Source organism: Aulonocara sp. 'chitande type north' Nkhata Bay, linkage group LG14 (genome assembly GCF_057382095.1).
Source record: "Aulonocara sp. 'chitande type north' Nkhata Bay isolate Kocher_YH1m ecotype deep benthic linkage group LG14, A_spYH_male_GT1.1, whole genome shotgun sequence".
Lineage (NCBI taxonomy): Eukaryota > Metazoa > Chordata > Actinopteri > Cichliformes > Cichlidae > Aulonocara > Aulonocara sp. 'chitande type north' Nkhata Bay.
The window spans coordinates 280,177-341,124 of record NC_141357.1 but is presented as its reverse complement, the minus strand read 5'-3'; the positions used below and the strand labels follow the sequence as shown (position 1 = coordinate 341,124).

At 38.5% G+C, this 60,948-nt stretch overlaps 2 protein-coding genes and 2 pseudogenes across 3 annotated transcripts; 2 read left to right on the top strand and 2 right to left on the bottom strand.

The window, feature by feature from the left end:
* The first annotated feature begins 455 nt into the window (after positions 1-455).
* LOC147313804 (uncharacterized) lies at positions 456-2,174 on the top strand (annotated as a pseudogene).
* Positions 2,175-15,192: 13,018 nt separating this feature from the next.
* Positions 15,193-16,094, bottom strand: LOC147313803 (uncharacterized; annotated as a pseudogene).
* A 19,173-nt stretch (positions 16,095-35,267) lies between these two features.
* LOC147313802 (uncharacterized) lies at positions 35,268-38,666 on the top strand. Of its 2 annotated transcripts, XM_086260474.1 has the most exons (6): positions 35,268-35,382; positions 35,769-35,954; positions 36,150-36,340; positions 36,474-36,567; positions 36,749-36,942; positions 37,563-38,666. In XM_086260474.1, the coding sequence occupies exons 2-6, from the start codon at positions 35,818-35,820 to the stop codon at positions 37,748-37,750; spliced, it is 804 nt and encodes a 267-aa protein (XP_086116600.1). In that variant the 5' UTR covers positions 35,268-35,382; positions 35,769-35,817; the 3' UTR covers positions 37,751-38,666. The 2 variants fall into 2 exon arrangements, with proteins under 2 accessions (XP_086116600.1, XP_086116599.1); XM_086260473.1 differs by lacking the exon at positions 35,268-35,382 and having other exon boundaries at positions 35,703-35,954.
* Positions 37,133-40,429, bottom strand: LOC147313801 (uncharacterized). The gene is made up of 6 exons (XM_086260472.1): positions 39,952-40,429; positions 39,561-39,689; positions 39,161-39,354; positions 38,516-38,663; positions 38,216-38,420; positions 37,133-38,133 (listed from the first exon to the last, which is right to left on the bottom strand). Exons 1-6 carry the CDS (start codon positions 40,159-40,161, stop codon positions 37,829-37,831), a joined length of 1,191 nt encoding a protein of 396 aa, XP_086116598.1. The 5' UTR covers positions 40,162-40,429; the 3' UTR covers positions 37,133-37,828.
* Positions 40,430-60,948: the final 20,519 nt, after the last annotated feature.

The window sequence follows — 60,948 nt, the reverse complement described above, 5'->3', positions numbered from 1 at the left end:
ACACATGCACACACTAAAATAGACAACAAGAGCCCGGCTAATATGTACAAATAGAACAGATAAAATACAAATAGTATAAATAAATGAAGGCAAAATTTCAGAGTGAGGTAGATGTATGTATGTGTGGCGGAGGTGTGGTCCGGGGCGCGGCTGCAGGGGAGGAGTGGTGCAGTGAGCTCGACGGGGCGGTGCTGGTAAGAACAGCTGATGGCGATTTTGGACTGATGGTGGCTTTCCTTCCTTTTATATAGTGAGGCGGAGAGGAGTGGAAGAGCGCTAAGGGAAAAGAGACACACATCAGCTGGGATCGAGAGCTGTCAGTCTGTGCGTCATATTGTCTGCTGTGTAAACATCAATAAATGTGGTCCTTGGCAATACGGATCTGCGTGTGTGTGTGCTTGGGCCTGGTATACTCCACAAGTGGTGCCGAAACCCAGGAGCCTGCCGGTGTGGGGATGTCCGACCCGCAGGCTGCGCCGCCCGCCCAGCCTTTGCAGTATTTGGCGCAGATGCTGGCGGAGATGGCAAAGATGAGCCACGACCAGGCAGCGGCCCAGCGGGCCCACCTGGCTGCGCTGCAGGAGCAGACGGACCGGCAGACTCTGGTTCTGGAGCGACTGGTTGCCGCCGCTGCCCCGCCGAAGCCCCCACCACTGTCGGTGGCGGTGCCCCGGATGGGGGACGGGGACGACCCCCAGGTTTTTCTGGAGACTTTTCGTGCCACGGCGGAGGCCTGCCAGTGGCCGCAGGCGGAGTGGGCTCCGCGTTTGCTTCCTCTGTTGTCAGGGGAGGCTCGGGCGGCGGCCCTGGGTCTGCCGCCGGCTTCGAGGGGCAGCTTCCAGGACATGAGCCGGGCGGTGGTGGACAGGTTGGGGCTCACCGCTGAAGATCATCGCCGGCGATTCCGGGCCTGTCGGCTGGCCGTGGCGGATCGGCCGTTTGCTTGGGCCTGGAAGCTGCATGACGCGGCCGTACGCTGGCTGCAGCCGGGATCGTCAGAAGGCGAGACGCTGCTGGTGGGCAAAGTGGTGCTGGAGCAGTTCGTGGAGGGGCTGCCTGCAGAGACGGCGAGATGGGTCAGGTGCCACCGTCCCGCGAGTCTGGAGGTGGCGGTGACGTTGGCGGAGGACCACCTTGCCGCTAGAGCGGGGGAGCCCGGGGACAGCGGCCGGAGGCCGAACAGACAAGCCCTGGTGCCGGCACCGAGGCGCTGGATGCCTGTGCCAGGGCAGGCAGAGCGGACGCTGGCGTTGAGCCCCACTAATCCTTTTGCTGCGTTTGTGCCTTCCCAGGGACCGGACCTAAGCAGCGCTGCCCCTGAGCCACGGAGAGCAGCACAGACGCCGGGGCAGGAGTGCTGGAAGTGCGGACAGCCGGGACACCTGAGGAGGGACTGTCCTCTGATGAAGGTGGGGCAGGTGTTCCGCGTTGCCGGTGCCCCAGCGCCCTCTCCCGGTCCGGGAGGGAAATACAGCATTCCGGTAAGGACTCGAGGGGGTATACGCCATGCTTTGGTGGACACGGGCTGCATGCAGACCCTCGTGCACCAAAGTTTGGTTCGCCCCGGGGCATTGCTGGAGGCAGAATGGGTGGAGGTGAGGTGTGTGCATGGTGATGTTCACAGGTATCCCATAGTGCCGCTGTTATTGAAGTATAAGGGTAAAACGCATAGAATAACGGCTGCGGTTAGCCCGCGCCTGTCGCATCCCCTAATTCTGGGCACGAATTGGCCGGGGTTTTGTCATCTGTTGGGACAGTACGCGGGGGTGCGGTCACGACCGCTAGTAGCATGTAGTGTCTGCGCGGCGCTCAGTGGTGACGCGGGGTCGTCCGACACTGACTCTGGGGAGGGGGAGACGGCGGGTCCTTCACAGGTAGTCCCGCCGGCTCCAGAAGTTCCCCCCACGGGTGATTTCCCACTGGAGCAGTCTCGTGACGATACCCTACGCTCAGCCTTTGACCAAGTGATTGAGATTGATGGTCACGTGGTGCGCCCTGAAGCCGTGCGGACCTACCCACGCTTCATTTTGTCGAAAGATAGGTTATACCGTGTGAGTCGTGACGCTCGCACGGAGGTGATGCACACCCAGCTGTTGGTGCCGCAGGGCCGCCGGGAAACAATTTTCCAGGCGGCTCATTATAACCCTATGGCAGGTGTTAAGATTCAAAGTTGAGGAAGGAGAGTACACACCACCCATGGTCCAGAGGATCTTTGGTCAAACAATGATTTTAATGAATACACGCGTGGGAAGACACTCTGTACGCAGACAGCCAGTAGTCCTCGACTTAATCAAAGCATGAACAGATATTTTATAGCATCAGGGTTTGTTTACTGACGCCCCTTCATACGTCACAGACACATTTTATACATAGATCAAATCAAAACCACAACGACTTTTGACACAGTTTAAAAGAACAATTGTCTCCTATCTTCACAACAGGTGCTTCCTGTCACTGCCGGATGCTCGCAGCAGTTCTGCGACAAACTGCTCTTTGCAACATCAGCAAAACATAATTAAACTTTCACCTATAAATGATTCTCTAACTAAGTGTGTGTCTGTGTGCTAACCACAATTGCACCCTGTTTCACCTCGCGACTAGCTCCTGACCCCTCACCAGACAGAGAGACAGAAACCACTCTCGTATGTGTAATAATCGAACTGAAACTATGGATATGACTTTTACTAAATAAATGTTTTAATCAAGAACCTCTACTAAACATAATAACTGTGTGCATAAGCATCTTAAGGCCTTCTTAAAGCTATCTGTTACATTGTTAAAGCAATGATCATACTGTTGCTTAAAATAACTTCCTGCTTGTGCAAACTCTCTGCAAGCCTGTTTCCTGTCAGCCTGTGACTTTTAGCCTTTCTGAAAGACACACACTGTTCAACCCCTGAATGCAATATAAACTCCAGATTATATTATTAATGCAATGGTACTGATGACAATTATTTAACAATAGCAGTAAAATAATTTCCCTTCTCCACACTCCCTCTCTTGACCTCTGGAACACCAGAGGTCACAATACATTGTGTCCTCACGCAGACCCTCTCTGGTGGTCTCGGACCTCGAGATCTCCAGGATCCTCGCCCCTCCTGTGGTCGCCGAGATCGATCTTCTGCAAAAGAAACAAAACACCTTTTCCTGCACCTCCCTAACTTATCCTATCTGGGACTCTTTAATCAAAAGCCTGATCCTAATTATCTTCTTAACTTATTGACTTGTATTTATGTATACTCTTCAACGTTACTCATCCCTTTAAAACTCTTTAAGCCCTGCTTTCACGTCCGGTTGCTCGCTCTATTTTCCCTTATCTGATCATCAACATCCTGTGCACAAATTGTCGCTGCTGCAAGTTCCTCTACTCTAAAAGAAAACAACCACTTTAATCAATTAAGTTTAAGCATATAAGCAATTACTCCTGTATACATTTCATCATAGCTAAATGCTGCCTTGAAACAACTCCTATGTGTTAACTTCATTTTAACCTCACATTTCCTATGTTATAACCCATTTTGGTATAGCCTTTATATTTCATTTTCTCCCTTTAATGTAACAATACCTTCTAATTCTAATGTATCAGACTTAACCAAAATATATGCTTTCCTTCCTCTTTGGTCCTTCTTTAAGTTCAGTTAAAAGCTAAATGAATTTAAGGCCTTTTGCCTGGAATCAATACTGTCATGTGTGTTTCTTAACTCTGTGTCTGTAAGCGTGTGCAATCCTTCATGAACTCATATTATCCTCACAGTAGATTGGCTAATCATAGCGCTAGCCAAAGGCTCGTGACCCTCCAGAGACAAATTTGAGCCACAACTCCTTTAAAAGCACAAAATGCAATATGTATAAAAATCATTTCTACGTAGAAGCTCCCCCTTTATCCTAAAAATACCTTCCATGTAATATCTGTATGTGTAAGCCTACATTATAACCACTTCTTCTAAAGATCAAAAAATCAAACCTGTTCTACTCCTTCAACCCTCACTAATTTTCCCTCTAAGATTTATTCACAGCTTTGAAAAACCAGCATTGTATCTTCTAAACAGGATTCAGTTCTGTCATGGTCCTGGGCCATGTTGGCCCAGTATTCTTGGTTCCTTGTATTTTCGCTCCTTATTTAGGCCAGGTTTTCTCAGGTGTCCTATTGTGGTGTTCCCTAAGTGTTTTTTCCCTTTGTGACTCTTACCCCCTTGTGCCCCTCTGTGTATTTATGAGCTCTCGTCTCTCTTTGTATTTATTCCATGTTTCCCCCAGCCTGTTATGTCTGTGTTCTCCCCGTACTTTCTCTGGGTGTATTTAAGTTGTGTCTTCTGTTATGGTAGTTGCTGGTTCGTCTGTGTTGTTTCCCCTCGGTCTCCCTGCGTCTCGTTTCTGGTTTGTGTTATTAGCTTACCCAGTTTAGGTTTCCGGTTTCTTGTTTTTCCACCAGTGCTGTTTTGTGCCCACCGTTGTAAATAAATATTCACCTGCACCAGAGCTGCCGCCTTTTGGGTCCTTTTCTACAACTCCACACGGCTTGCCTCGCAAATCGTGACAAGTTCACTTTTAATCCTTTAACCTTAACTTAAAAATAACAGTTTCAGTTTTACCATATCCAAATGATCAAAAACCCAAAAGGTCCTAAAATGATCCTAAATTATTAAACAATTAAATTATTAAACCCTAAACCCCCCTTTATCTTGATACATTTCATGTGTCAAGATACTATACAAAACTTAAAATGCTCAGTTTTCCCCACTCATGATCCAATGTATGTCATAAAATAAACTTAAAACAGAACAGTTATCAGTCATGTGTTTCTACAATTAATGGTAACTGAGTTACATCAAAAAATATTTCCCCTTTAGCATTTGGCATTCTCCCAACAATATACTATAATCCCATAATCTAACCCCAGTCAACAAAACAAAACAGAAATTTTCTCTGGTAAAAACAAATTGTTTGTCCACATTAATTCATCCTCACTCACATGCAGTCACACATTCACTCACATGCAGTCACACCATGTATTTGCTGATAGTGGAGCTTCCCGCACGATCAGATACTCCACCCTCAGCAAAATGAGCTCAGTCATTTTTTATTTTCCATAGGAAAATATTTCTTTATGCTTTTGGACTGGATTGACTCGCATAAAATCCTTTTTACAGGGACTTACGACCTTGATCAGTCCCCACAGGTAGCTCTCCTCAGCCAATTGTAATCTGGAAAGCCGCCTTATATTTGCTCTTCCCGAGAATTTTCAGCGCCGTTATTCACTGTTGCAGGCCTGCTTAAAACAGAAATGAAAAAATAGAGCTGATTGTTAGCTCATAAAAACAAAATCACCTGACAGATTTTCTTTAAGTGCACTGTTACAAAATAATGGGCCCAATTTTAGACATGTCCATGTTTCCTAAAACTCCCTCTATTAAAACAAAAATAACAACAACAACCTAACTGACAGAATCAACCCCTCACCACAACAACCTCAACAACCTTAAACACACAAGTCTTGCCACCACATAATTTCACCTCCTCAATACACCAAAAGTCTCATTAAAACCACTCAATTTGCACACAAAAATCACCCCCTTATGCTCTTAAATTCAGCATAAGACCCCTTACGACATCATATAATCACTAAACTATAAATTCCCCACCCCAATCTGCACTTCTCGTCTCTGCTATGCTTCCTCTTCCTGAAAGTCACAGTCACACACACACTCAGGAAGTTCCTTCGTCATATGGCTTCTTCTATTCCTCAATTACAAACTCAAATGTATTTTATTAAACATTCACACCATTGTATCATTCATACAAAATAGCAAGCTGTTCTTCATTGCATATGTTTGTGTTCTTAGCCAGGTTTAATCTCTATCTCTGCATTAAACTCCATGAGCTTGTCTTGTCTTTATAAGTTTAATGCATTTCCTGTTTGTGTGTGTGAATTTGCATATGGTGCTTTTGCAGTGTGTCAGACTCCTTCATAATTTTGCCTTTAAACAGTCAATTTTCTCCTCCCCAAATTTACTAACCCAACTTCTGATTTCCTACCTTAAATAGCAGCATTCCTTGTCCTCAGCCAGAAGGTAGGGCTCCACTTGCCACTTTCCACCTCCACCTTAGCCCAGCGGCTTTACCCCTTGAGGTCCCATCCTCTTCACTTCATCTCACCAGTGAGTCGGAGCTCACCGGGACTGAGTGAGGCGAATAATCGTGACTGTGCCTGCCTTAGGTTGTCCCAGGGTTTCGAGGTGGGATCTTACCCGTCATGGGCTATCCAGCCTTCCATACTCGCCTGATACGGGGCCCAAGTGGGCAGGGGAGGGAACACACTGGCTCTGGGAATTAAAGGAGTGTAAGCTGCTTCCTTCATTGCATCTTATATTAAACTATCTCACTTCTGACTCCTTCCTAGAATAATTTCACATATGGCACTTTGTGTATGTGTGTTTTCTATTCATTAATGTAATTGTCAGTTATTTTCTCTCCCGGTCAGGGAACCACATTATTTTCTCTCTTCATTTTACCTTCTTTTGTTTGTTTGTGACGTTCTACTTTAGTTCTACTAAACCTTGATGTAAAAACAATACTCCCTTATTTCACACACACACTCTGCATTTTGCCTACGCACACACTTCTCTCTCAGACTTCCTCTGTTCACACATCACCTTGCACTCACTCTACTATCAACTCTCATAGTGTTATTATTATTTAGTATTTTGTACACCTCACACAGAATCATTCAAATCGAGTACTCACAGCATTCACATCACAACCTTCAACTTTCACTTTCGATCCTGCAAGACGCAGAGATGGACATCTCCTTCACCTAACATAAAACTAAATTACCATATCAACATACAATTACTGAAATTCAAACTCAAATACACCGTCTGTTTTAATAAAGTCAAAGAGTAAACAGGTGTACCAAGTGTATGTACTTATGTGTTTTAAACTGAAAGAAAAAGAAACTCAAACTCTTATAACATCACTCATGCCTCTCTCAAATTAAAAACACTTTCAAACTTTAAAACCTCCTACTTTACATCACCAAAGAAATACCTCTCACACCTTTATTCATCATGTCAAAGCTTCCTCCATTTTGCACAGCCTGCCACATGTTTAACAAAAAAATCGCTGCCCGAGAAGGCTCCCACATATCAAGGTGGTCGTTCTCACAAATTTCCAGCAGACCCTCAAATAAACAAAAACAACGACCCAGTCAGGCTTCCAGTTCAGCCTCCTCAATTTCTATGCACACCGAAAACTCATGGGGAGATTCTTCTGTCTCCCCGTGTCCTACACAATTCACCTCCAAATGATCCCCTACAATTGAAATTTCAGTGTGGAATGACGCAGAGATTAACATTCCCTTATTTATTTACTATATGTAACCTGAATTTTTCTCTCTCTTATCAAATAACAAAGGTTATCTTTAAAATTTGTTATTGAACTACTAATTAAGTTGCTTTTTATGGTATCAATGGTAAACTACCCCTAAAAAGTCCACTTCATTGCGTGTTCATTGAGATACTTCTATTAAGGCTATTTAACAAGTTCAATTTACACATATTCATTAATCTGTCACGCTTATTAGTGGCTCATGGTTACTTAAAACCTATGTCTGACTTGACCACAGAGTTAGAGTATCATTCAATCCTCTCAGGATGACCACTCCACTTACTCTGCATCCAGTCAGCTCATGAATTAACAACACTTGCAGACTGTAACCCTTTTATTTTTTGTTTATGCCTTCAAATCCACCTTAAATCTTCTTACCTAAACGTTGGTTTTAAACACAAACAATTCTTATATTCTATTTTGAAACGCTGTCACCATTCATATATTTACAATGTTATTATTTACTAAGCCAGCATTTTAATCGCAGACATTTATCCACATTTGCAAACAATAGTTATAGGACTGAATAATCACACAAAACCGAAAGCATAGTCCTCTCATGCGCTCTGCATCAGCTGCCTCATTTGCATGCACACACACTCTTCATCTAAGAATAGCAGCAGGAAGTCAGTGCATTGCTGACTCGACCCACAGAGATCTTTTTTTATTACAGACGTCTTATATTTACAACTGCACAGATTTTAAACCTTTTAACACCTATCGAATTTCGACAAATTTAACATAACAGTCTAACCGATAAACTCCCTGAGTTTTTTGCGATCAATTAACCAGTATCAAGACTTTAACTGTTTCTGGCCTCATTTCTAAAATCCCTAACTCAATTTAAAAGTGTCCAACACCCAAGGTCCAACCTTTGCTGCCCAAAAAAGCGCAGGTACCGTTCCAAACGGTAAGGAGACTCTAACTCCTAGCTTAATTCCAGGATGCCCTGTACCCCACAGTTAAGCCACACTGAACTATCCCTCTTCGCCGAGAGGTCAATGTCGCGCGTCCACGACAAGGAGGGAGCGTAACCTCCGGGCTCTGCGCTTCCTACCAGTCCAACTGGCGTTCTTGAGTAATTTATAATACTTTGGAACAACAGTAAAACACCCAACAAAGTGTAAGACTGAAGCAGGTCCAACCTTATAACCAAAAAATAACCAAATTCCCTAACATACTAAAATCATTTCCAGCAGTCCAACTGCTCCCCGCGGTCCAACCGCATTAAATCCTTTCCAGCAGTCCAACTGCTTTAAATCCTCAGTACTGTCATGAGATTCTCATCAAAATCAAAACAGACATCCACCAGTAACTTCAGTGAGTAGACTTAAATTTTATCATTTCCAATTTGGCACACTTTGGAAATAATTCAACAGGTAGTGCCTTACCTTTTGGATAAGCCGGCTTATGCCCACTCACTTAGACCACTGGAATTCATGTCTGCCCGTCAGACCACCTCAGAGACCACCAAATTTCTCCATCTAAACCTCCAATTCTCCCTCCTCAACCACCGGACGAAGCCCCCAAATGTTAAGATTCAAAGTTGAGGAAGGAGAGTACACACCACCCATGGTCCAGAGGATCTTTGGTCAAACAATGATTTTAATGAATACACGCGTGGGAAGACACTCTGTACGCAGACAGCCAGTAGTCCTCGACTTAATCAAAGCATGAACAGATATTTTATAGCATCAGGGTTTGTTTACTGACGCCCCTTCATACGTCACAGACACATTTTATACATAGATCAAATCAAAACCACAACGACTTTTGACACAGTTTAAAAGAACAATTGTCTCCTATCTTCACAACAGGTGCTTCCTGTCACTGCCGGATGCTCGCAGCAGTTCTGCGACAAACTGCTCTTTGCAACATCAGCAAAACATAATTAAACTTTCACCTATAAATGATTCTCTAACTAAGTGTGTGTCTGTGTGCTAACCACAATTGCACCCTGTTTCACCTCGCGACTAGCTCCTGACCCCTCACCAGACAGAGAGACAGAAACCACTCTCGTATGTGTAATAATCGAACTGAAACTATGGATATGACTTTTACTAAATAAATGTTTTAATCAAGAACCTCTACTAAACATAATAACTGTGTGCATAAGCATCTTAAGGCCTTCTTAAAGCTATCTGTTACATTGTTAAAGCAATGATCATACTGTTGCTTAAAATAACTTCCTGCTTGTGCAAACTCTCTGCAAGCCTGTTTCCTGTCAGCCTGTGACTTTTAGCCTTTCTGAAAGACACACACTGTTCAACCCCTGAATGCAATATAAACTCCAGATTATATTATTAATGCAATGGTACTGATGACAATTATTTAACAATAGCAGTAAAATAATTTCCCTTCTCCACACAGGGCATATGGGATACGAAAAAACTCTGGAGCGAATAACGGCCCGATTTTATTGGCCGGGCATCCGAGCGGATGTGCGCCGCTGGTGCGCGTCCTGCCCGGACTGCCAACTTGTTAATCTGCCGGCCATACCAAAAGCGCCTTTGCGTCCGCTTCCACTCATAGAGGTCCCGTTCGAACGCATTGGCATGGACCTCATCGGGCCGTTTCACCGGAGTGCACGCGGCTACCGCTTTGTGTTAGTCCTGGTGGATTATGCAACGCGGTACCCGGAAGCAGTCCCGCTGCGCACCATCTCTGCAAAGAGTGTGGCGCAGGCACTGTTTCAGGTCATCTCCCGAGTCGGAATCCCGAAAGAGATACTGACTGACCAGGGCACGTCGTTTATGTCTCGTACACTGCGGGAACTGTACGAATTACTGGGCATTAAATCTATTCGGACCAACGTCTACCACCCTCAGACGGACGGGTTGGTGGAGCGGCTGAATAAGACCTTAAAGTCCATGATTCGTAAGTTCATTAACGAGGATGAACGCAATTGGGATCACTGGCTAGACCCTCTGTTATTCGCAGTGCGGGAGGTGCCCCAGGCCTCCACGGGATTTTCTCCCTTTGAACTGCTGTTCGGCAGGAGGCCACGCGGGGTGCTCGACCTGATTAAAGAAAGCTGGGAGGACGGTCCGAGCCCCGCCAAGAATGAGATTCAGTACGTGTTGGACCTGAGAGCTAAACTCCACATTTTGGGGAGGTTGTCACGGGAGAATTTGCTCCAGGCTCAGCAGCGTCAGCAACGCCTGTATGACAGAGGGGCTAGACTCGGGCAATTTTCACCGGGAGACAAAGTGCCTGTATTACTCCCTTCTTCCAGCTCGAAATTGCTCGCCAAGTGGCAAGGACCCTTTGTGGTCACACGGCGAGTCGGGGACGTTGACTATGAGGTCACTCGGTCGGACAGGGGAGGGGCCACGCAGATTTATCACCTCAATCTCCTTAAAGCGTGGAGAGAGGTTGAAACCGCTTCTCTGGTAAGCCTGGTTAAGGAGAGAGATGAGTTGGGGCCGGAGGTGCCAAATTCCATCATCCCCGCCTCCCTCCCTTGTGATGACCATCTCACACAGGCCCAGAGAGCGGACGTTGTCGTGTTACAATCAGAATCAGAATCAGAATCAGAATGGGTTTATTGCCAGATGTTGAGGTTTACAACATTAGGAAATTGCTGCGGTGCTTCAGTGCAGACAATAAGAATTAAAGTGCTATGTAGAAAGAAAGATATGTGCATGAGATATACATGAGATATATACATGAGAATAAGAATTATGAGTGCTACGTAGAAAGATATATACATGAGTGCAGGTGGTGATCAGTGCCAGACATGAAATGATGCAGTGACACAGCGTAGGGTCATGTGTTAGTGGCGGGGACAGTCATGTGGTTATTGTTCATGTGTCCAACAGCAGAGGGGAAGAAACTGTTCTTGTGGCGAGAGGTTCTGGTGTGAATGGACCGGAGCCTCCTGCCTGAGGGGAGCAGGTCAAACAGACTGTGTCCAGGGTGAGAAGGGTCAGCTGAGATCCGGGCTGCACGCCGCAGTGTCCTGGAGGTGTACAGGTCCTGCAGAGATGGGAGTCTGCAGCCAATCACCTTCTCAGCAGAGCGCACAACACGCTGCAGTCTCTGTTTGTCCCTGATAGTGGCTCCAGCGTACCACACGGTGATGGAGGAGGTGAGGATGGACTCGATGATTGCAGTGTAGAATTGCATCATCGTCCGTGTTGGCAGGTTGAATTTCTTCAGCTGCCTCAGGAAGTACATCCTCTGCTGGGCTTTCTTGATGACGGAGGTGATGGTGGGCTCCCACTTCAGGTCCTGGGTGATGGTGGTACCCAGGAAGCGGAATGAGTCCACAGAGGTGATGGGGGTGTCAGTCAGGATGATGGGGGGGAGTGGGGCTGTGTGCTTCCTGAAGTCCACAATAATCTCCACTGTCTTCTGGGCATTCAGCACCAGGTTGTTGTGGCTGCACCAGGACACCAGACGTTCAACCTCCCTCCTGTAGGCAGACTCATCCCCGTCAGAGATGAGCCCAATGACGGTGGTGTCATCTGCGAACTTGATTAGCTTGACAGACTGGTGGGTGGAGGTGCAGCAGTTGGTGTACAGGGAGAAGAGCAGAGGAGAAAGAACACAGCCCTGAGGGGAGCCGGTGCTGATGGTCCGGGAGTCCGAGACATTCTTCCCCAGCCTCACGTGCTGCTTCCTGTCCGTCAGGAAGTCAGTGATCCACCGGCAGATGGGATCAGGCACATTCATCTGGGAAAGCTTGCCTCGGAGATGGTCTGGAAGGATGGTGTTGAAGGCAGAGCTGAAGTCCACAAACAGGATCCTGGCGTAGGTTCCTGGGGAGTCCAGATGCTGCAGGATGAAGTGTAGGGCCATGTTGATGGCGTCGTCTACAGACCTGTTGGCTCTATATGCAAACTGCAGGGGGTCCAGGAGGGGGGCCGTGAGGGTCTTGAGATGGGAGAGAACTAGGCGCTCAAATGACTTCATGACCACAGATGTCAGAGCCACGGGTCTGTAGTCATTTAGTCCAGTGATCCTAGGTTTCTTGGGGACAGGGATTATGGTAGAGGACTTGAAGCAGGCAGGCACATGACATGCCTGCAGTGAGGAGTTGAAGATGCCAGAAAACACTGGGGCCAGCTCGTTTGCACAGTGTCTGAGGGTGGCAGGAGACACACCGTCTGGGCCGGGAGCTTTCCGAGCATTCAGATTCTTAAACTGCTTCCTCACATCTGCTTCATGAATATGAAGAGTTGTGGTCGGAGGAGGTGGTGTGAAATCCTCTTTTGTGTGGGGTGAGGAGGGGGGTGTTGTAGGTGAACAGTTTGAAGGTGGTGATGGCTCTATGGAGGGGGGAGAGGTGGGGGAATGAGTGTCCAAAGTGCCTCTATTGTTGGGGTCGTTGGAGCTGTGAAGGCTGCCTGATGGCTCGTCAAAACGACAGTAGAAGTCGTTGAGGGTGTTGGCCAAGAGCAAGTCGTCAGTGGAGTGGGGGGTTTTAGGCTTGTAGTTTGTAATATTCCTAAAACCTTTCCACACAGAGGCCGAGTCATTCTCTGAGATCTGCTGCTGCATCTTCTCAGAGTGCTGATGTTTGGCAATGTCCACTTCCTTAGTGAACTTGTACTTGGCCTCTCTGTAGCAGTCCCTGTCTCCGCTTCTGAACGCCTTACTCTTTTCCAGCCACAGCTTTTTGAGTTTAGGGGTAAACCAGGGTTTGTCATTGTTATAACTCACCCTGGTGCGTGATGGCACAATGCTGTCCTCACAGAAGTGGATATAGGAGGTGACAGTGTCCGTAAACTCGTCCAAGCTGTTAGAAGCAGCCTTCAATGTGTCCCAGTCTGTGGTCTCCAAACACGTGCGAAGCTCCTCCACAGCCTCGTTGCTCCACAGTTTTTTGGTCCTCACGACAGGTTTGGAGAGCTTCAGCCTCTGTCTGTACGCGGGGATTAGGTGGATCATGACGTGATCAGAAAGTCCGAGTGAAGCGCGCGGCACCGCGCGATAGGCCCCGCTGATCGTGCTGTAGCAGTGGTCCAATGTCCTCTCCTCTCTGGTCGGGCATTTAATATACTGCTTGTATTTCGGAAGCTCATGGCTCAGATTGGCTTTGTTAAAGTCCCCAAGAGCAATGATGAGAGAGTCCGGGTATGTCCGCTCCGTGTGGAGAATCTGCTCTGCGAGTGCGCACTGAGCTGCTTGCGCATCCGCGTCTGGCGGGATGTAAACAGCGGCCAGGATGAATGAAGCAAACTCCCGCGGAGAATAAAACGGTTTGCAGTGAATAAAAAGATATTCCAGAGAGGGAGAGCAGTGCTGAGCAATCACTGTTACATCTGTGCACCAGCCACTATTGATGTAGAAGCAGACACCTCCACCTTTGGTTTTACCGGAGAGAGCGGCCTGCCGGTCCGCGCGCAGCAGATGAAAGCCCTCCAGCTTGAGCGCGCAGTCCGGGATGTCCTCACTGAGCCACGACTCCGTAAAACATAATTACCACAACAGCGTTTTGCTGACGTGTTCTCCCCCCTGCCCGGCCGGACGTCTCTCATTGAGCATCATTTTGTAACGCAGCCTGGCGTGACGGTGCGTTCACGGCCCTACAGGCTTCCTGAGCATAAACAGCAAATCGTGCAGAGGGAATTGGCTGATATGCTGAGGATGGGAGTGATAGAAGAGTCGCACAGCGCATGGTGTAGCCCCATCGTTCTGGTGGTGAAGAAGGATGGGTCTATATGGTTCTGTGTCGACTATCGCAGGGTGAATGCAGTGTCACGTTTTGATGCTTATCCCATGCCCTGGGTCGACGAGCTCCTGGATCGGCTGGGCAAGGCCCGTGTTTTCACAACCCTGGATTTAACCAAGGGCTATTGGCAGATTCCCTTGTCTGCCGAGTCCAAGGAGAAAACGGCCTTCTCCACTCCGTACGGTTTGTACCAATTCGTTACGCTTCCGTTCGGCTTGTTCGTGGCCCCTGCCACCTTCCAGCGCCTCATGGACCGGGTGCTGCGCCCGCACGCTGCGTATGCTGCTGCCTACTTGGATGACGTGATCATCCACAGCAACACCTGGGCGGAGCACGTGCAGCGGGTGGCCGCGGTCCTGGAGTCCCTGAGGCAGGCGGGGCTCACGGCCAACCCGAAGAAGTGTGCGGTTGGACGGAGGGAGGTGCAGTATCTGGGGTACCACTTGGGGGGCGGGCAGGTGCGTCCACAGGTGGAGAAGACGGCAGCGATCGCATCCTGCCCGCGCCCCAAGACTAAAAAGGAGGTGAGACGGTTTCTGGGGCTGGCGGGTTACTATCGCCGGTTCGTGCCAGGGTTTGCGCAGCTGACCAGCCCCTTAACCGATCTTATCCGGAAGGGTGCTCCAGATCTGGTCCAGTGGACGGGGCCGTGCCAGACGGCGTTTGTGCAGGTGAAAAAGGCTCTCTGTGGGGAGCCGCTGCTTCACACTCCTGACTTTTCCCTCCCTTTTGTTCTGCAGACTGACGCCTCGAACAGAGGGCTGGGGGCCGTTTTGTCCCAGCAGGTGAGGGGGGCCGACCGTCCCGTTCTTCACATCAGCCGGAAGCTGGCGGAACGCGAGAGACGGTACAGCACCGTGGAGAAGGAGTGCTTGGCTATCCGGTGGGCGGTCGACTCCCTTCGCTATTACCTCCTGGGGCGCTCATTCACCCTCTGCTCGGACCACGCCCCGCTACAGTGGCTCCACCGCATGAAGGATGCCAACGCCCGGATCACCCGGTGGTATCTGGCTTTGCAGCCTTTTAAGTTCAAGGTGGTCCATAGGCCGGGGGTGCAGATGGCAGTGGCCGATTTCCTCTCTCGCTCGCGGGGGGGGGAGTAGGTTCGGCCGGTGGGCTTCCCGGCCTCAGTCGGGCGGTGGGGGTGTGTGGCGGAGGTGTGGTCCGGGGCGCGGCTGGAGGGGAGGAGGCAATTTTGGACTGATGGTGGTTTTCCTTCCCTTTATATAGTGAGGCGGAGAGGAGTGGAAGAGCGCTAAGGGAAAAGAGACACATCAGCTGGGATCGAGAGCTGTCAGTCTGTGCGTCATATTGTCTGCTGTGTAAACATCAATAAATGTGGTCCTTGGCAATACGGATCTGCGTGTGTGTGTGCTTGGGCCTGGTATACTCCACAGTATGCAAAAGAGCTATGAGCTTAATATGTAAGATGATGCGATATGCAAAAATTATTACTGTTAAAAATTATCACTGTTAGAATAGGACAGCTGTTTAGGAGTCTGACAGCAGTGGGGAAGAAGGAGTTGTTGAGTCGAGATGTTCTGGATTTCACACTTCTAAACCTTCATCCCGAGGGCAGAAGTGTGAACAGTCCATGCTGTGGGTGTGTGGGGTCTTTGAGGATGGAGGCAGCTCTCCTCCAGAGTCTGTGATGGTAGCTGCTCTGCAGAGAGGGCAGCGGGGTCCTGATGATCTTCTCCACAGGTGTTATCACTCTCTGCAGGCGTTTGCGGTCCACAGAGGTAGTGCTGCTGTATCATGCAGTGATGCAGCTGGTCAGTGTGCTCTCCACATTGCAGCTGTAGAAGCTGCTGAGGATCTTGGCCGACATACCAAATTTCCTCAGCCTCCTCAGGAAATACAGCAGCTGCTGAGCCTTCTTGACCAGCTGTGTGGTGTTCAGTGTCCAGGTGAGGTCCTCAGAGATGTAGATGCCCAGGTACCTAAAGCTGCTCACCCTCTCCACTTCAAGCCCCTGGATAAACAGCTGCTGGTGAGGCCTCTTTTTCTTCCTCATGTCCACTATCATCTCCTTATCAGTGTTGAGGGTGAGGTTGTTGTCCTCACGCCATGACACCAGACCGGCTATCTCTCCTATAAGCCGCTTTGTCCCCTCCAGTGATGTGACCAATCACTGCAGTGTCATCCGTGAACTTCAGTATGGTGTTCTCTTTGTTGGAGGTGACACAGTTGTGGGTGAACAGGATGTAAAGGATTGGGCTGAGGATACAACCCTGTGGGACGTCAGTGTTTGTGATAATGCTGCCTGAAGTCCTGTTGCTGATCCTGGTGGACTGAGGCTTGCCAATCAAAACTGATAGCAGAGCAAGCAAATACGTCTGCCTGGAGGGCCATGATGTTGTGACCATGCAGTTAGTTCATTCAACAAGCGTCACACTTGTTAAACAAAGTACATAATATTTGATATAAAAAGGCAAACTTTGATTGCTCTGAAGTGTTGGGTTAATGCTGATTACATTAACACAAATGCAAAATTTAATTTAATATTTGTCATTCAGCTCACAAATCTATGTCCTCGTCATATAAGATAAATTAGGAAAAAAATCTGTAGTAATAATTTCCACATAATAACTAATTGTCTCCCTGTGCTCTATTTTCCCCCTTTTTTCTTCTCTTCTCATCAGCCCTAACCAGTCACACCATTCAGATCGTTGCTCCTTGATTTCACTTCCTCAAACGTTTAAATTTGCTTAGGTTATCAGTTCTACTTGCCAGAATAGGAATGGTATTGCTTTCTGTGGTCAATAATGCCTTTGACTAAAATTGTCTTCAGAAAACTGATACTGAGAAACTCAGGTGTTTGATGTTGTTTTGCAGTATTGTGAAATAAATACTGGGTACTTATTCATAGCTGTTTGGATAATGGCAAGAGGTGTGCGATAAGCAGAAATGCTCATGACTAACAATAGTCATACATTTATTTTCCGGATCTGGGTTGTGATTGCACAAAACATTTCTTATGAGATCTATCTTCCTTATGACATCCTCCATTTCTTATTGGAGTGTCCTGAGGTATTCTAAGCCAGCGGTCTCCAACCTTTTTTGTGCCACGGACCGGTTTATGCCTGACAATATTTTCACGGACCGGCCTTTAAGGTGTCGTGGATAAATACAACAAAATAAAACTAGTACCGGTACCGAAAAAAGAAGATTTATTCATAACACACGTGAAAAGACTCAGGAAAACCGAGTTAACGATAAAAACGATAACAAAATAACGCTGGAAACCGATAAAAACCCTGCAAACCATACATTTCACACCTGAGCCTCAACACTCGTGGCCCAGTACCAAACGACTCACGGACCGAGGCCCGGGGGTTGGGGACCGCTGTTCTAAGCCATCTTAGAACACCTCAGGAATACAATACCTTTGTGCGCTCACACAAAAACTGTAGAAAATTTTATATAGCTGATCACTGTACTTATTCATAAAAAGCCTGCAAATAAAGAATCTTATCATTAATGAAAACTATAGTTCTCTCCCACTATCCATAGTCTGGATATTATACATATCTATTTTCAATAGTTGCACATGAACCATGCTATATCTTATCAAAGCGTCAACAGTCGACATTCAAGGGGTACTTAGATCAAAGCATGAGCAACGGAAAACTACCTGATGATAGACGAGCACCTTGAATATTGATGTGTGATACTCCGCTTCCCATTTTATTTAATGCACAAAAACGTTTTTACAGAATTAGCATGTATGCCTCTAGCATACATTTTTTTAAAATCATAGAGCACAAATAAAGCTTACAACGGTATGAAAAAAAACACTCAGCATTTCAGAGTCTAATGGTTCAATCAATCAAGCAGTGAATTTGTTTTTGTGATATAACAGAGCTGGCAAGTTCCTGGAATAGTAATTAGGGAATGGAGCTCAGTGAGGGAGGGAGAGCCCCGAGCAGTCACTAAAAAACATTTTACATATGTGAGACTCAGGTCGGTGAGCACCTTTGTGACAGGAGCTGCTCAGCTGTGACTTTTCTGCCTTTAGTCAGATTTCTCCTTTTCACATTGATAGGAAAATTATTAAAGCTATACGACACACTTTTTGATAAGCTGAAAGGTTGAATCTCTCTCTCAATCTGTCCTCTTTTCAGGCCTTGTTGTGGCTCCTCTGCTATCTCTTATCCACAGTACAATTCAATTCATGTACTAGTACACCATGTATCTGTAAAAGTGTCACACACGCATATCTGTTCCAAGGGAAACATTAAAAGAACTGTATAAATGAAATTCATGGGATTTCCCAGGCAAGCAATTGGATAGACATTCAAAGTGTGTGCTTTTGCTTCCTTGCAAGTAAAATAAATGTGTTGGCGCTCACTACTCTGTGTGTTTCACTTTATAAGAGAATGTTTCTAACAGTTTGATCCTTCGAGCCGAATTTCAACATCAGTCCCATTAATTTTTTGCCAATGTTGACAGACGACGATCAAGTGGGAATCTTCGACTCTTGTAAGACCTCTGTCCCTTCACTCATGAAGTTTGGTCCGTTTGGGAAGGTAAGGCCAGCTGTTTGACCCACATAGCAAAACTGGTATGGCCCAGATCTGGCCCACACAATGTGCTTACACATCTACACGTAATCTGGCCCACATACCGCAAAGAATGATGGCCCTCAGGTGGCTCAGATTATGTTTGCCAGAGGTGGTCCACTGCTGGCCCACAACACTCTTAGCTCTGGCCCCAGATGTCAGCCTGTGTGTGTGTGTGTGGGGTGGGGGGGTAAAAAAAACAACTCTTGGACACTGCTAGCATAATAGACGGGTTTTTTTGACGTGGCTCCCAAATGCAAAGCAGTACATGAAGCATTGGTTTCCAAACCAATTTTCTTCCAAGCCAAAGACTAGAAAATATGGTGAAGCATATCTTCCATTTGGCTTCACCTGCACAAGATCCAAGGTAGGTCTCCCTGCAGAATTAGTTTTCCCTGTTGGGGGCACGCGATGGGCTCTCCAAATCACGGACAAACAGTATCCCACATTCTAGATTTTTAGTGCACAAACACTTCTTGTAATGACTAACTACTCCTGATATTTTGGGGATGTTAGCTCTTTATACAGTAAAGTTATAGTGGGATACAGATAATATCAGGCTGATCCTGCCTCGATTTGTTCCCCCGGTCCAAACTATGGACAAACAGGACCCCACAGTTATATATTATGATTTTGAACCCATTTTGCACACAGACACATTTGAAAAAAAAAGGTATTGATAGCAATGTTGAATATTATTACACAGGAGAAAACAACTGCAAGTAAAATAATTACACCATGACGCCTCTGCCTTTCAAAATGGAAGGACAGTAACTCCATGTGTAGTCTATATGTAAGCATGTAAAAACTGAAGATATTAAGATTAACAGTAACAGTATTTTGTCTCTATCTGCCATTCTGCAATTCATCTCATGTAAACAATAACAAACAGTAAAAACTTAAAAACTTTAAAAAAGCCACGTACCTGTGATGTTGCTTGACGAACTCTGTATTCCTCGTCCACACGTCCTCAGTTTTGGGTGACTGGAAACGCCGTTTACGTGTGGACAAAAGGCCCAAACGCATAGAAACAGCTGTGTTTTCAAAAATGCTGTTAAAGAATAAATATATGTTCTCAGTGGTTATTTTCTGATTATATTGTTTTATGTATTTTAATAATAAAGGCCTGTATAAAAGAAGGCCAGCTTTGACCCACAAACCAAGTGCTCAGCCAGACTGAGAAACAGGAAGTTTAGTGCAGAGATGCAGAGGCATATTACAGTTTTTCTCGATTGCTAAAGCACATTTCTTGAAACTACGCCTCCTATCCTCACAACAGTAAACACAAATTCATAACATCTCACTCAATTTCCCAGACATCCTATATCCAGGTCAAAATGAAGCTCTACACCCAAAACTATTCACTCCTGCTGAAAAACCAAACTTTGCCCTCAGACATCAAACACAAGCCCTCAAAAACACACACACTACAACAGAGTTTTGCACACTGGTACAATTAATTCAAAACAATAGTTCCAAAACAAATAGGTTGCTTATGGTTCTCCCCTTCAAAACCCTTGTCACATGATAAACACAAAAGACGCAACCAATGTATGTACAGTGGCACATTGTCATTCATGTACTATACAGTACAACACACACCAGAAACATTATCCCACCTCAGCATCTTGTCTGTGGTCTGGGTCAGGCCAGAGAATCTCATCCACATCACAGGCTATATTGGCCCCAGCCAGGCAGCGGGGGTAAAATCCTCTTGCATGCCTGATCCACCCCTGGCATGCATCTACTGATATGTCTAGGCTGGCCTCTTCCATGGCCTGAAGGAGGTGAACACGGACATAAGGTTCTCGGTCATACACTTTCCACCGCCATGCCGAAAATAACTCCTCTATCGGGTTTAGAAAGGGAGAGTATGCAGGCAGAAAGATATTAGAAAACCTTGGGTTTTTGGTAAACCAGTCACGAACCAGAGCAGCGCGATGGAAGCTGACGTTATCCCACACAACAACGTAGTGAGGCTGCTCTGGCTGTGCTGGTTCCCTGTAGTCCAGCTGGAACATATGTTGTCTTAAACCATCAAGAAAAGCAAGGAGAAGCATAGTGTTATAGGGTCCTAGCACGGCATGGCGGTGGAGTTGGCTGATGGCTGCGCACATAGTGACATTCCCCCCACGCTGACCAGGGACATTTACAATAGCCCGATGGCCAATTATGTTCCTCCCCCTTTTCCTTCTTTTGGTCAGGTTAAAACCTGCCTCATCCACAAAGATTATTTCATGGGGAACAGGCCGTCCTTCAATCTCAAAGATTCTCTGCAAAACACATAACACAGTAGAGTCAATCGGTACCCTGAACCACAGTTCAAGAGTGCTGAAATGGCAGCATAAACTGCCATGCTGTGATGGTACACAATACTTTATACAGTATCAAAACTCATACCTGAACATATTCCACACGTTGGTTTTTCACTCTGTCAGAGTTTCGTTCGAAAGGGACTCGGTATGCCTGTTTCATCCGGAATTGATTCTTTCGGAGGATGCGGTCAATTGTGGAGAGGCTGATGGCATTTATGCCTCGAAAAAGATGATCATCCTCAATCACTCTCCTTTGAATCTCTTGCAGGCGGATTACATTATTTGCAATTACCATGTTTACAAGTTCCCTCTCTTGCTCCTCCGACAAAAGCCTTAACCTGCCTCCACCAGGTGGTCGTCTCTGTGTCCTACAAAAATAGAAGCACTCATTACTGTGACTGTCACACATTCATTTTACAGGCAAATAATGGAAACATACTGAAACTCAAGACACATAAGTTCAGTTGATAGGTTTGTAGCATAAACCTATTCGCTGGAACGTTAAGGACAATCTGCTACACAGCAAAAAACAAGACTCAAGGCACCAAAGTTCTCTGGTTACTCATGCATGAGGGAGACCTGGCTGGAGCCAAGCGTCGTTCCACCACGTGTGTGTGTGTGTGTGTGTGTGTGTGTGTGTGTGTGTGTGTGTGTGTGTGTGTGTGTGGTCAAAAGGGTCATATAACATGAAAGCATCAAACATCCTTGGTCAGGAAGAGGGTAGACTAGACCCCCCCGGTAAGGAAGTCCAGCAGTTCATCTTGTCATGGTTCGGCTGTGTGGCAGGCAGGAGAGGACCCAAACGCAAACTCACAGAGACAAAAGGTAAACTCAAAAAACACAGCTTTATTGCTGGCGTGGAGTGGGACACGAAAAACAATACAAAATAAACTAAACTGGAAAAACTAAAGCACAAGGAGCCACAGGGAAAAATCACACAGCTATGATGGAGACTACGACACTGACAAAGAGAAACACAGGGCTTAAATACACAGAGGGATAACGAGGGAATGAGACACAGAAGGAGGGCACAGCTGGGAGAAATCAGGACTGGACGAGACAGAGACGCAAAACTAGAAACACTCACATGAGGCATGGACCTTCAAAGTAAAACAGGAAGTATCACACAGAGACGCGAACTAGACACAGTGGAGACAGCAACTAAGAAACAGAGACAAACCATAAGGCAGAGGTCTAAGAACCAAAATACACAGAGGGAAATACTCAGCTTTGAACACAAGAGACTAGACTAGAGGGAGTAACAAAAGACCAACCATGAGAACATAATGCACAATGCAGGGTGACAGAAAACAAGAAACTCAAACATGCAAAGACACACCATAAACAGAACAGAGGGGGCACAGAGAGACATGAAGGGCAGGGGAGACTTCACATGGGTTGAAACACAAGGGGGAACTAATAAGCAAATCAACATAGGAGGCCTAATGAGCTAAACATACTATAAACATCAAAATGAACTAAAACTCAAAACACTGGGTCCTAAGACCCAGGATCGTGACACATCTAAACAGAAAAGCACTCAGACTAGAACAGACGTAGCTACGTTAATCCTACCATAAAACAATAAGACAAGATGCGAACTTTTCCCATGCCCCCAAGATGCAGGTGTGCATTCCAGTGTGGAATACACACCAAGCCTCTGTAGCCTGTTAAAGATCACACAACTTATCACTACACAATTGATTATACACCTCTAAGCATATATGGTTAAATGTTTCCTAATACAAATGACAATAATAAAATCTAAACCCAACATCACCACCCTGTATTGTCATTTTTTAAGGCTATACGGCGTATATATATATCTTCAGCTCTACACCACTTGTCAACATTTTCAGTGCAGGCTTCATTTCATACACACATATCAGCCTTAGTATCCATGTCACTCTGCTGCAACAGTATGTAATTGGTAAAGGTGTTAGCAATCATTTTATTCACCATCGATCTTACACATGGCAAAATGCAACCTGTAAACAAGCAAAGCAATGCCAATAATGTAAGAATGGGAGTCAAAAACCGTAAGAACATATTCCACCATGGTCCAGATGTCAACCAGGCTATCTAGCCTTGTGACGCGTCTCCTCCTGATGTGTGGTCTGCCACATATTTCTGCAGAGCAGTTAAGTTCTGCAGTGCCTCATAGATGTCTCCTCCAGTCGTATATCCATCCGGGATAAACGTACAACACGTCTCTCCAATCAGCTTACACACTCCTCCTCGTCTCTATTTTTTGAGTCGTCTCTATTTTTTGAGGCGACTGAGGTCCTTCAACATCTGCCAGAAAATGCTGAGGATTTTCTATGAGTCTGTGGTGGCCAGTGCGATCCTCTATGCTGTTGCATGCTGGGGGAGCAGGCTGAGGGTCGCAGATGCCAACAGACTTAATAAACTGATCCGTAAGGCCAGCAATGTTGTGGGGATGGAGCTGGACTCCCTCAAGGTGGTGTCGGAGAGGCGGATGCTGTCCAAGATAAAGACAATGTTGGATAACACCTCCCACCCACTCCATGACATGTTGGTCAGTCACAGGAGCTCGTTCAGTGAGAGACTGAGATTACCGAAAAGCACCACTGAACGACACAGGAAATCATTCCTGCCTGTGGCCATCTCCCTGTACAACGCATCCACTTAACACACTGTTTGCTGCTACAACTACACATGTTTCTTTTCCAAATATTTATTTATAAGTGACTTATGTATGTATGTATGTATATATATGTATATATTGTACTATTCTTAGTTAGCGTATTGTCTGTCTTGTCTTAATGTTGGTTTAAAATGGAGCACTGTAACAAAAAAATAATTTCCCCCAGGGATCAATAAAGTATTCTGATTCTGATTCTGATTCTGAATGTGCAAACACATGACATCTACATCGGACCAGAAGGTGTTGTCAGGGTCCTGGGTCTCCTGACCCAGCGTTTTAGCTCTTTGTGATTTTTGTATTATTGTACTTGGTGTGAGTTTCTAGTTTCGATCCCTTGCCCTTCATGTTTCTCTATGTCCCCTCTGTTCTGTGTAAGTCTGTGTCTGCATGTTTGAGTTCCCCTCTGTGCCTCTCGGTTCTTAGAGTCCTCTGCCTTATGGTTTATGTCTCTGTGTTTCTTAGTTGCTGTCTCCACTGTGTCAAGTTCGCGTCTCTGTGTGATCCTTCCTGTTTTACTTTGAAGGTCCGTGACTTATGTGAATGTGTCCTGCCTTGCTTGTCTCGTCAGTTCTAATTTCCCCCAGCTGTGCTCTCCTTCTGTGTCTCATTCTCCTCATTACTTCCCAGTGTATTTAGACCCTGTGTTTCTCTGTGTCAGTGTGGCGTCGTACCCTCAACAAGCTGTGTGTGTTTTGCCTCCGTGTTACCAGTGTTTTGTTTCCAGTTCCAGTTCCAGTTCAGTGTTTTCTGCTTCAGTGTTTTAGTCCACCAGCGTTTTTGTTTGTCTTTTGATGCCTTTAGTTAGTAAGAGGGTTTCCAGCAATAAAGCTGCGCTTTAAGTTGAACTTCTGTGTCTGAGTCCTGCATTTTGGATCCACCACTCCTGCTTGCACGCCTGCCACACAGCCAACCATGACAGGTGTAGCCGCAGCTGTGAAATTAACTGATGAACAACTGCTTTGGTACAATGTGGAAGAAAATTCAACCCCTCACATTACATTGGCGATCCACCAAGGTCATGGTGCAGGTGATCTAGGTCCGATGGTCAGGCGAGCACTGGATGACACAGGGTGGCAAAGAACCCAAATTCCTAACTTATCTTATGCTTGAAATTGTAAAACCTATCGCATAACTTGTGCCTGTGATGATACAGTGATCTTGGAACATAAAGAAATTTCAAAAACACATGGTGAGGAGAGAGTAGATCATCCTCACGCAGTTGCTGGACTGTCAAATCTGCCCGACAGTCTATGGTCAAAAGGGCCCACGGACGTTGGCCTAGCTAAGTGTCCTCCTGTTTTGTTCCAGCTCAAGTCACACACACCAATCAATAGACCACAGTATAAACACAAACCTGAAGCAGAGGAAGGAATTACAGAAACAATAGAAGGCCTGTTAAGGGCCGGGGTGTTAGAGCCCTCTCCCTCACTGTGGAACACAACAATTCTACCAGTGGAGAAACATGGAACAGGAAGATACCACATGGCACATGACTTGAGAGCCATTAATGAAATATTACTCTCCACCACTGCACCAGTACCAAATCCATACACAGCTTTATCAGCTATCACATGTGGCCAAAAGTGGTTCACGTGCATTGACCTGGCAAATGCATTCTTTTGTCTTCCTCTGCATGAGTCACTCAGAGACATTTTTTCATTCACATACAGAGGCCAACAACTCAGATACACACGGTTGACACAAGGCTTTGCACTTTCTCCAGGCATTTTAATCAGGTGCTCAACGACGCCCTGTCGTCATGTAATTTGCCTGATGATTGTACATTAATACAATATGTTGATGATCTTCTCATTGCAGCCCCGTCAGCAGCGGATTGTACAGCGGCGTCGTTCGTTGTGTTGAATAGGTTGGCGGAGTGCGGCTTTAAAGTAAGTAAAGACAAGCTGCAGTTAGTTTGCCCTGAAGTGACCTTTTTGGGCCGGGTAATCACACACAAATCAGTGGGTTTGATGAACACACACAGAGACCAAATTCTGACACACCCAAAACCGCGAACTGTGAGAGAAATGCTTTCTTTTCTTGGTTTAACAGGTTACAGCAGGCAGTTCATTCCGGATTATGCAGGCAAAACTGCCCCTTTAAGGGGCCTAATGAAGCAAGTTGGCGTTCGAAACCTTAAGGCTGAGCTGCCTTGGACGCCTGAAGCTGAAGCCGCATTTATTAGGGTAAAACAGGATTTGTCAAGGGCCTCAGATTTAGCCACACCCAATTATGATGAGCCATTCTAATTGGATGTTTCTGAAACACACTCAATTGTAAATGGAGTGTTGTTTCAGAAAAAAGGGGGGGGGGGGGGTAGAGAGGTGCTCATGTATGTTAGTGTAAAACTACATCCAACAGAAGCAAAGCATCCTACATGCACACAACATGCAGCAGGGGTCGCTAGAATTATCCAAAAAACAGCACATGTAGTGAGAAAACACCCACTAAAAATACTTACTACACATAGCATAGTGGCATACGTGAATTCACAAGCATTTTGTATGTCACCACGGGCACAACAGAGACTGAGCAAAGTCTTAGAGGCCCCAAAATTTGACATTCACACATGAAGGAATTAACATGGCAGATTTAATGGGAGTAGGGGAACCACATGACTGCGCCAAAAGAGCACAGATTGAGGAAAAGATTAGAGAGGACCTGAAGGCCGAACCCATACCGGGAACTGAGGACTGGTTCACCGATGGATGTTGCCACCGAGACGAAGGAGGACTGAAAGCAGGGTACGCGGTGGTTTGCAGAGTAGAAGGAGATTATCAGGTCAGAGAGTCAGGAAGGATTGAGGGAAAGCAGTCGGCCCAGAGAGCTGAAGTGATAGCCCTTGCTCGAGCTTTGAGATTAGCCAAGAATAGGAGAGTGAACATCTACACCGACTCGGCATATGCATTTGGAGCAGCGCATGTGGAGCTGCCTCAGTGGAAAAGAGCAGGATTCAGAACAGCAACCAATGCACCTATTTCCCACAAACATGAAATGGAGGAACTGGAAAAGGCCTTGGCTGACCCAGAGGAGGTGAGTATTATAAAATGCAAAGCTCACTCCCAAGGAACCAGCATGGTGGAAAAAGGAAACCAGAGAGCAGACGAAGCCGCGAAGGAGGCCGCAGGCTACAAAGGACGGAGACAAATGATACAGGTAACTCCAGAAGAGGAGATATCTGTTGACCTGATTGGGGAAGTCAAACAGGCCCAGGAGGAGGCATCCCCAGAGGAAAAGGGGGTGTGGAAAAACAAAGGAGCCTGGCAGGATGGACATTTGTGGAGGGGGCCAGACGGGCGCCCCGTGCTGACAGCCAAAATGGCAGAACAGAAGGTGGATGAAGCCCACGGACTCGCCCACGTGGGGATTGCCCAGATGGAGAGAAACTTGTGTCATTGGTGGCATCCTGAGCTGCGAGGAATGATAAGAGAAAAAGCCAGGATGTGCTTAATCTGTGGGGCACACAAGCCTAAGCCAGCAGTAAAACCGGAAGTGGGTAAGTTTCGGCCCCCTGAGAGGCCGGGAAAGGAGATTGTTATTGATTTCACTGATATGATTGATTCCGGGCCTGGCGGTGTAAGATATTTGTTAGTGTGTGTTGATGCTCTGACCGGCTGGCCAGAGGCCTGGGCTACAAAAAAGGAGGATGCTAAGACTGTCATTAAGTGTTTAATCAATCATTACATTCCCCGTCATGGGTTCTCCAAAAGAATTAGATCAGATAATGGAACCCATTTTAAAAATCAAGATTTGGCAAAAGTAGAAAAATGTTGGGCGTCCAGCATAAATTTGGAACGGTCTATCATCCTCAGTCTCAGGGAAAAGTAGAAAGAATGAACCTAAATTTGAAAAACAAATTGGCAAAAATCTGCGCGCAAACAGGGCTAAATTGGGTCGCAGCCCTGCCGGTTGCGTTGATGACCATAAGATGTTCTGCTAATTAATCCACAGGTTTTACACCATATGAGCTGCAAACAGGGAGACAGTTTCCGGCACCTTGGACGGTGGGCTCGGTTGAACGGGACAAAAAGGGGAACCGGTCCCACGCAGACTACTGGAACGAGTTAAAGGCGCTTGTGTCCAATTTCACAAAACAGGCGGCTTGTAAAAGGGCCCACAGGAGAAGGAGAGGTCCCGGACGCGAAAACAGTGTGGCTGAGAGTCATCAAACGCAAGTGGAAGGAACCCCGCTGGATTGAGCCATATGAGGTATCGGCTCGGACGGCGACAGCGGTCCAACTGAAGGGGAAAGGCGATACCTGGTATCACTGGACGCAGTGCGCGGCCGCGCACGAGGGCTTGGTGGGGAAGGATCAATCTCCACCCATCACAGGTGAAATTGAGAGGCAGAATAAACCCTCACACCTGTGCAACGGGCCGACCGGTGGTCTACCCGGAAGGTCGAAGAAAGAAGAGCAGCCTAGGAGGAGATCGCCGCGCCAACGAAAAGGAGCGGTACCACACTGAACACCTAGAACAAGAGAGAGGCTCTGATAAAGGGCTTTGAACTTTTTACTACACCATAACATTCACATACAACCATGCCATCACAACAATCAGACACTGGTGATGAAAGAAGAGTTTCAAAAGCCATCACAATGTTCAAAATTATTATGAGTTTGATGTCAATTATGTTGCTAATCATGGCTATTTGTTTTTTGATTTGTTTGTTGCAGACCGACCCGGGAAACCAGTCTGAGCACGGAGGCCATGCCAGTCCGGCGTTGTTTGATACACAAATTATATCACGCGTGATCTATAGTGATTTAAAGCTGTGGGCAAGAGTGAAGCGCGAGGTCTCTGGTAAAAAGGATGAGTGTCTCAGCACATATGGTGGTTTAGAATTAGATTATGTTATTGGCCCCACAATTTCTTTTATGTTTGATCTGTGTGATGTTGTTAATTGTAGGGCCTGGAGGGGATATAATGTGTGGCTCTGTTGGGATTATTCAGTGAGTACGCACTGTGAGAGGGGAAATCGTCCATATGACAGCTGGTGCCGTAATTGGGACCAGGTAAGGGAACCGTTAGAATTAGGATCAGAAAACGAGCTTAAACTACAGAGGGATTTTAGCCCCTCTGGAAACGCGTTAACCTTATCATTGGGGAATTGGCATCGCAAACAATCTATGTATTTGGTTCTGGGGGTGGAAACAGCGGGGGTTGATCCAAAAGGGTTAAGAACGCAAGAACGTAGATAGGATCAATTATGTTCACTATAATATACTGAGACTCTCGAACCTGACCAGAGACGGCATGGAGGGGTTGGCGGAGCAGGTGGGTCCGACCTCGTTAATGGGAGTGCAGAATAGAATGGCCCTTGATATGTTGTTAGCGGAAAAAGGGGGCATTTGTTCTATGTTTGCCGATCAGTGTTGCACCTTTATTCCAAATAACACTGCTCCAGATGAGTCGGTAACCAAGGCTCTGGAGGGCCTAAAGAGCCTTTCTGAAACTATGCATGATCACTCCGGTGTTGATAGTCCGTTGGAAGGCTGGCTGACCTCAGTGTTCGGACGGTGGAAGGGGGTTATCGCTTCGGTCATGTTTTCTTTGTCTGTTGTGGTGGGTATTATGGTTATTTGTTGTTGTTGTCTCATCCCTTGTGCCAGAAGAATGGTCAAAAGTATGTCTGTGAGGGCAGTGGACCCTGGAGTCATTACTCCAATGTCCATGATGTCAATGATGCATGTAGAACTGAATGTGTAGGCCAAGGAGGGACACAACTGTTTGTGACCTCTGGATTCTCCAGAGGTCAACAGAGGGAATTGTAGAATAAGGAGGGGATGTTTTTCTCATTATCATTTAATATTTTAATATGGCATTATTAGTTCATCAGAAGTATATAACCAGCTTTGCATTAAACATAAATTGACCTTACATTATCCTTTGCATTACAGTGATTGTTATAACTTTAGTTTGATCTTTTCCTTACAGGTACCAGAATAATAACATGATTTTCCATTGCAGATGTAACCATGATCATTCCATACACATTGCAGTTCGTTGCTTATTCTAGAGTTGTGCTCAAGTTAATTAAAGGTTAAAAGCTACAGCCAGCGCGAGTCTGGCTGATCTATGGAGGGCAAAGGCTTTGAGCTTGGAAGGCCGCACGCGCTTACACAGCACTTATAAGATGTTATTCTTGGTGATTTTGTGCTTAGTCATGTTTTAATATGTTTTAAGTAGAAATAGCTGATCCAGCAATATTCAGTTAATATTATATACTTGATTTAGAGCAATACACACTGATGGTCTTAATAAATGAGAGAGTCCTTGTAGCTGCCATGTTGTGTCTTAGCAGGGTACAGACGGTTCCAGGAGACGGGGGCAGTCAGCGTCTGCCCTCGGGAAGGAGACAATGTTATTCTTTGTGTTAAATAAAATTGTCAACATTGATTGTATTACACCTGTCACTACGCATGAAGGGGCGTTCTAATACCCTGATTTCATGAAACTATGGTGATGTGTTTTTTGAGACGAGATCTGAGACTGTCTGCATACAGTGTCCATCTCCCACGTGTGTGATCATTAAATCATCGTTTGACTCAACCCGGCCGGACCAGTATTATTATTGTGGGGTTTTGCTCTGGTGTCCATCCCCAATATTTTGAACCTTAACAAGAGTTTGAATGAAAACAACGGAATTAGAATGTACAGAACAGAATTTGAATGAAAACAACAGAATTAGAATGTACAGAACAGAGTTTGAATGAAAACAATGGAATTAGAATGTACAGAACAGAGTTTGAATGTAAACAACGGAATTAGAATGTACAGAACAGAGTTTGAATGAAAACAAGGGAATTAGAATATACAGAACAGAGTTTGAATGAAAACAACGGAATTAGAATGTACAGAACAGAGTTTGAATGAAAACAACGGAATTAGAATGTACAGAACAGACTTTGAATGAAAACAACAGAATTAGAATGTACAGAACAGAGTTTGAATGAAAAAAAAACAGAATTAGAATGTACAGAACAGAGTTTGAATGAAAACAATGGAATTAGAAAAAAAAATGAATTGAAATGTACAGAACAGAGTTTGAATGAAAACAACGGATTTAGAATGTACAGAACAGACTTTGAATGAAAACAACGAAATTAGAATGAACAGAACTGAATTTGAATCAAAACAATGGAATTTGAATGAAAACAACAGAATTAGAATTAAAACAATGGACTATTAAAACAAACAACGGAATTAGAATGAAAACAACGGAATTAGAATGTACAGAACAGAGTTTGAATGAAAAAAAAACGGAATTAGAATGTACAGAACAGAGTTTGAAAGTAAACAACAGAATTTGAATGTACAGAACAGAGTTTGAATGAAAACAACGGAATTAGAATAAAAAAAACAGAATTGAAATGTACAGAACAGATTTTGAATGAAAACAACGGAATTAGAATGTACAGAACAGAGTTTGAATGAAAACAACGGAATTAGAATGTACAGAGCAGAGTTTGAATGAAAACAACTGATTAGAATATACAGAAAAGAGTTTGAATGAAAACAACGGAATTAGAATGTAGAGAACAGAATTTGAAAGAAAACAATGGAATTAGAATAAAAAAAACAGAATTGAAATGTACAGAATAGAGTTTGAATGAAAACAACGGAATTAGAATGTACAGAACAGAGTTTGAATGAAAACAACGGAAATAGAATGTACAGAACAGAGTTTGAATGAACACAACGGAATTAGAATGTACAGAATAGAGTTTGAATGAAAACAACGGAATTAGAATGTACAGAACAGAGTTTGAATGAAAACAACGGAATTAGAATGTACAGAACAGACTTTGAATGAAAACAACAGAATTAGAATATACAGAACAGAGTTTGAATGAAAAACGGAAGTAGAATGTACAGAACAGAGTTTGAAAGTAAACAACAGAATTTGAATGTACAGAACAGAGTTTGAATGAAAACAACGGAATTAGAATAAAAAAAACAGAATTGAAATGTACAGAACAGAGTTTGAATGAAAACAACGGAATTAGAATGTACAGAATAGAGTTTGAATGAAAACAACGGAATTAGAATGTACAGAACAGAGTTTGAATGAAAAAAACGGAAATAGAATGTACAGAACAGAGTTTGAAAGTAAACAACAGAATTTGAATGTACAGAACAGAGTTTGAATGAAAACAACAGAATTAGAATAAAAAAAACAGAATTGAAATGTACAGAACAGATTTTGAATGAAAACAACGGAATTAGAATGTACAGAACAGAGTTTGAATGAAAACAACGGAATTAGAATGTACAGAGCAGAGTTTGAATGAAAACAACTGATTAGAATATACAGAAAAGAGTTTGAATGAAAACAACGGAATTAGAATGTAGAGAACAGAATTTGAAAGAAAACAATGGAATTTGAATCAAAACAACAGAATTGAAATGTATAGAACAGAGTTTGAATGAAAAAAACGGAATTTGAATCAAAACAATGGAATTTGAATGAAAACAACAGAATTAGAATGAAAACAATGGAATATTAAAACAAACAACAGAATTAGAATGAAAACAACGGAATTAGAATGTACAGAACAGAGTTTGAATGAAAAACGGAAGTAGAATGTACAAAACAGAGTTTGAATAAAAACAATGGAATTTGAATCAAAACAACAGAATAGAAATGTACAGAACAGAGTTTGAATGAAAAAAACGGAATTAGAATGTACAGAACAGAGTTTGAATGAAAACAACGGAATTAGACTAAAAAAAACAGAATTGAAATGTACAGAATAGAGTTTGAATGAAAACAACGGAATTAGAATGTACAGAACAGAGTTTGAATGAAAACAACGGAATTAGAATGTACAGAACAGAGTTTGAATGAAAACAACAGAATTAGAATATACAGAACAGAGTTTGAATGAAAAACGGAAGTAGAATGTACAGAACAGAGTTTGAAAGTAAACAACAGAATTTGAATGTACAGAACAGAGTTTGAATGAAAACAACGGAATTAGAATAAAAAAAACAGAATTGAAATGTACAGAACAGATTTTGAATGAAAACAACGGAATTAGAATGTACAGAACAGAGTTTGAATGAAAACAACGGAATTAGAATGTACAGAACAGAGTTTGAATGAAAACAACGGAATTAGAATAAAAAAAACAGAATTGAAATGTACAGAACAGAGTTTGAATGAAAACAACGGAATTAGAATGTACAGAATAGAGTTTGAATGAAAACAACGGAATTAGAATGTACAGAACAGAGTTTGAATGAAAACAACGGAAATAGAATGTACAGAACAGAGTTTGAATGAACACAACGGAATTAGAATGTACAGAACAGACTTTGAATGAAAACAACAGAATTAGAATATACAGAACAGAGTTTGAATGAAAAACGGAAGTAGAATGTACAAAACAGAGTTTGAATGAAAACAATGGAATTTGAATCAAAACAACAGAATAGAAATGTACAGAACAGAGTTTGAATGAAAAAAACGGAATTAGAATGTACAGAACAGAGTTTGAATGAAAAAAACAGAATTAGAATGTACAGAACAGAGTTTGAATGAAAACAATGGAATTAGAATAAAACAAACTGAATTGAAATGTACAGAACAGAGTTTGAATGACAACAACGGACTTAGAATGTATTAATAGTCCATTGTTTTCATTCTAATTCTGTTGTTTTCATTCAAATACCACTGTTTTGATTCAAATTCAGTTCAATGGAAAAACAATGGAATTTGAATCAAAACAACAGAATTAGAATGAACAGAACTGAATTTGAATCAAAACAATGGAATTTGAATGAAAACAACGGAATTAGAATGTACAGAACAGAGTTTGAATGTAAACAACGGAATTAGAATGTACAGAACAGAGTTTGAATGTAAACAACGGAATTAGAATGTACAGAACAGAGTTTGAATGAAAACAAGGGAATTAGAATATACAGAACAGAGTTTGAATGAAAACAACGGAATTAGAATGTACAGAACAGACTTTGAATGAAAACAACAGAATTAGAATGTACAGAACAGAGTTTGAATGAAAACAATGGAATTAGAAAAAAAAATGAATTGAAATGTACAGAACAGAGTTTGAATGAAAACAACGGAATTAGAATGTACAGAACAGAGTTTGAATGAAAACAACGGATTTAGAATGTACAGAACAGACTTTGAATGAAAACAACGAAATTAGAATGAACAGAACTGAATTTGAATCAAAACAATGGAATTTGAATGAAAACAACAGAATTAGAATTAAAACAATGGACTATTAAAACAAACAACGGAATTAGAATGAAAACAACGGAATTAGAATGTACAGAACAGAGTTTGAATGAAAAAAAACGGAATTAGAAAAAAAAATGAATTGAAATGTACAGAACAGAGTTTGAATGAAAACAACGGAATTAGAATGTACAGAACAGAGTTTGAATGAAAACAACGGATTTAGAATGTACAGAACAGACTTTGAATGAAAACAACGAAATTAGAATGAACAGAACTGAATTTGAATCAAAACAATGGAATTTGAATGAAAACAACAGAATTAGAATTAAAACAATGGACTATTAAAACAAACAACGGAATTAGAATGAAAACAACGGAATTAGAATGTACAGAACAGAGTTTGAATGAAAAAAAACGGAATTAGAATGTACAGAACAGAGTTTGAATGAAAACAACGGAATTAGAATAAAAAAAACAGAATTGAAATGTACAGAACAGATTTTGAATGAAAACAACGGAATTAGAATGTACAGAACAGAGTTTGAATGAAAACAACGGAATTAGAATGTACAGAGCAGAGTTTGAATGAAAACAACTGATTAGAATATACAGAAAAGAGTTTGAATGAAAACAACGGAATTAGAATGTAGAGAACAGAATTTGAAAGAAAACAATGGAATTTGAATCAAAACAACAGAATTGAAATGTATAGAACAGAGTTTGAATGAAAAAAACGGAATTTGAATGAAAACAATGAAATTAGAATGAACAGAACTGAATTTGAATCAAAACAATGGAATTTGAATGAAAACAACAGAATTAGAATGAAAACAATGGAATATTAAAACAAACAACAGAATTAGAATGAAAACAACGGAATTAGAATGTACAGTACAGAGTTTGAATGAAAAACGGAAGTAGAATGTACAAAACAGAGTTTGAATAAAAACAATGGAATTTGAATCAAAACAACAGAATAGAAATGTACAGAACAGAGTTTGAATGAAAAAAACGGAATTAGAATGTACAGAACAGAGTTTTTAAATGAAAACAACGGAATTAGAATAAAAAAAACAGAATTGAAATGTACAGAATAGAGTTTGAATGAGTTCCGTGTACTTTTCGGTATTTGAAGTTTTGTTTCAGAAACCAAAACGAAAAAACGATATTTAAAAGAATTTTCATTTTTTTAATTTTTGATAAAGAATAAAATGGGCGAAAATAACTTGTTTTTTCATTCGGTGGTAACAAATAGCTGTCATACACTTAAAATTAGACGTGCTTTTTTGGATTTCTTCGTGATTCAAATAATGAAAGTATACTAGCGCAAAAACAAAAAAATAGACGCATTTTCAATGTCTGAAACGGGAAGTACTTCTTCTGCGCGTTTTTTTATGGCGCGCGCACACCGTCCCCCACACAAGAGATGGACGGCCTTAAAGTTACACTGGAATAAACAGAGGATGGACCATTACGTTGTTTTTAGGAAAACTAAGAGAGTGACACTCCGGGACGAAGACATGACTGCAGAAAAACTGGGTCGCATCTTTCAGGTAGATATGTAAACTTCGCAAACTTTGCTTTCAGCAGTTTTTTTATGAACGTTATTGTTCTTCCTTACTGCGGAACGGCTAACGTTAACATTTGGTGATTTCATGTAGGCCTACTTTTACTAATACTATGTCTAGCCGTCTTCATTGTGCTAATATGTGAATTGTGCACATGTGCTAATGTGTAAATAGTTATTCATTGACTTTTACCGGCTACTAGCTAATAAGTAAGCCTTTAGAGCCTATTAACCGTGTGCACAGGAGTAACACGTTAGCAGAGCAACGTGATTTACGGAAACTTTTCTTAAACAGGAATCCGCGCATACTCTGTACATCACGGATGATTCAAACGTGGCTATGTTCCCCGGTGCGGTCTCTGGTGTTTTCAGCGCATTAGACCTTACACCCAGAGGTCACTATGAAGTCCACGGAGAAGACATGGAGTCAATTCCAACAGCAGGTTCCAGCGGGCAGCGTTTTGCATTTATGCGAGCACCAGCTGTGGCAGCGTCTGCACCTTCACGTTCACAGCAGGCTACTTCAAGTTCCCCTATGTCCTCCAAAACATTTCAGAGGTAGGATGAGTCTGTGTTCTTGAATATTAAATTACAGAACAGGCAAAATAAAAAGAAACATAAGGTGCATGGATAGTTGAATTGTTAAGAATAGCAAAGCTGTTTTAGTACAATTTGCCTATAGCAATCACTGAATGGATTTGTGGCCTGCTGTCTTTTACAAGATATGTAAAATTATTATGTTTTGTTTTACAGATCAGTGTACTTTGCAGATGTAGTTGGTGGGAGGTTGATTCCCAATAGAATGGTGGTTGTACGATTCCTGGAGTCTGAGGCTACGCTTCAAGGGATAGTAGGAAAAGTGCAAGATGCCATTGGTAATTACAACCCAATAATTTTGACAGATGCACAGGGCAATGCAATTCTGGAGTCGGAGGGCACAACAGGTGAGCCATAATATTACAGCTAAAGCCCATATCTTATGGAGAGACATGTCTTACCAGACTCTTTGTAATATTTATTGGGTAATATGGTATTGGCTTCTAAACAGGTTTCTTTGATTTTGTTTTTCATCTGTAGGGTCACAGTACTGGAGACAAAATGCACGAAAAATTCTTGCTGTGCCTGAACAAGACTTTAATTGCCTCCAGGGAACAAAGAGGAAGAAACTGAGGTATGTGAATAAATATGTATATACTATAGGATGAACATCAATATAGAAGAATTAATTTGATTTAAATCCTATAATAGCAGTAAGACATCACTACATAAATCATCATCTATCAGTAAGTGATGTGATGTTTCTTTAAGCCAGTAAGTAGCTTTGACATCTGATTATCCATTTTTATTTGTAGCAGCCGTAAAGATGATGACAGTGCCAGTTTGGGAGAAGTGAGTGACAAAATAGAAGAGTTGGTGTTGGCATCTCAAAGTCTGCCAGCTGTCACAGCAGCAATCAAAGAGCTCACTGATCTTGCAGTTGCCCAGAAAGTCACAACCCCCAAGCTGCAGACACTCAAGGAGGGATTTAGCTGCGTGGTTTGTATGAGTATGTTCAAATGTTGCTTAGTAAATACATTACATCTACACTAACATTTTAATTACAATTAAAACAATGTCAAACCACATTCAATCATTACTTTGGACAAACATTTTTTTACCAAACATAGGCTCTTTATTCAGCAGTGTCCATTTAAATACTTAGGCACAGACAATCAAGATGCAGATCTACTGTAACATAACATTCAAAAGTTTACATGCACATTTAATTTGGGTTCTCCTTGCAATCTTGACTATGAAAGTATAGCTTTTCAAATTGATTACAATGTCAGTATGGGTGACGGTACACTGTTCACAGTAATGTAAAACTAAAAAGTTCACATTTAAAATGGGACTGTAGTTGCATATATTGAATCAAGTACCTGTAACTTTTTCATTTTTCTTGCTTGCTAATTGAGAAAATGTACTGATTTTGCCCCTCATCAATTATAGACAAAAATATAGACAGGGACTTTCTCAGAACAGCGTGAACAAGAGGAATTACAGAATAACCAAAAATATTCTGCATGCTGTCTGTAAATTAATGTCAAGACTGACTTTGAACCTATAGTTTGAACTAAATTCAACATAAATGGATAACAGTCTCACTTATCTGATTTACTTTTGCAGACATCATTGAGGATCCAGTGTTCTCACTGTGCTGCAGAAGCATTATTGGCTGCAAGACATGTGTGGAACAGTGGCAAGAGACATCACAGCACTGTGCAAAATGCAGGGAGAGTAACAACGGAGTTCTACAAATTACTGGTCTAACAGCTGCATTTTCTGTATTGAAATCTTTTTTTGTAGAGGAGTAATGTAGTGTGTACACACAAATGTTTACAGTCAGTTGATTTTTTTTTTGTCTGTTCTGTACAGTTTACAGATGCAGTGGTTCATACATTTCTCTGAGTTATGTTTATGAGACAGAGCAGAGCTTCTTTGTATGGCATAAAGTCACCATTTACGGCTCTAAAAAACAAATGTGAAATATCAGGATATTTTTCTGCAAAATGACTCTCTGTTCTAAGTTTGTCCTGTTCGGTTGTGAAGGGATCAACTCCAAAAGTCGAATATTCTTTGAGTGCAGATCCCAAGTGCTGCCTGTAAAGGTCTGCTGCTTCAAGTGCATTTGGCAAGAGCTCTGGAGAAATTCTTCTTTTACACCCATGTTCTGCAAAGTGATTTGGTATGCCTTTTCCTGTAAAAAATAGAGGAGGTGTTTAAATGTTCATTATCAGGGTTGTAAGCAATCTGACTTTTTTTTTTTTTTATTTTTTTACCTGGGATTCTATGAGCATTCCATGATTCTACCACACTTGCAAGACCAATGTTACACAGCTGACAGGTTAGATTGGACACACAGTATCGCACAAGGTTATCCTCCATATCTATCTCCTCCTGGTCCATCAGCTGGAGTAGGGCAGTTTTTAGTGGGTAGTTGACATGGTTGTTGATTTCAGGCCAAATCCTTTCAACTGTGTGGTTCTAAAAGAGTTAAAAGAAACATGTCTTAAATGTACGTAGTAGTACACGTAATAGTATAAGAATTTCAGCTGATGTTAATGGTACTTAAATCTTACTCTTGTGGATGAGGTCTGTAAATAAGGCAGTCTCTCCTGATTGAAGCGATGATGTGACAGCATCTCTTGCATGAACAGTGTTAAATAAAATTCCTTTCCATGGTCTACTCGCACCTGGTCCCACATACCATAGGTGATCACTGCAGGTCTGGTACAGGAAAAATAAAGAACATTTATTAACTATTTTGCTTTAAGACCAGCAAAGGTGTTATTATTTTGAATGTATTCATTCATGTTTTTTTTTGGGTAATATTTTAGTTGTAGTAGGACAACATATATTTCTTAAGTTTCTTTGCAATGTCACTGTCATGCTCAGACTTTAGATGTATGTCAGAACAATTGAAAGATATGTGGAAATCCAAGAACCTTGTTCCATTCATAAATGAACACTGATTAATTGCAATAAAGTAGTTAAATGATTCATGTGCAATTCCATTTTATTTATTTTTACATTAATAGAAAATGTTGATCAAAATGTTTGGTAAGTTCTTAATATATTATATTCAGGAACATAACCAGACCCATCTGTTGCATGTCTAATTTAAATTCAAATATTGTAAATTTGGGTGCAGCTCATGTCCAATATGACTAACATGTCCATCAAAACACTTAAGATGAAATAAATGGTTTGAGAGGTTGTATTACCTGAAAACATATTCATAGATGCTCAAGTTGTTTTTGATTGGCATTGTGGAATGACTCACAATCTTTTTACTGAATCCATCTACAGCTAAAACATGGGTGACTCCAAACATTACAAGTTTCTCGTTTTGGTCCAGGTGAACCTTGTGCCCCATGCATTCAGCATGGTACGGTGTGGGATTAAGATTCCGAGCTCCCTTACAAAAAAATCACAAAAATAAATGACAGCTGACTGGATAAAGGCAGATTTGATCATACGTTTGAGGAAGAGTCAAGTAACTGTTAAAGCAGGGCGTACATCTGTTAAACAGAATTAGGCCCTACCATTACATGATGTATATCACAAATATGACAAAGAACATTGGAATACAGTTCTAGTGAAAGATTAAATAACATAGGCTACCTGGCGTCTTGCTTCATGATAAGGTTGATGCACCTCTCTTAAAATTGACCCAATTCGTCCCTCTGCAGCATGTACCCCTTTTGTGGACAGATAGCCCTTCATCATTTTGCGGCCATATGTTGGGCCCACCTGTTTAAAATAAAAGATCATGCTACTACTAGAATAACAAATGTAAAGTAGCTTATTCTGAAAGCAAATGTGTAAAGCTAAAGTATTGTGCTAATTAACTGTACAAATACCAGTGAGAGACATCTTTAAAATAACTAACGTTACCCACCACCCGCAAGACGCTAAAACGCGCGGGCGCGCGCACACAGTCTAGACTAACCCCCTTACAACCCAGTTAAGACAACCATACACAGTCATAAGGTGAAGGAAGAAAGTACCTTACCTCATTTATAGCTTGTGTCACCTCAAGCTCCAACCGTGTGTCCGAGAGTCGACAGCTAGTGATTTGCTCAGCACAAAACTTTCTAACATTTCTCGCAGAAAATCCTCTCACTTCCCCGTGTTCATATGACAGACGCTCTGATATAATTTCCGATGACAGGCCTTGTTTTGCCATCTCCATGATCACGTCTGAGTATTTTTCCAACGTCATGATGTCCACACTACAGTGTTTGCCATAAGTTTGCGCATCACTTGTACAGGTTGTTGACCTACTAAAACTTCCGGTTCAGACAAAATAAATAAAGGGCCCTTTCTCGTTCTTTTTTCTTGGGTTTTTCGTTTCTGATGTGCGAAAGGACAAAATGAAAAAAACAATTGTTTTACGTTTTTCATTTTAGCTTTTTAAGTTGAGAATTAAATAAGTGTCTCATTTTCTTTTTTAAATTATACTTTCTGAAACGAAACTTCAAATACCGAAAAGTACACGGACCGAATGAAAACAACGGAATTAGAATGTACAGAACAGAGTTTGAATGAAAACAACGGAAATAGAATGTACAGAACAGAGTTTCAATGAACACAACGGAATTAGAATGTACAGAATAGAGTTTGAATGAAAACAACGGAATTAGAATGTACAGAACAGAGTTTGAATGAAAACAACGGAATTAGAATGTACAGAACAGACTTTGAATGAAAACAACAGAATTAGAATATACAGAACAGAGTTTGAATGAAAAACGGAAGTAGAATGTACAGAACAGAGTTTGAAAGTAAACAACAGAATTTGAATGTACAGAACAGAGTTTGAATGAAAACAACGGAATTAGAATAAAAAAAACAGAATTGAAATGTACAGAACAGATTTTGAATGAAAACAACGGAATTAGAATGTACAGAACAGAGTTTGAATGAAAACAACGGAATTAGAATGTACAGAACAGAGTTTGAATGAAAACAACGGAATTAGAATAAAAAAAACAGAATTGAAATGTACAGAACAGAGTTTGAATGAAAACAACGGAATTAGAATGTACAGAACAGAGTTTGAATGAAAACAACGGAATTAGAATGTACAGAGCAGAGTTTGAATGAAAACAACTGATTAGAATATACAGAAAAGAGTTTGAATGAAAACAACGGAATTAGAATGTAGAGAACAGAATTTGAAAGAAAACAATGGAATTTGAATCAAAACAACAGAATTGAAATGTATAGAACAGAGTTTGAATGAAAAAAACGGAATTTGAATGAAAACAATGAAATTAGAATGAACAGAACTGAATTTGAATCAAAACAATGGAATTTGAATGAAAACAACAGAATTAGAATGAAAACAATGGAATATTAAAACAAACAACAGAATTAGAATGAAAACAACGGAATTAGAATGTACAGAACAGAGTTTGAATGCAAAACGGAAGTAGAATGTACAAAACAGAGTTTGAATAAAAACAATGGAATTTGAATCAAAACAACAGAATAGAAATGTACAGAACAGAGTTTGAATGAAAAAAACGGAATTAGAATGTACAGAACAGAGTTTGAATGAAAACAACGGAATTAGAATAAAAAAACAGAATTGAAATGTACAGAACAGATTTTGAATGAAAACAACGGAATTAGAATGTACAGAACAGAGTTTGAATGAAAACAACGGAAATAGAATGTACAGAACAGAGTTTGAATGAACACAACGGAATTAGAATGTACAGAATAGAGTTTGAATGAAAACAACGGAATTAGAATGTACAGAACAGAGTTTGAATGAAAACAACGGAATTAGAATGTACAGAACAGACTTTGAATGAAAACAACAGAATTAGAATATACAGAACAGAGTTTGAATGAAAAACGGAAGTAGAATGTACAGAACAGAGTTTGAAAGTAAACAACAGAATTTGAATGTACAGAACAGAGTTTGAATGAAAACAACGGAATTAGAATAAAAAAAACAGAATTGAAATGTACAGAACAGATTTTGAATGAAAACAACGGAATTAGAATGTACAGAACAGAGTTTGAATGAAAACAACGGAATTAGAATGTACAGAGCAGAGTTTGAATGAAAACAACTGATTAGAATATACAGAAAAGAGTTTGAATGAAAACAACGGAATTAGAATGTAGAGAACAGAATTTGAAAGAAAACAATGGAATCTGAATCAAAACAACAGAATTGAAATGTATAGAACAGTTTGAATGAAAAAAACGGAATTTGAATGAAAACAATGAAATTAGAATGAACAGAACTGAATTTGAATCAAAACAATGGAATTTGAATGAAAACAACAGAATTAGAATGAAAACAATGGAATATTAAAACAAACAACAGAATTAGAATGAAAACAACGGAATTAGAATGTACAGAACAGAGTTTGAATGCAAAACGGAAGTAGAATGTACAAAACAGAGTTTGAATAAAAACAATGGAATTTGAATCAAAACAACAGAATAGAAATGTACAGAACAGAGTTTGAATGAAAACAACGGAAATAGAATGTACAGAACAGAGTTTGAATGAACACAACGGAATTAGAATGTACAGAATAGAGTTTGAATGAAAACAACGGAATTAGAATGTACAGAACAGAGTTTGAATGAAAACAACGGAATTAGAATGTACAGAATAGACTTTGAATGAAAACAACAGAATTAGAATATACAGAACAGAGTTTGAATGAAAAACGGAAGTAGAATGTACAGAACAGAGTTTGAAAGTAAACAACAGAATTTGAATGTACAGAACAGAGTTTGAATGAAAACAACGGAATTAGAATAAAAAAAACAGAATTGAAATGTACAGAACAGATTTTGAATGAAAACAACGGAATTAGAATGTACAGAACAGAGTTTGAATGAAAACAACGGAATTAGAATGTACAGAACAGAGTTTGAATGAAAACAACGGAATTAGAATAAAAAAAAAACAGAATTGAAATGTACAGAACAGAGTTTGAATGAAAACAACGGAATTAGAATGTACAGAATAGAGTTTGAATGAAAACAACGGAATTACAATGTACAGAACAGAGTTTGAATGAAAACAACGGAAATAGAATGTACAGAACAGAGTTTGAAAGTAAACAACAGAATTTGAATGTACAGAACAGAGTTTGAATAAAAACAACGGAATTAGAATGTACAGAACAGAGTTTGAATGAACACAACGGAATTAGAATGTACAGAACAGACTTTGAATGAAAACAACAGAATTAGAATATACAGAACAGAGTTTGAATGAAAAACGGAAGTAGAATGTACAAAACAGAGTTTGAATGAAAACAATGGAATTAGAATAAAACAAACAGAATAGAAATGTACAGAACAGAGTTTGAATGAAAAAAACGGAATTAGAATGTACAGAACAGAGTTTGAATGAAAAAAACAGAATTAGAATGTACAGAGCAGAGTTTGAATGAAAACAACTGATTAGAATATACAGAAAAGAGTTTGAATGAAAACAACGGAATTAGAATGTAGAGAACAGAATTTGAAAGAAAACAATGGAATCTGAATCAAAACAACAGAATTGAAATGTATAGAACAGAGTTTGAATGAAAAAAATGGAATTTGAATGAAAACAATGAAATTAGAATGAACAGAACTGAATTTGAATCAAAACAATGGAATTTGAATGAAAACAACAGAATTAGAATGAAAACAATGGAATATTAAAACAAACAACAGAATTAGAATGAAAACAACGGAATTAGAATGTACAGAACAGAGTTTGAATGAAAACAATGGAAATAGAATGTACAGAACAGAGTTTGAATGAACACAACGGAATTAGAATGTACAGAACAGACTTTGAATGAAAACAACAGAATTAGAATATACAGAACAGAGTTTGAATGAAAAACGGAAGTAGAATGTACAGAACAGAGTTTGAAAGTAAACAACAGAATTTGAATGTACAGAACAGAGTTTGAATGAAAACAACGGAATTAGAATAAAAAAAACAGAATTGAAATGTACAGAACAGATTTTGAATGAAAACAACGGAATTAGAATGTACAGAACAGAGTTTGAATGTAAACAACGGAATTAGAATGTACAGAACAGAGTTTGAATGAAAACAAGGGAATTAGAATATACAGAACAGAGTTTGAATGAAAATAACGGAATTAGAATGTACAGAACAGACTTTGAATGAAAACAACGGAATTAGAATGTACAGAACAGAGTTTGAATGGAAACAACGGAATTAGAATGTACAGAACAGAGTTTGAATGAAAACAATGGAATTAGAATAAAAAAAACTGAATTGAAATGTACAGAACAGAGTTTGAATGAAAACAACGGAATTAGAATGTACAGAATAGAGTTTGAATGAAAACAACGGAATTAGAATGTACAGAACAGAGTTTGAATGAAAACAACGGAATTAGAATGTACAGAACAGACTTTGAATGAAAACAACAGAATTAGAATATACAGAACAGAGTTTGAATGAAAAACGGAAGTAGAATGTACAAAACAGAGTTTGAATAAAAACAATGGAATTTGAATCAAAACAACAGAATAGAAATGTACAGAACAGAGTTTGAATGAAAAAAACGGAATTAGAATGTACAGAACAGAGTTTGAATGAAAAAAACAGAATTAGAATAAAAAAAACAGAATTGAAATGTACAGAACAGAGTTTGAATGAAAACAACGGAATTAGAATGTACAGAATAGAGTTTGAATGAAAAAAACGGAATTAGAATGTACAGAACAGAGTTTGAATGAAAAAAACAGAATTAGAATGTACAGAACAGAGTTTGAATGAAAACAATGGAATTAGAATAAAAAAAACTGAATTGAAATGTACAGAACAGAGTTTGAATGAAAACAACGGAATTAGAATGTATTAATAGTCCATTGTTTTCATTCTAATTCTGTTGTTTTCATTCAAATTCCATTGTTTTGATTCAAATTCAGTTCAATGGAAAAACAATGGAATTTGAATCAAAACAACAGAATTAGAATGTACAGAACAGAGTTTGAATGAAAACAACAGAATTAGAATGAACAGAACTGAATTTGAATCAAAACAATGGAATTTGAATGAAAACAACAGAATTAGAATGTAGAGAACAGAGTTTGAATGAAAACAACGGAATTAGAATGTACAGAACAGAGTTTGAATGAACACAACGGAATTAGAATGTACAGAACAGAGTTTGAATGAAAACAACGGAATTAGAATGTAGAGAACAGAATTTGAAAGAAAACAATGGAATTTGAATCAAAACAAGAGAATTGAAATGTACAGAACAGAGTTTGAATGAAAACAAGGGAATTAGAATGTACAGAACAGAGTTTGAATGAAAACAATGGAATTAGAATGTACAGAATAGAGTTTGAATGAAAAAAACGGAATTAGAATGTACAGAACAGAGTTTGAATGAAAAAAACAGAATTAGAATGTACAGAACAGAGTTTGAATGAAAACAATGGAATTAGAATAAAAAAAACTGAATTGAAATGTACAGAACAGAGTTTGAATGAAAACAACGGAATTAGAATGTATTAATAGTCCATTGTTTTCATTCTAATTCTGTTGTTTTCATTCAAATTCCATTGTTTTGATTCAAATTCAGTTCAATGGAAAAACAATGTAATTTGAATCAAAACAACAGAATTAGAATGTACAGAACAGAGTTTGAATGAAAACAACAGAATTAGAATGAACAGAACTGAATTTGAATCAAAACAATGGAATTTGAATGAAAACAACAGAATTAGAATGTAGAGAACAGAGTTTGAATGAAAACAACGGAATTAGAATGTACAGAACAGAGTTTGAATGAAAACAACGGAATTAGAATGTACAGAACAGAGTTTGAATGAAAACAACGGAATTAGAATGTACAGAACAGAGTTTGAATGAAAACAACGGAAATAGAATGTACAGAACAGAGTTTGAATGAACACAACGGAATTAGAATGTACAGAACAGACTTTGAATGAAAACAACGGAATTAGAATGTACAGAACAGAGTTTGAATGAAAACAACGGAATTAGAATGTACAGAACAGAGTTTGAATGAAAACAACGGAAATAGAATGTACAGAACAGAGTTTGAATGAACACAACGGAATTAGAATGTACAGAACAGACTTTGGATGAAAACAACAGAATTAGAATATACAGAACAGAGTTTGAATGAAAAACGGAAGTAGAATGTACAAAACAGAGTTTGAATAAAAACAATGGAATTTGAATCAAAACAACAGAATAGAAATGTACAGAACAGAGTTTGAATGAAAACAACGGAATTAGAATGTACAGAACAGAGTTTGAATGAAAAAAACAGAATTAGAATGTACAGAACAGAGTTTGAATGAAAACAATGGAATTAGAATAAAACAAACTGAAGTGAAATGTACAGAACAGAGTTTGAATGACAACAACAGAATTAGAATGTATTAATAGTCCATTGTTTTCATTCTAATTCTGTTGTTTTCATTCAAATACCACTGTTTTGATTCAAATTCAGTTCAATGGAAAAACAATGGAATTTGAATCAAAACAACAGAATTAGAATGTACAGAACAGAGTTTGAATGAAAACAACAGAATTAGAATGAACAGAACTGAATTTGAATCAAAACAATGGAATTTGAATGAAAACAACAGAATTAGAATGTAGAGAACAGAGTTTGAATGAAAACAACGGAATTAGAATGTACAGAACAGAGTTTGAATGAAAACAACGGAATTAGAATGTACAGAACAGAGTTTGAATGAAAACAACGGAATTAGAATGTACAGAACAGAGTTTGAATGAAAACAACGGAAATAGAATGTACAGAACAGAGTTTGAATGAACACAATGGAATTAGAATGTACAGAACAGACTTTGAATGAAAACAACAGAATTAGAATATACAGAACAGAGTTTGAATGAAAAACGGAAGTAGAATGTACAAAACAGAGTTTGAATAAAAACAATGGAATTTGAATCAAAACAACAGAATAGAAATGTACAGAACAGAGTTTGAATGAAAACAACGGAATTAGAATGTACAGAACAGAGTTTGAATGAAAAAAACAGAATTAGAATGTACAGAACAGAGTTTGAATGAAAACAATGGAATTAGAATAAAACAAACTGAATTGAAATGTACAGAACAGAGTTTGAATGACAACAACGGAATTAGAATGTATTAATAGTCCATTGTTTTCATTCTAATTCTGTTGTTTTCATTCAAATACCACTGTTTTGATTCAAATTCAGTTCAATGGAAAAACAATGGAATTTGAATCAAAACAACAGAATTAGAATGAACAGAACTGAATTTGAATCAAAACAATGGAATTTGAATGAAAACAACGGAATTAGAATGTACAGAACAGAATTTGAATGAAAACAACAGAATTAGAATGTACAGAACAGAGTTTGAATGATATCAAAGGAATTAGAATGTACAGAACAGAGTTTGAATGAAAACAACGGAATTAGAATGTACAGAACAGAGTTTGAATGAAAACAACAGAATTAGAATGTACAGAACAGAGTTTGAATGAAAACAATGGAATTTGAATGTACAGAACAGAGTTTCAATGTAAACAATGGAATTAGAATGTACAGAACAGAGTTTGAATGAAAACAACGGATTTAGAATGTACAGAACAGACTTTGAATGAAAACAACGGAATTAGAATGAACAGAACTGAATTTGAATCAAAACAACGGAATTAGAATAAAAACACAACAGAATTAGAATGAAAACAATGGACTATTAAAACAAACAACGGAATTAGAATGAAAACAACGGAATTTGAATGAAAACAACAGAATTAGAATGTACAGAACAGAGTTTGAATGAAAACAATGGAATTAGAATGTACAGAACAGAGTTTGAATGTAAACAACGGAATTAGAATGTACAGAACAGAGTTTGAATGATATCAAAGGAATTAGAATGTACAGAACAGAGTTTGAATGAAAACAAGGGAATTAGAATATACAGAACAGAGTTTGAATGAAAATAACGGAATTAGAATGTACAGAACAGACTTTGAATGAAAACAACGGAATTAGAATGTACAGAACAGAGTTTGAATGGAAACAACGGAATTAGAATGTACAGAACAGAGTTTGAATGAAAACAATGGAATTAGAATAAAAAAAACTGAATTGAAATGTACAGAACAGAGTTTGAATGAAAACAACGGAATTAGAATGTACAGAATAGAGTTTGAATGAAAACAACGGAATTAGAATGTACAGAACAGAGTTTGAATGAAAACAACGGAATTAGAATGTACAGAACAGACTTTGAATGAAAACAACAGAATTAGAATATACAGAACAGAGTTTGAATGAAAAACGGAAGTAGAATGTACAAAACAGAGTTTGAATAAAAACAATGGAATTTGAATCAAAACAACAGAATAGAAATGTACAGAACAGAGTTTGAATGAAAAAAACGGAATTAGAATGTACAGAACAGAGTTTGAATGAAAAAAACAGAATTAGAATAAAAAAAACAGAATTGAAATGTACAGAACAGAGTTTGAATGAAAACAACGGAATTAGAATGTACAGAACAGAGTTTGAATGAAAAAAACGGAATTAGAATGTACAGAACAGAGTTTGAATGAAAAAAACAGAATTAGAATGTACAGAACAGAGTTTGAATGAAAACAATGGAATTAGAATAAAAAAAACTGAATTGAAATGTACAGAACAGAGTTTGAATGAAAACAACGGAATTAGAATGTATTAATAGTCCATTGTTTTCATTCTAATTCTGTTGTTTTCATTCAAATTCCATTGTTTTGATTCAAATTCAGTTCAATGGAAAAACAATGGAATTTGAATGAAAACAACAGAATTAGAATGTACAGAACAGAGTTTGAATGAAAACAACAGAATTAGAATGAACAGAACTGAATTTGAATCAAAACAATGGAATTTGAATGAAAACAACAGAATTAGAATGTAGAGAACAGAGTTTGAATGAAAACAACAGAATTAGAATGTACAGAACAGAGTTTGAATGAACACAACGGAATTAGAATGTACAGAACAGAGTTTGAATGAAAACAACGGAATTAGAATGTACAGAACAGAGTTTGAATGAAAACAACGGAATTAGAATGTACAGAACAGAGTTTGAATGAAAACAACGGAATTAGAATGTACAGAACAGAGTTTGAATGAAAACAATGGAATTAGAATGTACAGAATAGAGTTTGAATGAAAAAAACGGAATTAGAATGTACAGAACAGAGTTTGAATGAAAAAAACAGAATTAGAATGTACAGAACAGAGTTTGAATGAAAACAATGGAATTAGAATAAAAAAAACTGAATTGAAATGTACAGAACAGAGTTTGAATGAAAACAACGGAATTAGAATGTATTAATAGTCCATTGTTTTCATTCTAATTCTGTTGTTTTCATTCAAATTCCATTGTTTTGATTCAAATTCAGTTCAATGGAAAAACAATGGAATTTGAATGAAAACAATGGAATTAGAATGTAGAGAACAGAGTTTGAATGAAAACAACGGAATTAGAATGTACAGAACAGAGTTTGAATAAAAACAACGGAATTAGAATGTACAGAACAGAGTTTGAATGAAAACAACGGAATTAGAATGTACAGAACAGAGTTTGAATGAAAACAACGGAAATAGAATGTACAGAACAGAGTTTGAATGAACACAACGGAATTAGAATGTACAGAACAGACTTTGAATGAAAACAACGGAATTAGAATGTACAGAACAGAGTTTGAATGAAAACAACGGAATTAGAATGTACAGAACAGAGTTTGAATGAAAACAACGGAAATAGAATGTACAGAACAGAGTTTGAATGAACACAACGGAATTAGAATGTACAGAACAGACTTTGGATGAAAACAACAGAATTAGAATATACAGAACAGAGTTTGAATGAAAAACGGAAGTAGAATGTACAAAACAGAGTTTGAATAAAAACAATGGAATTTGAATCAAAACAACAGAATAGAAATGTACAGAACAGAGTTTGAATGAAAACAACGGAATTAGAATGTACAGAACAGAGTTTGAATGAAAAAAACAGAATTAGAATGTACAGAACAGAGTTTGAATGAAAACAATGGAATTAGAATAAAACAAACTGAAGTGAAATGTACAGAACAGAGTTTGAATGACAACAACAGAATTAGAATGTATTAATAGTCCATTGTTTTCATTCTAATTCTGTTGTTTTCATTCAAATACCACTGTTTTGATTCAAATTCAGTTCAATGGAAAAACAATGGAATTTGAATCAAAACAACAGAATTAGAATGAACAGAACTGAATTTGAATCAAAACAATGGAATTTGAATGAAAACAACGGAATTAGAATGTACAGAACAGAATTTGAATGAAAACAACAGAATTAGAATGTACAGAACAGAGTTTGAATGATATCAAAGGAATTAGAATGTACAGAACAGAGTTTGAATGAAAACAACGGAATTAGAATGTACAGAACAGACTTTGAATGAAAACAACGGAATTAGAATGAACAGAACTGAATTTGAATCAAAACAACGGAATTAGAATAAAAAAACAACAGAATTAGAATGAAAACAATGGACTATTAAAACAAACAACGGAATTAGAATGAAAACAACGGAATTTGAATGAAAACAACAGAATTAGAATGTACAGAACAGAGTTTGAATGAAAACAACAGAATTAGAATGTACAGAACAGAGTTTGAATGAAAACAATGGAATTAGAATGTACAGAACAGAGGTTGAATGTAAACAACAGAATTAGAATGTACAGAACAGAGTTTGAATGAAAACAACAGAATTAGAATGAACAGAACTGAATTTGAATCAAAACAATGGAATTTGAATGAAAACAACAGAATTAGAATGTAGAGAACAGAGTTTGAATGAAAACAACGGAATTAGAATGTACAGAACAGAGTTTGAATGAAAACAACGGAATTAGAATGTACAGAACAGAGTTTGAATGAAAACAACGGAATTAGAATGTACAGAACAGAGTTTGAATGAAAACAACGGAAATAGAATGTACAGAACAGAGTTTGAATGAACACAACGGAATTAGAATGTACAGAACAGACTTTGAATGAAAACAACAGAATTAGAATATACAGAACAGAGTTTGAATGAAAAACGGAAGTAGAATGTACAAAACAGAGTTTGAATAAAAACAATGGAATTTGAATCAAAACAACAGAATAGAAATGTACAGAACAGAGTTTGAATGAAAACAACGGAATTAGAATGTACAGAACAGAGTTTGAATGAAAAAAACAGAATTAGAATGTACAGAACAGAGTTTGAATGAAAACAATGGAATTAGAATAAAACAAACTGAATTGAAATGTACAGAACAGAGTTTGAATGACAACAACGGAATTAGAATGTATTAATAGTTCATTGTTTTCATTCTAATTCTGTTGTTTTCATTCAAATACCACTGTTTTGATTCAAATTCAGTTCAATGGAAAAACAATGGAATTTGAATCAAAACAACAGAATTAGAATGAACAGAACTGAATTTGAATCAAAACAATGGAATTTGAATGAAAACAACGGAATTAGAATGTACAGAACAGAATTTGAATGAAAACAACAGAATTAGAATGTACAGAACAGAGTTTGAATGATATCAAAGGAATTAGAATGTACAGAACAGAGTTTGAATGAAAACAACGGAATTAGAATGTACAGAACAGAGTTTGAATGAAAACAACAGAATTAGAATGTACAGAACAGAGTTTGAATGAAAACAATGGAATTAGAATGTACAGAACAGAGTTTCAATGTAAACAATGGAATTAGAATGTACAGAACAGAGTTTGAATGAAAACAACGGATTTAGAATGTACAGAACAGACTTTGAATGAAAACAACGGAATTAGAATGAACAGAACTGAATTTGAATCAAAACAACGGAATTAGAATAAAAAAACAACAGAATTAGAATGAAAACAATGGACTATTAAAACAAACAACGGAATTAGAATGAAAACAACGGAATTTGAATGAAAACAACAGAATTAGAATGTACAGAACAGAGTTTGAATGAAAACAATGGAATTAGAATGTACAGAACAGAGTTTGAATGTAAACAACGGAATTAGAATGTACAGAACAGAGTTTGAATGATATCAAAGGAATTAGAATGTACAGAACAGAGTTTGAATGAAAACAAGGGAATTAGAATATACAGAACAGAGTTTGAATGAAAATAACGGAATTAGAATGTACAGAACAGACTTTGAATGAAAACAACGGAATTAGAATGTACAGAACAGAGTTTGAATGGAAACAACGGAATTAGAATGTACAGAACAGAGTTTGAATGAAAACAATGGAATTAGAATAAAAAAAACTGAATTGAAATGTACAGAACAGAGTTTGAATGAAAACAACGGAATTAGAATGTACAGAATAGAGTTTGAATGAAAACAACGGAATTAGAATGTACAGAACAGAGTTTGAATGAAAACAACGGAATTAGAATGTACAGAACAGACTTTGAATGAAAACAACAGAATTAGAATATACAGAACAGAGTTTGAATGAAAAACGGAAGTAGAATGTACAAAACAGAGTTTGAATAAAAACAATGGAATTTGAATCAAAACAACAGAATAGAAATGTACAGAACAGAGTTTGAATGAAAAAAACGGAATTAGAATGTACAGAACAGAGTTTGAATGAAAAAAACAGAATCAGAATAAAAAAAACAGAATTGAAATGTACAGAACAGAGTTTGAATGAAAACAACGGAATTAGAATGTACAGAATAGAGTTTGAATGAAAAAAACGGAATTAGAATGTACAGAACAGAGTTTGAATGAAAAAAACAGAATTAGAATGTACAGAACAGAGTTTGAATGAAAACAATGGAATTAGAATAAAAAAAACTGAATTGAAATGTACAGAACAGAGTTTGAATGAAAACAACGGAATTAGAATGTATTAATAGTCCATTGTTTTCATTCTAATTCTGTTGTTTTCATTCAAATTCCATTGTTTTGATTCAAATTCAGTTCAATGGAAAAACAATGGAATTTGAATCAAAACAACAGAATTAGAATGTACAGAACAGAGTTTGAATGAAAACAACAGAATTAGAATGAACAGAACTGAATTTGAATCAAAACAATGGAATTTGAATGAAAACAACAGAATTAGAATGTAGAGAACAGAGTTTGAATGAAAACAACGGAATTAGAATGTACAGAACAGAGTTTGAATGAACACAACGGAATTAGAATGTACAGAACAGAGTTTGAATGAAAACAACGGAATTAGAATGTAGAGAACAGAATTTGAAAGAAAACAATGGAATTTGAATCAAAACAAGAGAATTGAAATGTACAGAACAGAGTTTGAATGAAAACAAGGGAATTAGAATGTACAGAACAGAGTTTGAATGAAAACAATGGAATTAGAATGTACAGAATAGAGTTTGAATGAAAAAAACGGAATTAGAATGTACAGAACAGAGTTTGAATGAAAAAAACAGAATTAGAATGTACAGAACAGAGTTTGAATGAAAACAATGGAATTAGAATAAAAAAAACTGAATTGAAATGTACAGAACAGAGTTTGAATGAAAACAACGGAATTAGAATGTATTAATAGTCCATTGTTTTCATTCTAATTCTGTTGTTTTCATTCAAATTCCATTGTTTTGATTCAAATTCAGTTCAATGGAAAAACAATGTAATTTGAATCAAAACAACAGAATTAGAATGTACAGAACAGAGTTTGAATGAAAACAACAGAATTAGAATGAACAGAACTGAATTTGAATCAAAACAATGGAATTTGAATGAAAACAACAGAATTAGAATGTAGAGAACAGAGTTTGAATGAAAACAACGGAATTAGAATGTACAGAACAGAGTTTGAATGAAAACAACGGAATTAGAATGTACAGAACAGAGTTTGAATGAAAACAACGGAATTAGAATGTACAGAACAGAGTTTGAATGAAAACAACGGAAATAGAATGTACAGAACAGAGTTTGAATGAACACAACGGAATTAGAATGTACAGAACAGACTTTGAATGAAAACAACGGAATTAGAATGTACAGAACAGAGTTTGAATGAAAACAACGGAATTAGAATGTACAGAACAGAGTTTGAATGAAAACAACGGAAATAGAATGTACAGAACAGAGTTTGAATGAACACAACGGAATTAGAATGTACAGAACAGACTTTGGATGAAAACAACAGAATTAGAATATACAGAACAGAGTTTGAATGAAAAACGGAAGTAGAATGTACAAAACAGAGTTTGAATAAAAACAATGGAATTTGAATCAAAACAACAGAATAGAAATGTACAGAACAGAGTTTGAATGAAAACAACGGAATTAGAATGTACAGAACAGAGTTTGAATGAAAAAAACAGAATTAGAATGTACAGAACAGAGTTTGAATGAAAACAATGGAATTAGAATAAAACAAACTGAAGTGAAATGTACAGAACAGAGTTTGAATGACAACAACAGAATTAGAATGTATTAATAGTCCATTGTTTTCATTCTAATTCTGTTGTTTTCATTCAAATACCACTGTTTTGATTCAAATTCAGTTCAATGGAAAAACAATGGAATTTGAATCAAAACAACAGAATTAGAATGTACAGAACAGAGTTTGAATGAAAACAACAGAATTAGAATGAACAGAACTGAATTTGAATCAAAACAATGGAATTTGAATGAAAACAACAGAATTAGAATGTAGAGAACAGAGTTTGAATGAAAACAACGGAATTAGAATGTACAGAACAGAGTTTGAATGAAAACAACGGAATTAGAATGTACAGAACAGAGTTTGAATGAAAACAACGGAATTAGAATGTACAGAACAGAGTTTGAATGAAAACAACGGAATTAGAATGTACAGAACAGAGTTTGAATGAAAACAATGGAATTAGAATGTACAGAATAGAGTTTGAATGAAAAAAACGGAATTAGAATGTACAGAACAGAGTTTGAATGAAAAAAACAGAATTAGAATGTACAGAACAGAGTTTGAATGAAAACAACGGAATTAGAATGTATTAATAGTCCATTGTTTTCATTCTAATTCTGTTGTTTTCATTCAAATTCCATTGTTTTGATTCAAATTCAGTTCAATGGAAAAACAATGTAATTTGAATCAAAACAACAGAATTAGAATGTACAGAACAGAGTTTGAATGAAAACAACAGAATTAGAATGAACAGAACTGAATTTGAATCAAAACAATGGAATTTGAATGAAAACAATGGAATTAGAATGTAGAGAACAGAGTTTGAATGAAAACAACGGAATTAGAATGTACAGAACAGAGTTTGAATGAAAACAACGGAATTAGAATGTACAGAACAGAGTTTGAATGAAAACAACGGAATTAGAATGTACAGAACAGAGTTTGAATGAAAACAACGGAAATAGAATGTACAGAACAGAGTTTGAATGAACACAACGGAATTAGAATGTACAGAACAGACTTTGAATGAAAACAACGGAATTAGAATGTACAGAACAGAGTTTGAATGAAAACAACGGAATTAGAATGTACAGAACAGAGTTTGAATGAAAACAACGGAAATAGAATGTACAGAACAGAGTTTGAATGAACACAACGGAATTAGAATGTACAGAACAGACTTTGGATGAAAACAACAGAATTAGAATATACAGAACAGAGTTTGAATGAAAAACGGAAGTAGAATGTACAAAACAGAGTTTGAATAAAAACAATGGAATTTGAATCAAAACAACAGAATAGAAATGTACAGAACAGAGTTTGAATGAAAACAACGGAATTAGAATGTACAGAACAGAGTTTGAATGAAAAAAACAGAATTAGAATGTACAGAACAGAGTTTGAATGAAAACAATGGAATTAGAATAAAACAAACTGAAGTGAAATGTACAGAACAGAGTTTGAATGACAACAACAGAATTAGAATGTATTAATAGTCCATTGTTTTCATTCTAATTCTGTTGTTTTCATTCAAATACCACTGTTTTGATTCAAATTCAGTTCAATGGAAAAACAATGGAATTTGAATCAAAACAACAGAATTAGAATGAACAGAACTGAATTTGAATCAAAACAATGGAATTTGAATGAAAACAACGGAATTAGAATGTACAGAACAGAATTTGAATGAAAACAACAGAATTAGAATGTACAGAACAGAGTTTGAATGATATCAAAGGAATTAGAATGTACAGAACAGAGTTTGAATGAAAACAACGGAATTAGAATGTACAGAACAGACTTTGAATGAAAACAACGGAATTAGAATGAACAGAACTGAATTTGAATCAAAACAACGGAATTAGAATAAAAAAACAACAGAATTAGAATGAAAACAATGGACTATTAAAACAAACAACGGAATTAGAATGAAAACAACGGAATTTGAATGAAAACAACAGAATTAGAATGTACAGAACAGAGTTTGAATGAAAACAACAGAATTAGAATGTACAGAACAGAGTTTGAATGAAAACAATGGAATTAGAATGTACAGAACAGAGTTTGAATGATATCAAAGGAATTAGAATGTACAGAACAGAGTTTGAATGAAAACAAGGGAATTAGAATATACAGAAGAGAGTTTGAATGAAAATAACGGAATTAGAATGTACAGAACAGACTTTGAATGAAAACAACGGAATTAGAATGTACAGAACAGAGTTTGAATGGAAACAACGGAATTAGAATGTACAGAACAGAGTTTGAATGAAAACAATGGAATTAGAATAAAAAAAACTGAATTGAAATGTACAGAACAGAGTTTGAATGAAAACAACGGAATTAGAATGTACAGAACGGAGTTTGAATGAAAACAACGGATTTAGAATGTACAGAACAGACTTTGAATGAAAACAACGGAATTAGAATGTACAGAACAGAGTTTGAATGAACACAACGGAATTAGAATGTACAGAACAGACTTTGAATGAAAACAACAGAATTAGAATATACAGAACAGAGTTTGCATGAAAAACGGAAGTAGAATGTACAAAACAGAGTTTGAATGAAAACAACGGAATTAGAATGTACAGAACAGAATTTGAATGAAAAAAACGGAATTAGAATGTACAGAACAGAGTTTGAATGAAAACAACGGAATTAGAATGTACAGAACAGAGTTTGAATGAAAACAAGGGAATTAGAACATACAGAACAGAGTTTGAATGAAAAAAACGGAATTAGAATGTACAGAACAGACTTTGAATGAAAACAACGGAATTAGAATGAACAGAACTGAATTTGAATCAAAACAACGGAATTAGAATAAAAAAACAACAGAATTAGAATGAAAACAATGGACTATTAAAACAAACAACGGAATTAGAATGAAAACAACGGAATTTGAATGAAAACAACAGAATTAGAATGTACAGAACAGAGTTTGAATGAAAACAATGGAATTAGAATGTACAGAACAGAGTTTGAATGTAAACAACGGAATTAGAATGTACAGGACAGAGTTTGAATGATATCAAAGGAATTAGAATGTACAGAACAGAGTTTGAATGAAAACAAGGGAATTAGAATATACAGAACAGAGTTTGAATGAAAATAACGGAATTAGAATGTACAGAACAGAGTTTGAATGAAAACAACGGAATTAGAATGTACAGAACAGAGTTTGAATGGAAACAACGGAATTAGAATGTACAGAACAGAGTTTGAATGAAAACAATGGAATTAGAATAAAAAAAACTGAATTGAAATGTACAGAACAGAGTTTGAATGAAAACAACGGAATTAGAATGTACAGAATAGAGTTTGAATGAAAACAACGGAATTAGAATGTACAGAACAGAGTTTGAATGAAAACAACGGAATTAGAATGTACAGAACAGACTTTGAATGAAAACAACAGAATTAGAATATACAGAACAGAGTTTGAATGAAAAACGGAAGTAGAATGTACAAAACAGAGTTTGAATAAAAACAATGGAATTTGAATCAAAACAACAGAATAGAAATGTACAGAACAGAGTTTGAATGAAAAAAACGGAATTAGAATGTACAGAACAGAGTTTGAATGAAAAAAACCAGAATTAGAATAAAAAAAACAGAATTGAAATGTACAGAACAGAGTTTGAATGAAAACAACGGAATTAGAATGTACAGAATAGAGTTTGAATGAAAAAAACGGAATTAGAATGTACAGAACAGAGTTTGAATGAAAACAATGGAATTAGAATAAAAAAAACTGAATTGAAATGTACAGAACAGAGTTTGAATGAAAACAACGGAATTAGAATGTATTAATAGTCCATTGTTTTCATTCTAATTCTGTTGTTTTCATTCAAATTCCATTGTTTTGATTCAAATTCAGTTCAATGGAAAAACAATGGAATTTGAATCAAAACAACAGAATTAGAATGTACAGAACAGAGTTTGAATGAAAACAACAGAATTAGAATGAACAGAACTGAATTTGAATCAAAACAATGGAATTTGAATGAAAACAACAGAATTAGAATGTAGAGAACAGAGTTTGAATGAAAACAACGGAATTAGAACGTACAGAACAGAGTTTGAATGAACACAACGGAATTAGAATGTACAGAACAGAGTTTGAATGAAAACAACGGAATTAGAATGTACAGAACAGAGTTTGAATGAAAACAACGGAATTAGAATGTAGAGAACAGAATTTGAAAGAAAACAATGGAATTTGAATCAAAACAAGAGAATTGAAATGTACAGAACAGAGTTTGAATGAAAACAACGGAATTAGAATGTACAGAACAGACTTTGAATGAAAACAACGGAATTAGAATGTACAGAATAGAGTTTGAATGAAAAAAACGGAATTAGAATGTACAGAACAGAGTTTGAATGAAAAAAACAGAATTAGAATGTACAGAACAGAGTTTGAATGAAAACAATGGAATTAGAATAAAAAAAACTGAATTGAAATGTACAGAACAGAGTTTGAATGAAAACAACGGAATTAGAATGTATTAATAGTCCATTGTTTTCATTCTAATTCTGTTGTTTTCATTCAAATTCCATTGTTTTGATTCAAATTCAGTTCAATGGAAAAACAATGGAATTTGAATCAAAACAACAGAATTAGAATGTACAGAACAGAGTTTGAATGAAAACAACAGAATTAGAATGAACAGAACTGAATTTGAATCAAAACAATGGAATTTGAATGAAAACAACAGAATTAGAATGTAGAGAACAGAGTTTGAATGAAAACAACGGAATTAGAATGTACAGAACAGAGTTTGAATGAAAACAACGGAATTAGAATGTACAGAACAGAGTTTGAATGAAAACAACGGAATTAGAATGTACAGAACAGAGTTTGAATGAAAACAACGGAAATAGAATGTACAGAACAGAGTTTGAATGAACACAACGGAATTAGAATGTACAGAACAGACTTTGAATGAAAACAACAGAATTAGAATATACAGAACAGAGTTTGAATGAAAAACGGAAGTAGAATGTACAAAACAGAGTTTGAATAAAAACAATGGAATTTGAATCAAAACAACAGAATAGAAATGTACAGAACAGAGTTTGAATGAAAACAACGGAATTAGAATGTACAGAACAGCGTTTGAATGAAAAAAACAGAATTAGAATGTACAGAACAGAGTTTGAATGAAAACAATGGAATTAGAATAAAACTGAATTGAAATGTACAGAACAGAGTTTGAATGACAACAACAGAATTAGAATGTATTAATAGTCCATTGTTTTCATTCTAATTCTGTTGTTTTCATTCAAATACCACTGTTTTGATTCAAATTCAGTTCAATGGAAAAACAATGGAATTTGAATCAAAACAACAGAATTAGAATGAACAGAACTGAATTTGAATCAAAACAATGGAATTTGAATGAAAACAACGGAATTAGAATGTACAGAACAGAATTTGAATGAAAACAACAGAATTAGAATGTACAGAACAGAGTTTGAATGAAAACAATGGAATTAGAATGTACAGAACAGAGTTTGAATGTAAACAACGGAATTAGAATGTACAGGACAGAGTTTGAATGATATCAAAGGAATTAGAATGTACAGAACAGAGTTTGAATGAAAACAAGGGAATTAGAATATACAGAACAGAGTTTGAATGAAAATAACGCAATTAGAATGTACAGAACAGACTTTGAATGAAAACAACGGAATTAGAATGTACAGAATAGAGTTTGAATGGAAACAACGGAATTAGAATGTACAGAACAGAGTTTGAATGAAAACAATGGAATTAGAATAAAAAAAACTGAATTGAAATGTACAGAACAGAGTTTGAATGAAAACAACGGAATTAGAATGTACAGAATAGAGTTTGAATGAAAACAACGGAATTAGAATGTACAGAACAGAGTTTGAATGAAAACAACGGAATTAGAATGTACAGAACAGACTTTGAATGAAAACAACAGAATTAGAATATACAGAACAGAGTTTGAATGAAAAACGGAAGTAGAATGTACAAAACAGAGTTTGAATAAAAACAATGGAATTTGAATCAAAACAACAGAATAGAAATGTACAGAACAGAGTTTGAATGAAAAAAACGGAATTAGAATGTACAGAACAGAGTTTGAATGAAAAAAACAGAATTAGAATAAAAAAAACAGAATTGAAATGTACAGAACAGAGTTTGAATGAAAACAACAGAATTAGAATGTACAGAATAGAGTTTGAATGAAAAAAACGGAATTAGAATGTACAGAACAGAGTTTGAATGAAAACAATGGAATTAGAATAAAAAAAACTGAATTGAAATGTACAGAACAGAGTTTGAATGAAAACAACGGAATTAGAATGTATTAATAGTCCATTGTTTTCATTCTAATTCTGTTGTTTTCATTCAAATTCCATTGTTTTGATTCAAATTCAGTTCAATGGAAAAACAATGGAATTTGAATCAAAACAACAGAATTAGAATGTACAGAACAGAGTTTGAATGAAAACAACAGAATTAGAATGAACAGAACTGAATTTGAATCAAAAC

Coding starts and splice junctions, on each gene's coding strand:
- LOC147313801 (XM_086260472.1), bottom strand. CDS start 40,161: ATGACGTTGGAAAAATACTCAGACGTGATCATGGAGATGGCAAAACAA. Junction 39,355..39,560: donor ATCATGAAGCAAGACGCCAG/GTAGCCTATGTT, acceptor TTTTTTTGTAAG/GGAGCTCGGAATCTTAATCC. Junction 38,421..38,515: donor TACAGACCTCATCCACAAGA/GTAAGATTTAAG, acceptor TAACTCTTTTAG/AACCACACAGTTGAAAGGAT.
- LOC147313802 (XM_086260473.1), top strand. CDS start 35,737: ATGTTCCCCGGTGCGGTCTCTGGTGTTTTCAGCGCATTAGACCTTACA. Junction 35,955..36,149: donor TCCTCCAAAACATTTCAGAG/GTAGGATGAGTC, acceptor TTTGTTTTACAG/ATCAGTGTACTTTGCAGATG. Junction 36,943..37,562: donor TAGCTGCGTGGTTTGTATGA/GTATGTTCAAAT, acceptor TTACTTTTGCAG/ACATCATTGAGGATCCAGTG.